The 60,794-nt window shown below is 37.3% G+C and overlaps 1 protein-coding gene across 1 annotated transcript; it reads right to left on the reverse strand.

Annotated features, from left to right (window-relative positions):
- Positions 1–10,134: 10,134 nt before the first annotated feature.
- LOC131684387 (GILT-like protein 1) lies at positions 10,135–21,821 on the reverse strand. Its single transcript, XM_058967233.1, has 5 exons — positions 21,536–21,821; positions 21,292–21,423; positions 12,987–13,148; positions 10,381–10,521; positions 10,135–10,290 (listed from the first exon to the last, which is right to left on the reverse strand). The coding sequence occupies exons 1-5, from the start codon at positions 21,605–21,607 to the stop codon at positions 10,201–10,203; spliced, it is 597 nt and encodes a 198-aa protein (XP_058823216.1). The 5' UTR covers positions 21,608–21,821; the 3' UTR covers positions 10,135–10,200.
- Positions 21,822–60,794: the final 38,973 nt, after the last annotated feature.

A 60,794-nucleotide genomic window follows, 5' to 3' on the forward strand; every position in this document is an offset into this window, starting at 1 on the left:
AAGTCTACTACCACTCTGTTACACAATGTTGTCTACAACATTGAAAAAGATTTTTCGCAAAAGCAATCAAGTTTAGGAGTTTTTCTCGATATTGAAGGTGCTTTTGACAACGTGTCTTTCGAATCCATGAAGTACTTTCATAGATCACGAACTGGATACACGCTATGCTTAACAACCGACATCTGTGCTCATTGTTAAGACAAGTAGAGATAATGAGTGTCTGCGGATGTCCTCAAGGTGGTGTGCTGTCACCACTTCTATGGAACCTTGTCGCCGATGGCTTGTCGAGGAAACTTAATGAGCTTGGGTTTCCGATGTATGGTTTCTCCGATGATAATCACATAATGATCACCGGTATTTGCATTAACACACTTTTTGATTTGATACAACAAGCCTTATGTGTTGTTGAGCAATGGTGTCATCATGTTGGACTACCAGTTAATCCAAATAAAACATCAATGGTGCTTTTCACGCAACGAAGGATGACAACCGGAGCTCGTCCATTGCAGTTCTTTGACTCTGAAATTATTATCGCAGATCAAGTTAAGTACGTTGGGGTAATTCTTGTCATAAAACATAATTGGACAGCTCACATTGATTTCAGGAACAAGAAAGCTAGCATGGCCTTCGGCCAATGTAGACGGGCTTTCGGCAAATCTTGGGGACTCAAACCCAAGTGCATTCAGTGGATCTACACAATAATTGTTATACCAATGTTATACCAACGACGTTATACTGTTTCTGAAACAAGAAGCACTTTCTTGTGCATACCGTCTTAAGGTTACTGGGCTCTGGAACAGTAACCCAATAGATCGGGCAAACATACAAAGCCATACAAAACTGTTGCCCAAATGTTTACTTGGGATGAGTATACACTTGCTCCCAGTGCCCTTACACTCACATGTAGTTTTCCTTTTAAAACTTTTAATATGAGAATCCCTCTTCGGGAGGAATTGTTTGTCTTGCTGGATGGAGCGACAACTTGAAGAATACGTAGTTTGTTATACTGACGGTTCTTTGTTGGAGGGCCGAGCCGATGCTGCTGTCTATTGTCATGAAATGAGATTAAATCAATCTCATTCGCTTGGTAGATACTGTACCGTACTCCAAGCAGAAATCTTTGCGATTCTGTGTGGCGTACAATCAGCACTTTAACAGGGAATTTGCGGTAAAAGAATCTATTTTTGCTCTGACAGTCAGGCTGTCCTAAAAGCGCTTAGTTCGGCAAATTCGAGATCGACATTAGTAATCGCATGTCCAACTCAAATCGAAGAACTTAGCATTTCAAATGCTATCTACCTTCTATGGATACCCGGTCATTCCGGTATTACTGAAAATGAATGGGCGGACGAATTGGCTAGAGCTGGCGCTGTGACTGAGTTCATTGGTCCAGAACCAGTTCTACCACTGTCGATAAGTTGGATAAAGCACAAGATTCGCTCTTGGGCTGCATCCGAACATGCCAACCATTGACGTAGCTTGCAAACTTGCGTTCAAACAAAGACTTTTCTGTCGGATGTGAGTCCTTGTTGCATTTTTTTCAAGCTCAACTGCAGTATTCCAGTCAGGACACTGACTGAACAATGTTTCAGTGAACATTGCAAACTCAATTATCACATGGCTACTATTCAGCGCGCTGAGTATTATTCATGTGATCTTTGTGAATCCGATTATGAAACATCATATCATTTGATATGCAACTGTCTTGTAGTAATGCAATTAGGTATCCGGATTTTTGGATTTCCATACATAGATGAACCTATGTACAGAGAGCTGAAACCGAAGGATATGCTATTGTTTCTAACCCAGTGTGGTCAAATCTATAGTTTTAGTCGAATTTGAATGACAATATCTCTTCGGGTGCATTGTCGTTCTGTTATCTCAATATCCCCTCGGAGGTGTTGATATATTCGCTCACTGTTTAAATAAAAATTCTGAATCCCTCCGGGGTTTGGAAGTTTAATTCCTGCTATTGTAGCACCTGCAGATCGTTCAGAATCCCTCCTGAGGTGCAGAATTCTCTGTTTCAATTGTTCTGTGTCGTTATTTTCCTCACCCCTAACCATACCACTTCCCCAATTGTTCCCATCAAGAAATGATGAAAAGACGACTCTTGGTAAGGCACAAATCTCCGAACAATATGGGGAACGTGCCCTTTGAGCCAGACGGTACTGATTCCTGATCCCATCCTGCTAACAAAAACTCCTTCCCGTGGCAAACGTGGAGATGCAGAGGTCTACACGGTCTCCATAACAACGTTTGTTACACTAACATTCATTTCCTTCCCCGATGGCTCTAGGTGTCCAGCGCCGTTATTGATATTTCAAAGTATAGAACTCTCGAAACGTACACATTGAGGATGGATAGCTACTCCCAGGCCCTATTCGATGACTCTTTGTGCAGTTCTGTTTGTTCTGGTCAACCACGGAGTAGCAACTACGAATTGTACGATCACCATGGTCATGCTCAATCAGGATCGCGGAAAAGCCATTTTTGGAAAAACGACATTTCGAGATAATCGAGTTTAAAATATCAAGTGACCACTGGTCTTGGTAGACAAAGCGCGCTTCGAAGCGCTGGAACTTTCGATCTATTACTCGGATCGCTATGAAAGTTAAGGAAATATTCTCAAGGAGTTCTAATTTTTGAATTTGTTTTAACTAATTCATAACACATGGGATACAGCAGATCTGGTATCTACAAGATTATCACCTCTCTGGATGAAGGAAAAAGTAGCAAGCAAAAGCTGAATTCTGGGTGTCTGACAATCCCGCGCGAACGGAAAGCCCGGCAGAATTTTTGCGGCCAATGGAGTGCTACTGATTGAAAAAGCGTCGAAGGAGCCGAAGAATATCACAACGCCAAATAAACGATTACGGTTATGGTCTAGGTTCCAAAATACTACCGCAAGTCTGCTCATCAGAGTGTGTAAGCATTTTTGAAAAATGAGCACTAAATGTAAGATTTTATGAAAATGCGTTGCATGGATTTATTTCTCGTATTTTTAGCAGCTGCTCCCGAGAACTGTCTGCTTTTAAGGCATCCGTTATCAGCGAAGGAGATCCATGAGATCACGATGCTGTTTAAAACATCGAGAAAAGCCTTTTCTCTCAGGCAATATAGCTTGAGTGACTTCCCAAATATTTAGAATGATTTTACAGTATAATCTGGAAGCGACACGCGTGTAGCGAGCATTTGCAGGTATGTCGGGTTGGATTAACGCAATGCTTAGTAACCGCATTGTTTGCTCGTCACTGAATCAGGTAGACTTAAAAAAGTTGAGTATTTGCGGTTTGCGTGCTTTCATCTTTGTTTTGGAGTCTGGTAGTCTACTAAAGATAGTTCAGGAAGCTCAATGTACTTGGATTCTCAACCTGACGATTTCCAATTACTATAATTATACTTGACTTTGTGTCGAAACAATCTTTGACTTAATGCAACAATAACTAGGAGCTTAAAGTTAAATTATCAGATTATACAAACAAAAATTAATTGTTCTTTTCACGAAGAAGCAAATAACAATCGGCGCTCGTCTCTTGCAGTGCTTGGACGCTGACCTACTGCTTTCTGAACAAGTCAAGTACGTTGCAATTTCATTTGTTTCCCAACTGAATTGTTCTGCTCATATTTTGTTCAGAATCAGGAAAGCGTACACCAGGACGCTTGGGGTATCCAACTCACATAATATCCAATACTATCATTCGAATACCTTGTATAGAGGTAGAGTGAAGAGATTAGAAGGATCCAACTTAAGCTAAGCCATCTGCAAAGAACGGCGTTCATGGCGTTGACTTAAGCACTTACGACAACTCCGACTGCTGCTCTCAAGGCTCTTCTAAATATCAAACCACCTGGTAGTCAGGTAGCCTTATCATGTACATATAGACTGCACGTCTTCCATGTTTGAATCAGGATTTCTGTACTGTTTCAAAGATCCTTACAGCACATTCTCAGTGAAGAATTCCTCTAAAGTAGGCATTTATAACTTTTTTTTTATTTCGATTATAGAGGTTTTAACCTTAAGGTCATCCGCCTCTTCGGGTTAGAAAAATCTCTAAGGAAAAATTTCTAACCCTATGTGCGGGGTCGGGACTCGAACCCAGGTGCGCTGCGTACAAGGCAATCGATTTACCAATACGCTACGCCCACTCCCAGCATTTATAACTCATATGAGTGAATTAGTCCGGATAATTGGATCATTAATAGCCGTAAGCACAAAGCCGTACTAACTGTTTTTAAACCGGACTAACTTTTAAACCGGCCTAAAATATTTGGTAAGCTTTAATCATATATGGCTGCGTTCTGATCTGCGTTACACGTCAATGTTAAAAAACAACAAATTCAAGTTAAAGAAAATAAGTAAATTCATTCCGATATTTTCTTGCAGTAAAATAGCTTTTCTTCGTCAAATATCTCGTTCCATAGGGTTTGAGAACAATTTTGTCAACTTGTTGCCGATATGTTTCTGAACATAGAACTTTAGCGTGTTGGATAGTTGAAAGTTGGCCGATGATGTGCAGTACTTTGTAGTGACATAATATGCACAAAAGAAAATAAATTGATATACATATGGATGTTTTCATTCAGTTTGAATAGGCGCTCGTCGAGTTAGAGGTGGCTAAACTACAGACACTTTATACACAGACTAGCGAAGTGTCAAAAATTGCAGCCAAACGGACTGTCAAAAAGTGCAACCAAAGGAGCATGAGGGTTTTGGTTGCTAGTTTTACTGTTTTTCTCTCCGCTAGTCTGTTATATAAAGTGTCTGTAGGTTAAACCATCGGTTGTAATTGGTGCCATGATAGTTATTTCTCGACAAAAATATGATTACTGGTTAAAACCCAACTGTCAAAATTCTCTTTGAAGGGAAATTCCGGACAAACCGTCGCTGGTTAAACACAGTTCATAGCAGTTAATGGAAGAGAATTTTTTCTCTCTTTTGTTTACATCTGTGATTGGTGAGTAACGGTTTGTCCGGAATTCCCTTTCAAAGAGAATTTTGACAGTTGGCTTTTAAGCTGGAATTATATGTTTGTCGGGATTTCATACTTTGATTAAATAATTGGTTAAAATATTTCAATTTGAATTTAAAATGAACTGTGAGTGTCATTCTAATTGAACATGATACCTATCGACGTGGGGGAGAACATTTATTTTCGTTTCAAGTGAATTTTCACAAGTTTGGAATAAAGATCAATTATCAATGAAGGTCTGCGAATTAAAATTATACACGTTTTTCAGCGAGGTTTAAATAAAAAGAAAACAAAGATCAAACAGAAAATTAAACTTTGACAGAATGATCATTTATATTCTTGAGCGTTTTTTTTTGCACTGTGGCAGACAGAATATAGATATATTTCTATAATGCATCAATGCAAATTGGAACGATTTATGCCAAAAATCGAAATAAATATATTGATCACCGTTGTGTTCACAGTAAATTTCAAAACATTTTGTATTCAGAAGTTTTATGTGATTTTATTCTTATTGGAACATTGCACATATTTAAAATCTATTATTTACTCTTAGCTTAGGGTATTTGTGGAGTTAATTTCTAAGCTGTTAACATTCTGATTCAATTTGCTAACGACCAGTGTAAGTAAATTCATAAAATATTGCATTTTACGATCTATATCCAATTGTCATTTGTTTGGATCTATCCCCTAAAAACAATAATTTTCTTTCGTTATTTACTTTCTTTGATGAGTGATACAATAGATATATGGGCAATCATTCGTGAAAATATGTTATCGATTTATATTAACGAATTAAATGGTCCCGCTTATTCCCGCTAGATAAGCAAAAAGAAAAGAATCAAAACAATTCTTATTGTAGTTCTGTTTCTAATTCACAAAAACAACTTTAATCTGAATTGATTGAATAGATCTCAATTTATCTAAACGTGCTCTACTGTAACCCTTTGATGTGCAATTGGAATCAAGCGTGTAGAGAGAAGGAAAGAACGAGGAAATAAAAAAAATGCGGGTAGATAAACACGGTAAAAAAACTTTACACATTTTATGAGCTGTCAAAAAATGGGTATTTTATTGCTTATAACCATTGGTGCTTTTTATTCATTTCACAACTACTCGATGAGATAATGTCAATGGATATACTGATCTTAATAATGAGTTAAAAGTCATTAAGAATTATTTTAAGCGAGTTAACCTGCAAACTAAGGTTCGTAGCGGAAGCTGCAAATTACCGGCCTGCATGTTTAAACTACTGAGGATGTTGCAAATATGCGTTTGGCATTTTTAGAGCAGCCAAAGGATCCAGCCATTAAAAATATATCCAGTTGGCGGTTTTATTTTGTTAAGTAGTTAAGGAGACAATAATGTGAAATGAATGTTATTTTATGTTTTTTTTTTAATTCAGAAATAATTCTATTGAAAGAATTTTTCATTCTGGCGCGATTTTCATGAATGGATATTTTTCACGCGATTTGTTGTAACAGGTCTGCGAAAAATAAAGGGTAAAACATACCCAGGTTGACGTACAAAAGCTGTATTCATTTATGGATACGAACTCTTTACCCACTAAATGGGTTATTCCACTTTTATTGAAAATGCGTAGTTTTCTACGCATTAATTGGTATTTTATTTTATTAGTGTAGTTCGACAGTGCTTGTCTTTCCTACCTGATAAACTGGCTTATTTATTGTCATCTTTATTGCGAGCAAAGAAAGCCATATTTATCCAGAAGAAAGTCGAAGAGAGGATTGAAAATAACGAAATGTATGCAAGAGAAGCATGACAATTTTTTGCATATTTTTGTCTTCTTCCGGTAACATGATGCTGCGTTCTGATTAGCAATACACGGCTATGTTAAAAAACTGTACAATAAAGTTAATTTAAAATTCACTGTTTATGCTATTTAATAGTCTGATTATTTCGAGAATTTTTTTATTGCTCAATAAAATGGTGAATCGACATCTTGTTGAATGGGATTTATAACATAAGTATTGTATCAAATAAAATAAATTGCTCGAAGAAACAATTTCATCACAAGATGGCGGCTCTGCAGCATTTTCACGTCATGCGCGTTTTTTTGGAAGGGGTCCACGGTCGAAAATCTATCTCCCGTGATTTTTGACCTGGCGCCAAAAACTAAAGTTTTTCTGATTGCTTATGTCAATAGCGATGTACGTAGGATTTTTTCGATATTTTGGTTTTAAGCGAAATGGCGCAGTTTTGAGTGAAAAAACATAGAGAATGTCATGAAAATCTATACAAAATCGTTATTCAATAAAAAAGGTAAGCAATAAACAATTTAATCCTGCGTACCTGACGAGAAAAATCAATTTTGAATATACTGTGAAAATTTCAAAGCGACCAAAAATCATTTGCTCGAGTTACATTTCCGGCCAGTGGTTTCGAGAAAAACGCTGTTAAAGTTTGCAGTACACATGGGTTATACATAAGAGGCGTTGCGGCAAAATTGAAAATTATATTTTTGAATTGTTTTCGTTCTCCATGTTTTGGGATATCATTTTTTACATCCTAAAGCACATTTTAGACTAATAAATAAAAAATCAATGGTTTTAAAATTCTACAGTGGAGTAATCGCTTAAACAATTTATTATTTAAGATCCATAATTGACTAAAACGTTATTTTGCTAATAATGGTGTATACTATCGAGAACGTTATAGAGTTGTATTGTTAGGCGCTAGCCTCTCCAAGGGCTTGAAGAGCTTCTCTAACATTACACTTAGTAGTTTGTCAGTTCAGCCAAATCTGACTGTTCCAAATTAAATCAAATGCTTATAGAAAAAGAGTGGAAGCTTACATCTTTTGAAAAGTTTGTATCAGTTGCTGTTCTGCAACACATGAAAAATGCCATAAAAATTATTTATTTGCTTCAGATAATTATGTCGTCCATGGAATAGAAATCTGAAATTTTAGGCTGGTGGGGCTTATTATACCATCCTACCCAACTAGTCTACTAACCATGCATATAGAATTTGGCAGACCTACTTTGCTGAAAATGAAGTAATTCAAATTATCAGCACGATTATCCAATTATGCCTGAAATACCAAAAGTCCAGTAATTTTAATTAATAAAAATTATAATTAGTTACTTCCTATAGTCTGCCATCTGTCTGATAATGAATTGATAATTATAAATTTACAAATTGAACCTGGTACTGGATGCAGACAAAATTTCTTGGACCAATCGTTCTGAATTATGCACAATTCTTCTTCTTCTTCACATCATAGCCCAGGCAACTACAAGAGCTTTTTGCAAACTGCTAAATATTATTATTTTACAATAACATGTTAATCGTTGTTTTAGCAATAATCGGATTTTGGTTTCAAAGTACTACGAAAAAATCGAAAATCGACCAAAAAATAAAAGCTCCCTTAATTACTTGTGAAATGCTGTGAAAACAAGTGTGCAAATGTCTCAACGTTTGTCCAGTAGATTTTGAGTTATGGTATATACCGCAAAACAAGATTTCGATGTGGCGCATGACTGAAAAGACAAAGAATCTTTGCACCCCCTTAAGTTCCGACACGATTCAAGCGATTTTTCCGTATTCAACTTTTTGCGTCATTTTGCCAAGTCATCTGTCTAGTCTCAGCTTTCACAGCTCTTTCATACCCTGTGCGTATCTGTTCTATCATAAAGAATTAAACTAAAATTTGCACTACAGCGGAAATGCAAATAGTACAAGATATGCTAGAAAATTATAAATTACGAAACAATACAAGCAAGCTCCGATAACATTTAAATAACGATCAAAATGAGAATATTTGTAACAGTTTGTTTGCCGTCATATTTAAAAGTGTTACTTAGGCTATATGGCATGGCTTCATTTACAATTTTTTATTCAATCTTAGTTTTGAACTCTTTCAAAAGCAGTAAAAATATAAATAAACTTCCACTTGCTTATGGTGTTCTTTGTGAGAAGATACAACTAGAAAAGGGAACAAATTGTGATTATATATTCTTTTCCCCATGTAAAAATAACTAAAAAATTGTGAGCAAATTAAACTTCACTCATTTTGATAGCCATAGGTAAACTAACGAACGAAAACAATTTTCATCTCTGAATCCAATTATAAAATTTCGTCCGTCAGTTTGATTCGACTTCTGCTAACCTGCAATATAACTCTTCGATGTGGCGTTTTGAAATGAGCGTGTAGCACCTTCTAGATATAGGACGATAAAGAATATTGAAAAAAATGCATTTAAAATTCGATTACACCTGTTTTTCGTACGGGATAAAACTTGCTTACTTGCCCTCATATGGTTTGTGTGCAACATGGGCCATAATATTGCACATAAAGTTCGAAAAGTTGATTCAAATTATTGAGATGTATGCAAGAGGAACATGGCGGCCTTTTACACTGTTTTCATTTGGCTTCAGGATGCAGCCATTTCTGCAATGACAGGTACTAACGTCTTAGGCCGGACTAAACTCAGGCCTAAAATCAAAGATAGTACCGTGTGGCGGTACCAACTAGATTCAAGCTTACCGCTATAAGAGAACACCATTCTATAAACCGTGAGCGCTTTCGACGTTCGAAATGTAATAAAAACTGGGAAAGCTAATGAATGTACCAAGAATTTAAGCCGAACTGTTAACGTACAAAATTTCAATAACACTCAATCGAGATGACAAGCGAAAAACCATGGCCAAAGCAAGCGCGTGTATGTTGTACATAACATTGATTGCGGCTGATTGTACATACGTCAAGGCGGATTTCTAGGAACTTCCAAGTAAAGAGTTTTACACGGTTATCGGAAAAGGTTCAAGATAAGTTTATGTAGGAAAAGGGTCTAAAATATAAAAAAAAACACTTGATTCGGCAGGTGATTTAAACGTGTGGGTTGAAAAGCGAAATGTTCGTGATAACTGACACTATCAATCACGATGTTTATTTCAAGGAATGTTTGCAGAAACGTTACCTGTTACCTTGAAGAAAGACAGCTGGTCCATGCTGATTTGCCTCGATCTAGGTTTCTTTCATTACGGGAATATGGCTCAGAAATGGTATACTTCCAAATACATGCAAGTCAAAAACCCTTAAATTATTGGGCAAGCGATGTTTGACCATTTATTGACCGATTCACCCTTTATTAATGAGATGTAAAAAAAAATAACTGCAAATTTTGCAAAAGTCAGATATTGTATTTCATGTGTCCATGATTTAAAATATATGGCATCCATCTACAATCAATGCTCAGGGCAACTAACAGGCGGCAATAGCGTTATTGCTCAGTTCACATATGATTCCCAAGAAATCGCTTTGGGCGCGATCCTGCAGTGATTGGTCAAAGTGCTGTAAAATAGAAAAAAATAATATTGAATCACCAATAAACTTAACGGAACACTGGGCGTTCTCCCAGCGAAAATTCCAGGCTTGTCATACCCCATTAAATACTATCGTCGGTACAAAGCTCGGAGCAATCTGTTGAGTGCGGCGTTCGGCTTCTAGCTGTAGCTGCCTTCCCAGATCGCCTTCTACACACGTCTGTGTCGCTACTAGATCCACTCCAGACCGGAAAGCACACTGTGGTGAGACGAAATGAAAGATTTTTTTTAATTAGAAATATGCATTCATTTGTTCGATTGACCATCTGCGGATGAAGTCTATCATATTAAATAATATCCAATAAAAATAAAATTTGCTTCGACAGTGTGGTTCGATAAATATTTTTTTATATAAAATGCATCCATAACACTGGTCAACAGCCATTTTGGTGCAGGGTTGCGATAGTAGTTTTTAAGGTAAATCGGGTGCGCTGAGTTCAAAAATGACCATAGTTTTTACCGCCGTGCTCATGTTTTTGAGATTTCTCCATTAATTTGTTATTTTTTACTAGTCAGTGTTAATTTTTTTTCTAATTTTTTCGAATTTACAAACTGTATCAAATCTGTTATTAAAAGTTGCTACAATCATTTGACAAATATTTGGATATCTGGAATAGCATATTGAATACTGCCAAATTCGAAAAAAACAATGCGAAAACAAAAAAAATGCCACCTTTTACGAAAATTTGGCATTTTGCAAAATTCAAAATGCTGTCATTTCAAAAGTTCTCTATGGATTTCTATCAAAGATAGCTTTATTGGTAGCTGTAAGCCTCTTCTTTCAGACAAAAAAAATTTCAAGACGAAAATTGTCTTGAGTTCTGATCAATTTACCTAATTGAAGAAAATCTTCAAAATCGACGCTTTTTGATATTACTGCTCGACAAAAACTTCAGAAAATCTATTATAAAAATAAATGTTTTTTATAGACTTCGATGCTCTGGATATAAATTAAAAGTCATAAAGTAGTTTATCACAACCCTGAGCCAATTTTTTTCTTGTTTTGTAGACCAGTGTAATCGATCGACTTTATATCGAAAAACAAACTCTTCGACTGAAGTATAATAAAACGATTATTTTGATTAAATTAAAGCGGCTGATAAAAATTGCAATATCACTTTTCAAATCACTGATAGCATTTATTTGGATTCTTAGATAAGTTTCTGTTCGGGTTTATGATCTTGATAATAACCAGCTAAGTGCAGTCGTGATTCGCTGGTGCGTCACTTTTTAACTGAATCCCCTAATAAAAAATATTATACGCGAACTTTAACCCACATAGTCCTACGATTCCGCATATTGTTTGGATGATACCCTGAACAGGTCTTTAGGCTCTTGAATCATAAGATGTTTATTAGGGCCGCTTTTTAGTTTGACCAACGCTAGTCTGATTATTGTCCAACTAAACTAAACTAAAGCCTCTCAATCCCAAAATCTCATGTCAAATTTACTCTGACAATCAATGTGAACAGATGCATTAGACGACTAACGAATTTTGTCAGTCGGTCCAACTAGCGAATCGAATTCGTTAGTTGGACAGAAGGTGTGGCCCAACCAATGGATCATGACTGTACCAGCCGTGACAATTTATCACCATAGACTTTTCTACGGCCCATGTACGTGCACGTCACATGACACAAACACTACATCACTAGCTGGTGGAAAATAATAAACAAAGACGGCAAAACCAAATGGGATTGTTTTCAACCAGGAAGCTGCAGAAGTGTTCGTGAGACCGGGCGACAAGAACTCAATTGGAAAATCTGAGACGAACGGCACGTCCCTGCCAACTGATTTGTAGCGGCCCCTATGCGGGCAAAAATACTAACAATAGAGCAATTATTGAACAATGTTTAGATGGTGTAAAGCTATTTTGAACATATTAATTCTGCAGAATTCAAATGGGATTGACGTATTGACAATAACATTATTGACAGGGTCTCGTGTAGGATCCGCTTGAAAGAAAAAAACAGAACAATACTCCAGAATTGCCTGTGTAATGTGTAATCATTAGTTTGACAACTTGTTTCGACCGACCACAAGAGCGACATTCAGAATCTAAGTACCGTAAACCGGGGTGACATTGATCACTTTTCGAAGTAATCATTGCATATTTTTAGACGCAACACATTTTTTTCAAGTTTAATTTTTTTAAACCATGTACTGATGTAAGGAGAACAAGATTGGATGGTTTTACCTAAAATTGTCCTCTTACAGCTATTTTTCCAAAACTAGTTTCACAAAAAATTGTATTTGAAATAAACAAACTCTTAAAAGTAAATTTGGTACATTTCACTCTAAAGGAAAATAAAATCTCGCTTGTAATTTATTACTCTTGCTCAAATCTGAGATTTATATGTTTTATAAAAAATAGACACTTTATCAAACTTCGTAAAAATAAGGTAAAGTCAAATTTCGGTTTTTTGTAGTTTTTGTACCCAAACACCGAACAAAATACTCAAAAAGTATAACAAACCAGTATTTCATAAGTTTAGAGTAAAAATCATTTCAAACTAAAATTATTCGGTAGACTATTCTGGTTTAATAAGCGATCTATGAAAAAAGTTTCGAGTGATCAAAGTCACCCCGATGATCAAAGTCACCCCGGTTTACGGTACCTAGTATAGTATATCTATTGATTTTTCCAACCAACACAAAGCTTACCTCCCAGCCACGTGGATCAGCATTGAAATTCATCTGGCAAGACACGTACGAAACCTGTCGATCCTGTTCAGGGAGATGATGCAGTATGCAGGATTGAATCCGATTCCCCTCGCACTCCAGCGGGCCATGCTGACACTCGAAAGATTCGCCATCGTTGATACTCTGTGGAGAGAACGGTTTACATTAGTTATTTTTTAATTCCTTTTTTCTATGTTTGTTTAGGAGGTTGGATAACTATCCAACCTCCTAAACAAGTGTCATACAAATGAGAAAATGTTAGAGACGGGCATAACGAAGTTGGTAAGACGATTGTTTTGTGCGCAGCTGACCTGGGTTGCAATCCCAATCCTGCCCATTGACCATTGTATGAAATGCCTTAACCTCACAAATTTGACAAGTGCTGGTCCTTTTGTTTACAGTTTGGACTTAACAAATTTGAATTCAATTAAAATAAGCTTAGTGCTAATAATCAATTCCCAAGAAATTTTACCAAAAAACTACTTACCGATTCAGAGAACACTAGAAGTAATTGATAAACAATTAATTAGTTCACTTATTAGATCTTTCATACACATTTCCCCACAATAGGGAATAGCACAATTTAAGTGTAAGGTGTTTTAGAGTACATCTATACTTCCAAAAACATGATTCCCAATATATTTCAAATGTTTCCCAATATATTATTTGGAGAATACGAATAATCTCTAAGTTCAAAATATAATCAACAGGACCACCACCTGTCACATTTAATGCATGACGTCACTGTGCAGTGACCAATAGGGTTTAACCCTTTCATACCCAACTTTTTTCTAGTACATGTAGGGTTCAAAGCTATTTTTCATTGAAAACAGTTGGCTCAAGGAACACGAAAAACCTTTTTCCAGAAAGATAGGTGCTTACCTCGCAGTGCTAGAAGCTGCTCATTTTTTATGTTTCAATGCTAAAAACAATTCTCCTAGAATATTTTTGTCCAATTGCGTGGAAAAAGTAGGCAAAGAGTAGATATTGATAAGTTTTATCACTTTTCCAGAATATTGCAACATAACGAAGATATATGAAAAATTTATTTTTCGTCATCAACGTAAACTGTTGTTACTGGCTGGCATATGGCCAGTCTTTGAAAAGCCCCTAGTCCCTGGTCAAGCCACGGGGACCGACTGGGGTGGACTCTCACGGTCTCTTCTCTGGCTAGCTCGATCGTGAAAGCACGAAGACTTTCCGGGTCGGCTCCGGGGTCTACTTTGGGATCAAGAGTTCGGATAGTAGTAATTGAAAGGCTATTCCTCACTTTAATCTTATGTATTACTCACAATTGGTGTGTGTGTGTGTGGGTGTGTATCGGGATGCACTCGTCTGCACGTGGTCGGCCGACCTGCTGCTGCTGCTACTGGTGGGTATTGGCTGAATGTGCGCTGTACTGCTCGTTGCTGCTGTAGGTGACTGCTTTTGCGGTGATAACTTCGGAGGGTCTCCCGCTCTTGACTGCATACGACTCCGAAAGCGGGAAAAAGGGCTGCGTGTGCGGTTATACGGCGATCCAATTAGCGAGTAGGGATCGACTCTTGGTCCTTCTGGGAGAGATTGTGTTGCCGCGGGTTTACTCCAAAGGCGTAGCTTGGAAAGGGCTCTAGCCCGTCGCAGCTCCGAACTTGAATGCGTGCGACCTCGAAAGCTGGAGAGCGTCCGCGGGTGCGGTTATGTTTAATTAGTCGGTCAAAGCTCGACGCTTCGTTTTTCGTGGTCCGGAATCAGTCGGAAATTTAATGGGTCCTGACTGCTGTGGTTGAAGCACGTCCAATATACTTCGGCTTGAACTACCGGCTATTTAATTTTTACTTTTAAAATCAAACTTGCTAATATCGATTCTTTTATTAGCGACCGTTCACGTTGGTTGTCTAGATGATAAGACCTTGGCTTTAATAATTTTCCCAGCTTCTCCCCACGGATGTTCTCTAGAATGTTTTCAGGTGCATAGTGCAGCAATTTTCGTGCAGTGCATTTGTGGTGTGTATAATGTCTGTTTTAGTACAATTATTTGAACTGCTCGTTATACATATTACTACGGAGTTTTTAATTTTAGTTTATTTTATCCGTAATTTTAATTATTTCTAGTTCTCTGACAATTTTTAACCTATTAGACTATAATCGATTTTACAATTAACAACAATATAATATTATAGATGATATCAATAATAATTAACTAATAAACGCATGCCCAACCTAAAACGTATATACATGAAAATCACCATGAACGCTAGTATGACTGCTTTTTTGATTTTTGCTTCTCCTATAAGGGCTTCATAGGGTGTACGATTCGAAACGGTAACACTGTCCCTGGCAGCACTGTTCCATCGGAATCCAATCAGTTTAATTGCAATAACTTCAGTTCTAGAACTGACCCTTGTAACTGTTAATACTCAAATGAAAGGCAATAGTCACATTTATTAAACTTACTTGTTTGTGTGAGTAAATCTTGCCTCAATCAAAAGTTATAGCTGTTCAAAGACGCTGGTGTCCACAAACAACATGGGCATGAAGGGGTTAAGCTGTTTCTAACCCAAAGAAAGACTAAAACCGTAAGGTGAAAACCTTTATATAATAAAGCAAAATAAAAAAGAGAAAATGTTTCCACAGGTGTAAAAAAGCATGTGTGAACGAACTGCGGATATTATAGTACACAAAATTGACCATTGTATTAAATGCCTTAACCCAGCCTCCTGCTAGGCAGCCATTTAGTCCTAGCCAACATCTGCTTTGTTAAAATCAAAACAACGCAATGCTATTGCACGGGCGACGTGGGCCTAGATGCAGCTAGGTCCATCATATGTTGACTACTGTCAAAGTCCGTATATCTCCATAGCGGATGACAGGAGTGACACCCCCCTGCCTTAACCTCACAAATTTGACAAGTGCTGGTCCTTTTGTTTACAGTTTGGACTTAACAATTTTGGAGTCTATTAAAATATGGTTAGTGCTAACAATCAATCCCCAAAAAATATAACCGCAAAACTACTTACCGATTCACCAGAAGTAATTGATAAACAAATAATTAGTTCACTTATTAGATCTTTCATATAAATTTTCCCACAGTAGGGAATAGCACAAGTTAATTGCGGGGCGTTATAGAGAACATTTATATTCCAAAAGCATGATTCCCAATATATTTCAAATGCTTTGTAATTGAGAATACGAATAATCTCTACGTTGAACAAGACCACCATCTGACACATTTAATGCATGACGTTACTGTGCAGTGACCAATTGAAAAAATTATACCTATCGACGCATTTGTTATGAAGATCTCGAAACTACAAAGGTATTTCCATAATTGACACTATTTTAGTATAAATAATTGTTACAAATTCTTGAAAGTATGTATATTTCATGTGTTACGCCCTGGCTAATTTGTATGAAACTTCAACTAGGTACTATAAAAATCATCGGAAAATACTGAATTCAACAAAGGTATTCAACCCCTTAAGGTGGTTGTTCTAAATCATACTTTACGATTTACGTGGCAAAGTAAACAAGCAAACATTAAAACAGTTGGTAATTTTTAAGCGTCGATAAGATTTGAATAACAATGCACTCATTTGCTGATTTGCTTTGCTTTCGGTCGCCAGCAAACAATTAACTCATTTCAAAACATGCAACAGAAGCAGAATGGATTTAGTTAGAAAGCAAAAAAAAAAGAAAACAAAACATATTAATTAAACTGGCAGTTTCTATTTTTCCGACCAGAAATCTCAATCTGAGCTAGGCATGAAAAAAAAGTTAGGTAGTAGGTGGTTGATTGCACCATGTCGTTGCTGTTATGCTATCTTATGATAAACGCCATTTTGGGGTAAACTAAGTTAGATATGCCACATCACTTCTCTAAAAAATCTCCACAAAGTGGTGTTTTCAGAATTTCAACATTTTGCTTGGTTTCTGAGATATAGCGAGAAACGTGCTGAGAATTTTTTAGTTTTTTCCTTCAAATGACTGTGTCTGGGGATTGGCTCAAGTTATCTTGATGTATGAGATGTTTTTACGTGTAAAACTATCTGAGAAACACAATGGCATAATCATTTTCAAAACAAAATCACAAGAATTACGAGAAGAATGCAGTTTAACCATTTCATGCTCAACTTTTTTCTAGTGCATGAAGGGTTTTAAAACTATTTTTCTTTAAAAACGGTGGGTTCAAGAAACACGTAAAGCCTATTTTTATAAAAAATAGGTGCTTCCATGGTAGTGCTAGAAGCTGGTAAATTTTTACCTTCTAATGCTCAATACAATTCTCCTAGAATAGTCCAATTACGTGGAAAACGTAGCCAAAGACAGTCTGAATTGATAAGTTTTATCAACTTTCAATAATATTGCACCATAACGATGATATGAAAAAATCATTTCCGTCATCATCGTAAACTGTCCCTGGCAGCACTGCTCCATCCGAATCCAATTAGACTAATTGCAATAACTTCAGTTCTAGAGCTGATCCTTGTAACTGTTAATACTCAAATTAAAGGCAATAATCACATTAATGACCCTCACTTGTTTTTGTGAGCAAATCTGGCCTCAATCAAAAGTTATAGCTGTTTAAAAACGCTGTTGTCCACAAACAACATGGATGGGTTAAGTTTGAAACTGGAAATGTAGCATATTTGGCAACACTGTAACCAACAATAACTGTTTTTCTAGATTGCCTGACTCATTTTCTTTAAAATGCGTCTCACCGACTGGTTATAGACCAACTGAAGCCAAAGATACGAATCAAAGTTAATAATTGATGATTTTTTTTTCTATGGAAAATTTTCCATGCACGATTATGACGCTCCATACAAATTTTGTCATCAACACACACGTATGACACGTGTGAGCGCGAGTACAGTCATTCAAAGTCTATTTCGTCACATTGGTCACCATCGCTGGTTCCGGAAGCTTAAAAAAATAACATTCACATCGGTTTCTCGGAAATGAAAGGTGTTACGTCCCCATCAACTGGTAGGGGAATTGTGGGAAAAACCGACACCCCACAACTTTTCCTAGAAATAAAATTTTTATTCATTTCATAATGATACATTATTATTAGTACGTTTATTTAGAGAATTTTAAGAAAAATTGGATTTACGTTAGTGCGCCGAATGTCATAAAAATAAACAGAACATACGACAGCAGCGTTCATACTCGTCTGGATGTTAAATTTCGTTGGTAGATTTTAAGGTTTTAACCGAACAAAAGCTTTTCAAATCACCACATTTTTCAGTTCCTATTATTATCGGCCTTTCCTATGATCAACTAAGTGCATTGAAGACGAGTTTGAGAAATTCAATATTTTTAATTGCTTTTATAAAAAATGTGCGCTGTTGGGGTAAAACCGACACCCTATGGTTAGGGTAAAACCGACACGCTGTTAAGATGGTTGTGTATACTTGCGATTCATTTCAAAATATTGGAGATCTTTGTGACACTTCAATTAGCTTATTAAAACACTATAGTATTAGCCGAAAAAATAAGGTCTTGTTAGGAATTTTCTGAAGAAGAATTCTGCATAAAAATTATAATTTTATTGATTTTGTGGCAACTTAAAAAAGTGTTAAGCTTAAGGTGTCGGTTTTGACCATAATTCCCCTATTAAATTTCATTCCGATCCTACTTCCGGTTCCAGAGTTGCTGGTTGTGGAGTGTGGAGAGATACCCCAGATAATGTTGATGCGTCTGTGCTTAAAAGAATTGTTTATTGAAGTTTGGAAATTCTAAAATTCTCGGGGACATAGGTTTTTGTTTTGATTTTTTTAAATATTTTTACGCCCTCCATTCTTGTTCAGAAGTGCATTAAATGGCGTGGTTATATTTGAAAAGTATGGTATGAACCTTCTGCAATACTTCCAAAATGCAAGAAAACTTCGATAAATGATAGCCTAAATAAGTAACATACGTCACAGAAGAAATGACATTTCAAATGATGGTCAATAAATAAAACTTCCAATGACAAATACAATCATCGATGTATAGAAATCACATTTCGGAGAAAGACCGCTTAAAACTATAGTCATCATCTTTTGAAAACTATTAGCTGAGATCGACAGTCCAAATGGAAGTCTGTTGAACTCATAATGCCCTTGATGTGTGGACAAGCCTGTAAACTTTTTGAATTTTTGTCTAGTTCAATTTGATGAAATCCTGACATCAAATCAAGAGTCGAAAAATATTTCGCTCTTATCATCTAGGATAGATAGAGGAAATTTGTTATAAACTTTTTTGTTAAGTTGCTTTTGATCTTTAGTATTGGATTTATTCGGAGCTATCAAAATTGAAGTATTTTAAAGTGAGGTGAAGTCTTGAATAATTCCTTTCTTGAGTAAATCATTAATTTGTTTCGTTATTTCAGATCTGTGAACTTCAAAAGTCCTCCCACGGTATCCATGTAAGTAAAGCTTACGTAGAATGAATGATTTTGTTCAAAATTTAGTTTTTATGTGCATGACGATTGGCATGCATACATCGATACATAGGATCATAGCGTTAACCGCCTGAAGTGACAATTTTGCAGTACCGTACTCATGCGTATTGCGCGTCCTCAAATGTGCAGTGTCGACAATCTGACCGCGGGGATCGACCGCTCGGGTTGATCACCGGTGTGCTGTGCGAATAAAGTTCGATTGAGTACAGTCGAACTTTATTAAGCACGGTATAATTTAATTAGCCGGACGTTACAATATAACACGTTCAAAAGTTTACTGTTTCATATATACACTAACGCCCCGTGGTGTCAGCAATCCGAATTTCCAAATCACTATCCACACGGCATTTACATTGTTATGAACTTATTTGAAGCAGCGAACTTTCTAGGTACTCAGGATCATTTGATTAAAAAGTTTATAATGCCTATTTTCACATATACACTAGTGCCACATGGCGACGGTGTACCGAACTAACAGCTTTTCATTTTTTAAAATTTGCGTTGACAAGGGGGGGGGGAGAGTTACCGTCAAGCTACGTAATTATCAGGGGGTTTGTGATGAAATGCTACGATGGGGGAGGGGAGTGTTAAAAATCACTCAAAAAATGCTACGTCATTTATGGATTTTCGAATAACTTTGCTGAAAATCCGAACTATGTAGGCCGTTAAAATGCACAACTTCACATGCACACTAGCGCCGCGTAATTACAGAATTCTGTTCCAAACTGTTAAGTTCCGATCCCCCTTGGTATTTAGAACAATTTTTTGTTGAATAGTGTAGTTTTACAGATAAATAGGAAGAGTAATTCGATGTTTGGCTACATGCCTAGCCATAGTGCACTGCAGAGTGCGAAAAACCAGGCATGAAAACAGGCTGTAAAATAAAATTTATATCACTAATTGTGCAGTACAAAAAATAATTGGTTTTTAGTAATATTGCCAAAAGCATGGCGGCTGAGTAGTAATCTCCCGCCGGAGCAATTTTTGGTAAGGGTATACGGTCGGAAGTCTAGTCTAAAGCTCGTAATTATTAACCTAGCGCCGGAAACCAAAGTTGTTTTGATTCCCCAGAATGATAAACGAAATACTAATACTGATAACTAAAAGATCATCTAAAATTCGAAATAGAGGTGAGTGCTAAAAGATTATAAGGCCTGTCCTAAACTGTTGTCTGTTTATAACATGTTCACAGAAAACCGTAAACAGTAATTAAAGTCGGAATTCCAAAATTCGCTTTGACCGTACAAAATACTATTTCATAGGATTGATAAACGAAATATTTATTTACCTATTAACTATCTTGCTTTCAATATATTGTTGCTTCCCTTCAAGCAACTTTTGAACGACTTCATAATTATGGGGCATATGTTCAAACTCTAATTTAAAAAGCAAGTGCCCGCCTAATCGAATTAGCACTATTCAGTATGATCTGGAAAACTACTAACCACGTTTCCATAATTCTGGTTTATTGAAAACCCCCACTTTTTCTCACGCTCAGATCGAACAAAGCTCACGAAGGTCATCGTCGTACACCTTTACTAATCCAAGGTACATAAACGGTAGTTGGTGTCTTATTCATCTTATGAGGTTTCCAAACTATTTAATTTAATCGGTATCAATATCTTTGCGTCACACTGGCGTGAAACTATAACGTACTTATGTTTAAACAAATTGCAAATTCTTGTGAAACGTTTTCATCCTCACATTTGAGATAGTCAGTTGAACAAATATAGCAAGCGCTCGTTTAAAGAATGGGTTTGAAAATGTGAGATGAATGGAAACCGAGCTTAAATGAATTAAGGACCGGTTACCCTACATAACCGGGTACCACTGTGCACGGCATAATCCGGCTAAACTTACCACCGACTTTCCAAACGGAATGAACTCGATATTTATAATATCCTTCATGGCCTCGTAGTTGGGAGCCAGCTGGTTGGTCACCCACCGAATGCTATCCGGACACAGATGTTCATAGTACACATCGACCTTTACCTGGAAAGGTGCCAAAAACAATTCATTAGCACTAGGCACTGTTCTAGAAGCGCGCAAATCGAAATGCAAACACTTTCATGATGAATAAAACCAACCGTTGTTTTTCACTTACGGCGTCTACATTCAATAATGCTACGTTGGTGGCCACGAGGGCCACAACCAGAATCGAAACGGCTCGCTGCATGGTTGGCGGGGTTCTTGCACAGTTATTTACTATTAGGGGCTTAAGAGGTACGAGCGCGCGCACCGATCAAGAAACGATCACAAAACACGACAAACCAGCTCAACTGTTGCTCAAGTACTGTAATATGGTCGCGCCAAAGCAAGGTCTTTTTGACAGAGTTCGTGTAGCTATGGCTTGAAACTGCACAGCAAATCACACAGTATTATTTTCTTTCGGGTACCTACAGGTATAGTAGCCCGGAACAGCTGAGCTGATTGTGAGAAAATGATTGTATTAGCCAGTTGCTCGTGCGAATCTGTATAGACATTGTCGTTCGTGAAGCCAGGGTTGTAGTTAGTTGCCGAAAACAACAACCACATTTATGATCAAATAACTATTTGGTCGTTGTTAAGTCAGGTCGGTGTTAAGTGACAAAATATTGATTTCGAGAAAAACGGGTTTAAAGTTTGAACATAGCATCCTCTACGTTATAATTGGAAATTATGTTTTGCCATAATTCTTATTTATGGTTACATATTTCAAATCTGGCAAAAGTTGAATGTAGCTGAAGAAATGCTTTATCCAGTGTTGTCACATTATCTCATTTTTTGATGTTTTTGCGATTTAGTCCGGTCTGAATTAACACCAATCATTTGTCTGCATAAACTCAGTTAATTTTTTTTCGAACGGGTTTCCTTTTGACATCGTCAATACGATCAATACCTATCAATAATACCATCATAGGTAACCGACAGTAATCCCGCTTGCTTTGTCTTAGAATTGTCATAAGTATCTATAAATTGTAATATTCTTGAGTATGGAGCAGTGGTGATTAGGACAGGGAAATATGCATCTCGGATGCTGCGTTGCGTTGTGACGATTGTTTGGGTGGATTGCACACTGATTTCATCATGTTTCACTGCTGATTATCTAATAAGAGTTGGTTAGGAAATGGTTACCAGCAGTTTATACTAATCCGACCCATATCGAAACCTCAACAGCATGAAGTACCGACCGTCCACATCTCCATCGCGCTCTAGATGGATAACGGATGGGGTGGATGGGAAGTGTTGATTGTATTGTATAATGGGGCTTTAACCTCGATGGGATATTCGCTCTAGACGTGTTGATGTTTCACCTACTTCGTCCTTCCGTCCGTCATTATCTTCCATAGGTGTCGCGGAGATGGAAATATAGAAGGATTAAGGTCTTGAATTTGCTCTAAGCAAGCGATGCGACTTGTAAAGCATAGTTTGTTATATAGTTGTTTGGTTTGTCTTCGAGTACTCGAGTCACTCGAAAAAGAAATCGTGTTTTATTTAATTCTGGGCAGTCGACTACCGAGAGTAGCTTAAGTTTTTTAAAGTAATTATGAACTCCAAACAGCCAGCCATGCCTAAAACAGCTAATCTTATCAGTTGAGCGAATGGTCATAATCCAATAACCATCAGCCCGAAAGAGCCAAGAAGAGTAGTTGAAACTGAAAACAAGATTTTAGGGAATGATTAGTTTGCAATGAAAGGTAATTTGTTAGGCATTCACAGAATAAATTAGATCCAGCCGGACAAACAATAGTGGAGATCCGTAGAAAAAAAATGTGATGTACTCAATTTTTAACCTACTTTGAAGGTCATCTGCATTGTTATAGCTTATATCTAGTTACGATATTTTTTTTTATTTGAAGGGTTGTAAGGTTAATTCGGTAAAAAGCACATTTTTTAAATTGTTGTGGCGATACAGAGAGTGTTAGTTTGTTCGTTCAATTTTCGTATAATAAGGAGTAACTGTGCAAAATTTCAAAACGATCGGTTCATTAATAATTAATAAATCTAGTTTTAGCAATTAGCAATTTAGCATTTTAGCAATTAATAATAATACAGTCGTGATTCGCTGGTTGGGCCACACATCTGTCCAACTAACGAGTTTGATTCGTTAGTTGGACCGACTGACAGATGTCAAAAACTCCCCAAAGAAGACGTTGCATCTATTCACATTTGATCAGCCCCCTGGCAACCCTATACCATCATATGGAGTTTGACAGCGACCAACACATATGGGGCGTTATAGCTATAAAGCCCCAAACAAAGAATTATGTTCGGCACTATACACGATATTCAAGCATTCCACACGATATTTTGCATCTTGTGGGATGATTTAATACCATATTATTCAGAAAATCAACATTTAGTAACTATTTACAGCTTTTAATCATTCGATTCAAAATTAATGTTTTGATTTTTATGGCAGTGATGTTGGTTGTACAGAGACGTCGTCCTTGACAGGGGGCTGCATTTGACATAAGATTTTGACATTCAGATGCATTTTAGTTGGACATTGGTCCAATTATTGGAGGTCCAACTAAAAAGCGGTCCAGTTAAAAAATGTCCAACCAGCGAATCACGACTGTAATAAATAGGTTCGTTCCAGTACCAGGAGAAACTGGAAGTACTCCGGAGCAAACAGGGAGGAAATCGTTCCTGTACTATCTTCTTCTCTTATTTCTTCTAATGGTGGCAAACCGGAGTGAAAAGGAGCAAGAATTTTTTGCTCCGGAGCAACAGGGAGTAACTTCCATGTACTGGAACAAACCTAATATTATGCAATAATAATGTTAAGCAATTGTCAATAATAGGGCTGTGCCGAAAAGGTTCAAACTTCTGCTGGTGAGGTACAGATCATACAGCTCACACACAGGCCCGACGAGACGGGGGGTAACTATCAAGGAGCCCGTGTCTATTTTAGGGACCCGCATGATAACAAAACCAAAAATAGATGTGCGTGAAAGTTGAAGGAAAATTTAAAAACCTAATACGAAAAAAACAGCAATTGTAATATATTGAAAAAAATTAGTTTAGTAAAAACGAATTAATAAAATCCTGAAATTTGATTTAATGTTGTGAACCTTTAACTTTATGCTCAATGCGGAGACTTGGCATCCTCAAAGGAATTTTCCAGGATAATTGGACGTAGCGTAAAAAAGCCGATTAAAATCACTTAACAGTAAGGTTGAACCATCCTGGTAGGGTCATTAGAACAGGCTTAATATCTTGCGGGTTTAACTTTTGTCTTCTGCCGATGAGAGTCGAGCTTAGGCAGCATAATACGAATCACTCGAGTTCACCAGCATGTCTCCTGGTATAGACAGACTTGTCCATCTTTACCGTAAGAACCAACAAGTTTATTTTTTGCATTTACAAGTATTTTTTGCATTTTTCCAATCAATTGGATGGCGATATAAGACACGTAAAGAAGCTGCCATTCGAATCTCCATAGGAAAAATTTTAAGTGATGCAGGAATTCCACGAAAGTCTACCCGAAAATCTTTAAAATCGTTACCGATCTTAGGTTCCAATTAAACTTTTCAAATTTCACCGGCATGAAAGACTAACCTTTTTCCACAGTCAATAAGATTAGTTTGACGCAAGAGCTACTTTTTTAAAAGGATGTAGACGTTTCTACGGGCATTAATTTATTTTTTTTTGTTCGATTACTGTATTTTAAACAGAAAAACTATCTGAGAACGCGTTACAGGGAATGAACAGTTCTGTGCGGAAAAATATGCTCTGAAAAAAATATGTTGTTTCATTTTTCACAAAAACAAAAATTTATGTTAAAAATTTAAATTGCAAAAAACCTTTTTTCTATTTTTTTATTTTATCAACAAAAACCTAAAGAGAAAAGAAATATCTTGAATGTGATGGCATGATAGAGAACTTATCGCTAAAAAAGTTTTTCTAACAATAACTTTATACATCTTTTTAAATTTCATACTAATTGACTGTAGTTTTATTACGGTATATATTTCTAAGTATCATTTCAAATCAAAATGCATATACCAAAAATCTTCTATAATGTGATAGTTGTCGTGATATTCAGAATTTTGCTCCAACAAAAACAATTAATTCGTGTAATTATGCCGTTTTTAACACTTCATAAATTGTCAACAATCTAATGTTAATTGTTTTAAAGATGTAAAAGAAACTTTTTCAGTGTATTTAGGTCAAGGAGAATCTTTCAATAAAAATTTTCCTACACTCTTAGAAAAAATGAAAATTATATTTGACGTTAACAACGTAGTGACGCATTTTTCTGTCAAATGATATGATTTTACATAATTTGATATGTAAAATTTAACATCGTGACTCTTTTGATGTAAAATTCCGACTGAATTACCTAGGAAAAGCCGAACAACTCACAATTTTACATGTAATTAAATGTAAATTTATGTGAATTGAGACGCTCCTTTGATGTGAATCTTTCAAGATGTAAAGTTTCCAGGTTTTTTTTTGCTGTGTAGCAACAACTAGTGACTTTTTGTAATTCATACTATTTGCAGTCAAAAATACAATTTTATTCTTAAAATATCTCGAGAATTACTACATTTCATAAAATTTTTGCTAAGAGCATTTTTATTGGAAATGGCGTTTAGAATCATACTAAACGTCATTTCTAATAAAAATGCTCTTAACAAAAATTTTATGAAATTTAGTAATTCTCGAGATATTTTAAATTTTGTTTTAATAATACAATTATTTTGTTTCATTACGATCTTTTCATAAGTTATTCGCGTTTCTCCATCAACAACAATAGGTTTTTCAAAAGGCCCATCTAACTCTCATTGCGTCTAGCGCAAGGTTTCAACCTACGCTACCCTGTGAACTACACTACACAAAGCATTCTAAAGCCGACTAATGGTAGTACTGTCCACGCTCAAAAAAGATATAAATCATCGCCTATTGAGCTCCGCAAACACTTGTTCGGCATTATGTAGGTGTATGTTGGTGGAAAAACAGCCTATTCCAAGCGTTGCTATAAAATTGCACGTGTTTAGTTTTCCAACAAATAGATGATAGACGAGAACAGGTACAAAGACAATCTCTTCGAATGCTGTCAGCACAGATTTGATTATTTATAAATTTGACACATGTGCATTTCAGTCGCAGATTCGTTATCACCAAACAAGCTCGTGTCGCATTTCAAAGCTGTCAATGTTGTCAAAGATGCCGGCCGATAGACAATTTTATAGAGATAACATGTTTCAATGTACGAAAAATTTGCTATCAATGAACAAGCATATTTCGCGCAAAACGTCAAAGTACACGTAATCAAAATGTATGAACAGTGATTAAAGATACAAAAAAGAAATTGGAATCCAACAAATGTTGTAATACATAGTGATAAGGTTTGATTAATTGCGAATATCCAACCTCATATTCTGGTTGCAGTTGAAAATCGAAATATTGAACTTGCGAAACAAATCATATATTTTATTTTTAAAAGGATAATATGATATATCTAGAGCATTTTTTCATTACATCATATCTAACAGAAACGTCAAACGGAGAAAATCGCGTGCAAAAATTTCCTTGCAACTTTCAAATTTATTTAACAATTAAAGCACACAGAAGGCTATTAATTCTACTATCACCTCTGCATTTACTCATTGCAGGATCGTATAAGCATATTACATGTTTTTCGCGAAGATAATAGGGAGATAATTGATAACTATTATTTTATTACATTATGCCGATCACTTTTGCTATTATGCTCTTTTACATATGTAGTTTTGGCAACACCGTTTGTAGATGGTACATTTTACTGTGACGTTTAGACAGACGGGCTTGTAGTTGTGATTTACAGTCGTGATTCGCTGGTTGGACACTTTTTAACTGGACCGCTTTTTAGTTGGACCTCCGCTAGTTGGACCATTGTCCAACTAAAAAGCATCTGAACGTCAAAATCTCGTGTCAAATTTACTTTGACAATCAATCTGACAATATTTTGAGATATGAACAGATGCATTTACACTGTCAACATCTCTTTTGAAGAGTTTTTGACATTTGTCAGTCGGTCCAATTAGCGAATCAAATTCGTTAGTTGGACAAGGTTGTGGCCCAACCAGCGAATCACGACTGTACTTCATGTGCTGTATTGCAACCGAGAGTGTAGATATGAGGTTTGCATTGGAAAAACCAAAGAGAATAGGGAAAGAGACGAATAGTGTGAAGCCAAAAATACCTTATTGAGCAGACTGTTGGCAACGCTGAATGATTCAACACGATTAATTTAAAAGCACATTTGTAATAAATACTTACCTAAAACGCTAACTATACTTACCTTGTACAACCACTTATCTATACAAACTTGTGCACTCAGTCTTACATACACTTGCCAACATTTACTTTATATAGATGAACTACAATTGAAATATAACACACTTGTGATTGAATTGTCGAACAGTGAACACGTTTTTTTGTAACCAAGAAATTTCCCTGGTAAAAGTAACTTTCGCCAAAATTAATAACCGTCGTCGCCGAATAGCTTCGCCGCCCAGTTCGCCCTCGTGGAGTCCCGTGAGAAGGAAAAAATTATCGTATACAGCAGACCAATCGTGCAATGTAAATAAACATTACTCATGCCTGAGTTAGAGGAGATAAGTATTGTACATCTATCAAAAAAGAAATTTGAGTTTTCGTCATAATTTAGTTCAATCGTGATTGCAAGGTGCATTCTAGAGTATATGTATGAGTAAAAACAAGCTTTAGAATTATTTCATCTCTTTGTTTAGAAATGCACATCTTTTGATAAACAAATCCAACGATCGACGTACGGTTTGTTTTCAAAATATAATAGGAGTCATTTAAAGTGCTGCCTGTGGAAGCGGTTGCCAAAATTCTAGTGTTAAAATCATCATAAAGGGAGTGTTGCCGTTTTGACTGATTTTCACTCTTCATCTCTTTCCCTATTCTCTTTGGGAAAAACATGCTAACTACAGTTGACTTGGAGAAACATCACAACGCAAAACATCACATCTGCAAAATCTTAGCACAGCTTTGGTATACTATATGTGACATTTTGACTTAAGTTGAAATTAACATATAAAGAGTTATCATTTTTCTCTAATATTTGTGGACGATAAATAGTCAATGCTTAGCTTTTGTTTGGCATAATAAACTCAGTTTGTTTACATTTGTTTGATATTACGTTTTGAATAAACGGTATAGATATGTGATATGTTCTGGTTATCATACAATGGATATACATTACAAGAACATTTGATACTTGCGACAAATGCACAAAACCATCCATTTAAAATTGCTGGCTAAATAATGCGATGTACTACTGAAATATTATTAGTTAACTATTTGTTGGTTATAGCACAGATAACAGACGTTTAGGCTCGATTCTAAACGTGTGTAAATACTAGAGCACTCTAGTTAGAGTGCGGCCAAGACGCGTTTGACGTATCCAAACGAGCAGAAATCTGACGTATTTCTATTGTGAATACGTCAAATTTCATGTTCGTTTGGATACGTCATGGCCTCTTTGCCACACTATAACTAGAGTGCTCTAGTAAATACCCGCTACTGAAATTCCGAATAAATCAGATGTCTGAAACACGTTCGACAAACGTTTGTAGGTGGCGCAGTGAACGATGCAATGCAGTTGGAATGTAGCTGTCAAACCCGTGTAGCAAACAGTTGCGTAGATGGAAATATTGAAATACGGATTTCCAACGCTTATCAATTTGAAAGTTTACACAGATTTTTGAAGAAATTTTGTTCTAACCCAAATATCTGTTATCTGTGGTTATAGCCAAAGTCAGAAAATGCCTACTCCTAGATAATGTCAAAACACGATGAATTTGACATGGCCAAACTAACAAAGTATCTTCTTCTGGGATTTCGTTTGGGAAGCTTTTGAACTTGGTTGGCTCCTTGCGAATGAAATCGACAAACCAACACTTTGCAATTTCAAAAAGGATTCCCAGTGTCAATTGTAGCAGGTACTTGATATACCGTCTTCTACTCTGAGTAATTGTTTCCAAGTGGTTTTATAACAGAATTCAAATAACTTGCACGTTGGAATTAAACTACGATAAAACTCTCTAATTACTAAAATACTAGTTTTATATTGGTTTTATTCCAGCTTTAAAAGAGTATTCAGAACCGTTCCAGAACCATTCTTAAAACTAATACCCTAAAGTTTTATCGTGGAAGTCATAGACGAATTTCGCGCCAACTCAGATTTTAATGAAAGTTTCTGTGCATGTGAACTTTGTCACAAAAAGCCACTTTGTTTTCCCAAAAATGATCTAGACCGTCTTTTGAAAAGGGTCAAACTTTTTTACCATTTTTTTTTAAATGGCTATAGGCTAAAAATGACAAATCCTGCAAAAAAAATTGTGGGAGTGATTTTCACAAAATTAGTCAAATTTTTGAATAAAAATATTGAAAAAATTCTGCATCGACTCTCACACTGAAAATTTAAAATTGATTTACAGAAAAACCCCATCTTTGATTTGGATGAAATTTTGTTCTAAGATAGGCAATTATGTTCCCTACCTACTGTCAAAAATTCAAGTAGGGGCACTTTCAAGGAAAAAAAGTTATTTGAAAAAACTTTTCCTTGTCCAAACTGATTTTTTTTAGTGTATTTTTATCGAAAACTAAACTAATGAAAGTCATTATCATCTCAGAATCCAATTTCCCAACTGCTAGTTGTCTGATACATGCAAAAAGTATCAGTAATGAATTTGGTATAGTATCAATGTTTAATATCGCGATAACCGCCACCACAATCGCGAACCCACGACCCCAATACGCCGGAAATGAACATTCTACGTATAATTATTGTACATGACCCGAGGATTCACCCGAATGAAGTCATGACCCTCGTCCATTCTCTTAGACCAAGGTTTGTTAATATTGATTTGGTATTCCTAAGCTTCCATCGCTCCACGAAATTTGCCAGGTTTCGAGCGTCCTCTGAAGAGAAATAATTAAAAACTCGTTGAAGCTACGCGATCTTTCATAAATATCACCGTCTAATGCCTAAATGTCCACCATCTCATTATCATTCTAATCCAAGTGCCCGCCTTCTCATTACCCGGAATGGAGCACTGAGAAAGAACTCAAACTAAGGTAATCTGCTATGATTTTTCAGTACTCAAAAACTACTATGTTTTCTTCAGGAAATACAAAGAGTGCTTTACATGCTTCATCAAACGGAGACCCTCCTGTAACTATGTGGGCATAGTCGTTGATAGGTAAATATAAAACCATCAGTTTTGCGGGGAAAATGTTGGTAGCACAGTATGTTTTATGATTGCGCTCACCACTACTGTCATAATAATTAGCATAAAAGCGATGCATAGCTGTCATTATATGACGAACGTTCCTAGTATTCCAATTACAGGATGAATCGAACACACAACGTAGGCCGTAGCCCCCAGACAAAACATTGTTTCTCTGATGATCCGTCCGTTAATCCGTCGATGGATCGGTGCCAATAATCGCGTTTTTCAGTTTTTATCAAGTTTTTCATTTGCATTTGTAGCGTCGCGTATATTGGGAAAAAAATCGAGCGATCCGACGTTCAAAAGTCCCTATCGGTTACAATTCTAAGTACTCTGCCCACCACGAAGTAGAAGAGTGTATACGGTTGTTCGCGTCGGGTACTCGTTTTGTCTGACCTTTAATCGTGCATTGGGTAAAACCCGGGGGAAAATGCAGGTACCTAAATATAGGGACACTTAGGGTGTTTGATGTCCATTTTGAAATTCCTGTTAGTTTCCAAGATTACCGAGACCAGCAACCTCTTACTTCCGTTTTGTAACAGCAGCCTTCGAGGGACACTCTCAGGCCTTTACGAGGGAGCTTAGGAGAGAAAACTGATTTTCTTCTTTCGGAGATTTATAGGCACGTTAGAAGATGTTCCCAAAATGGGATGGTCAGACTCTCACTCTTTAGTGTACAAGGAAACAGAAATTACTCGTTGACGGTAGCGTAGCGCTCTTTGCATTTCTTATCGGAGCGTTCCTTAAAAGAATGTTTCATTTTGTCCCTACCTAATTTATATGCGGGATATGTCGAGAGATCATGCGGAGTCTCTCCACCGCAGCAAAACTTTTCATGATTTTCTTCGCATTTTTCACAGCACGCCTTGTTTATACAATAAGTCGCTTTAGGCCGAATTGTTTGCAACGACGGCATTAATGCCTCGCGGCACAAAAAGGCGAGCGGGTAGACCCGTCCAAGAGATCAAAGTTTGGAAGAGCATATTCGGCAAAGAGCACCTTGATTTTTCCTGAACGCAATTGCTTGCGAACCAGAATTTTCACAGGCCGAAGCAAAAGGTTCTTGAAGGAGCGAACCCCATATTTCACAATTAAGGCCCTTGTTGGAGACTACACCATCAATCTCTACTTCTCGGGCGGGTACACAGACAAGATACTTCTTCATACACGGTCAAGTGGTATTTAGTTAAATCTCGGCTTATCTTAGCATTCAAGTTTGTTATGAATATATACCAAATTTGTTACTGATGCTTTTTGCATGTATCAGGCAATTAGCAGTTGGGAAATCGAATTCTGAGATGATTATGACTTTCATTGGTTTAGTTTTAGATAAAAATACAAGAAAAAAAACAGTTTGAATAAGGAAAAGTTGTTTTCAAATAACTTTTTTTCCTTGAAAGTGACCAACTTTAATTGTCGATAGGTAGGGAACATAATTACCTATCTTGGAACAAAATTTCATCCAAATCAAAGATGGGATTTTCTGTAAATCGACTTTAATTTTTTTAAATCGATTTTTTTAGTGCAGAAGTCGATGCATAATTTTTTCAATATTTTTATTCAAAAATTTGACTAATTTTGTGAAAATCACTCCTATAACATTTTTTGTAGGATTTGTCATTTTTAGACTATAGCCATTTGAAAAAAAAATGATAAAAAAAGTTTGACCCTTTTCAAAAGACAGTCTAGATTATTTTTGGAAAAACAAAGTATGCAAAGTGGCTTTTAGTAGCAAAGTTCACATGTACAGAAAGTTTCATTAAAATCTGAAAGGGTGCTGCCAACTCTGAATACGATTTAGCGTGAAATTCGTCAATACTATAATGTATCTTTAAAACGTAAATATAAAAGATCATGATGTTCAGAAATGAGATATTTCCATGGAAACTTCACAAAATACTAGAGAAGTGTATGATATTCTGTAGTTGAAGTTTTAATGATTTTCATTAACCCTCCGGAAGTCGCGCAAATGGCTCACTGAACGAGTAGCCGCAGCTGTTCTAAAACGATTTCGCTAGATTTTCAGAGCAGCGTGCACTTAGTTCACTAGCGCGACTGCCAGAAAGTTGCTCGCCATAGTAGTCAAACAAATAGGACTGTTTTTGCTTCTCCATTTCTAACTTTAAAACATTTTCTAAAAAATCGATGATTTACACCAAACCATCCCCACCTAAGAAAAATGTATTATAACATGATATCATGTGAGATTACATTTTAAAACACATTTGAAAACTGCTCTCCCACGTTCCCATTTTTCGTCATCCAACAATTCCTGGTCACCATAACAGAAATATGTCTATAAATCGGATAATTTTATTGTAAATACGAGCTACATTTCAATAAATCATAAATGATTTGAAGCATATTTCAAAGACAATTTTTTTTCAACCCGACTCCCATTTTTAAGGTTTTCTCCACCACTTAAATGTAATACATCCGTTTCACTTACAAATCTAGTGAGTACAAAAAAGCACTTCTAGGTTTGAAAATATCATAGCTTCATAGGGGAGTGAAAAATATAAATTTTCCACACAAACTAATCTTTAATTCTAATAAAAAAAAGCTCACCGAGCTTTCATCAGCTCACAATCTATACGCGAACGGAGTTCTTAGCGGAATGGACGTACTTTATATATGTTTTCTCCCATTTAATTCCACTATGTTTGTTTATAGTTAAATGCACTTGCACTTCACTATTTAACAGATACCTGCTATTTTGATTATTACTTGTAATTTTCTAACAAACACTGAAGAAGATTACAAGTAGTAATCGAAATACCAGGTATCTGTTGAATAGTGAAGTGCAAGTGCATTTAACTATAAACAAACATAGTGGAATTAAATGGTAGAAAACATATATAAAGTTTCATGAACTGTTCTTCGTTAGTCCTACTCGTTTGAGTGTTGGGCAAGATCGCACAACCGGCGCTAGAATGAGGTTTGTATAGGCCAATTTTAAAACACGGATAAACAATCCATCAAAATTACAGCTAGAAAATTGATTGTTCTCAAATAAATTAGGAAATCCAGTTATTTTATACAGTTACTACTGGCGATTTTGCTCTTTACAGACATATTAAATATGATCTCTTAAATTTCCAAATTAAATGTGAATTGAATGTCTGGTATCGTTTGAATATTATGCATAACGTAATGTTGCTAAATTAAAAATAAATTCATCATAGATAAATTGATATGATGCCTTCATATAAAAACCATTGCCGCATTTGCCTACGCAGATTTTTCATTTATTAAAACTGAAACACAAACTAAAGTAAGCCGTAACGGTCATTTTAAATCATCCAAAACAGAATATGTACCATCCCCCAAAACGTCAACAAACGCATCTACCTATGCAGCGTTGCCATCCGGTAGCCAACAGAGGGTAAACGCTACTGAAACGATCAGCTCGATATTATCTCTAGTTCGCACCGCAACCGTCTCCTACTGTCAAGAGGTCGCCACCGAGTTTGACAGCTCACGCAACCATCTTCATCACGCGAAGGCCACCAATCGGAGAGAAAGAATCCGCAAGAATATATCGTCTCGCACTGTGGTCGCACGGACAGCCAGAACACACAGCCATCGGACGAGAATCGCAGCCATCTCTGTGCTCTGGTAAGGAGGAAAAATTCGGAGAGCTCGAGTGGAGAACGCAAAAATTGGACAAATTTCAGCTCCGGTCAGTGGTTTACGGTTCGATAGTTTCTTCCGGTGCTACATTTTTCGGACAGATGATGCGTGCGGGCCGTGTTTGACCCCGAAAATCGATGTTTTTCTGCCAGATCGGCGACGGGGAAAAAGTTCATGTTCGGATGGAGATTTTTTTTTCTTGTGTACTACTAGGGTCGTGAATGGCTTTTTTCGATGTGAAAGCTAGAAATCATTTTCTTAGTTTAGCTCCTCTAGAGGTTCCGTTAGTGTGTACGTGTAAGGTCCGTCGTTCTAGTGTTAAGTGATTGTCGCAGTGTTTCTGTGAAGTGTCGGCTTAGTGAAAACAAGGTATCAGTTTTCTTTTTGCGAAAAAGTATCAATCACCAGCAAAAAGTGTGAATGGGGAAAGGCAATCTGAAAGCTAGCGAAAAAGAGTGCGACGCATGCACCAGATAGGGGGAAAGAAAAAGTGGTACGGAATCGTAGTTAGTGTGAGTGAGAGTTGTAAAAATGCATTCATAGCATTAGGCAGTAAAAACGAAATTATTGTCCTTGCAAAATAATTACTCTGCGCTAGCGATTAACGAAACAAAAGTAAATCAAGTTTGGCATAATAAAGAAAGAAAATCAATCGAGAAAAAACCCGACGATTGATCCTCTGGAGAACTGTCATTAATCGCACACGCACACTACCGAGAACACGACGAGATTCCTATTCGATTGATTTTTGCTACTGCGGCTCTGTTTGTTTCATTCTGCTGTGCTAACTAACTGGTCTCGCATATTCCGGTTCTTCATGCTTGATGGCAACGAGCAGGACTTGTAGCTGAAAACAACAGAAACGGGTGCTGAGTAGCGACTGGAGAACGGTAAGCATCTGAGTCATCACATCTATGCACCGAAAGAGGCTTATCACTTAGGGCAAGATGCATTCTGAAAGATCGGCACGAGACAGCTGTGCTTTAAAAGCAAAACTTGTACAGGGAATCACTCAACTCGTTGGTACTTTAGTTTGGCACATTGCTTATGTTAGCTTTTTCATTAGGAAAAAGATCTACTCACCTACAAAATCATAGTAAATTTACAATCTACAAAGGTTGGACTATATTGGACCTACGAAAGGTAACAACAAACAAAGGGAAAGGTTCTCAAGATTTATTTATCACAACCTCATAATAGGCATTTGATACAGTTTATTATGTTTAATATGACAGCTAAAGGACAGTAAGACAGGTAGACGTTACAGGTCACAGAAATACATTTTTCAGTATAAAGCTATTAAATTTCAATTCGATTTTTATGAGTACTGTTCTTGCAAAATGATACGTAATCTTTGAACATATATGTAGCCCTTAACATTGATTTATTTGAATAAGTACAGAGGCCATATTCTCACAGTCACGTCACTTAGTGACTAGAAGGAAATTTTTTCTAGTTTCTAGGTGACATGACAGAGAATAGGTATATTTTAGCTTTTACGATTTTCGTATTAGTTTTTTTTAAAATGATTAAGCAGTGTCTGAATTATTTAACTATTGTAAGACCTAATTTTTAGTACCACAAAATTAGGTAAAATTTAGAAAAGTTTTTTTTTTTGGCAAGGAATTTGCGATTGGAATTCGTCTTATCAATATCATTAGTATCAAACTTCAACAAACTTAATGGCCAGATAGAACAACTAGTCATGAGTGACGTCCCGCAAGCATTTGGTTTCGTCTAGCTAGTTAATACGTAACACTATTCCACATTTTCCCCTAACCATAATACCTAACTTTAGCAAGTCGAGGAATTTATGTTTCAACTTGGTTTCATCAGTATCATGGCAGACCGACTTGGCCACAAGATAAACGCTAAATACAAAATTGAATAAACTATTGGTGGTTTCAATCAAACAACTGATCACAACTGGCAACCAGCGTGTACAAAAGTTCTGTTTGCTCGGCATAAAAGGCCCGTCATCAAATTTTAGTAAGACGAGGAATTTTCGTTTCGATACATTCAGCTCATTCGGAGAGTTACTAGTCAAGTGTGGTTTTGGCTCAGAGTGAAATGTGTATTTTGGCGAGAACTTGTTTGTCGGTTCTAGTCCTGATGCTCGCCGCTAGACACTTTTTTCTAGTGCTTAAGATCTGTCATTCTCCATGTTCATAAAGGATTGCTTATGAACAGGAGATTGTGAGCGCAAAATCAGAAAATGTTAGTGCGCTGTTTTGGGTGCACAATATATTTCTTTGGACGTAATTCCAGAACCGTAGTTAATAAAATCATCAATTATTTATTTTGAAATTTGACCTGAATAGAAAAGTCATTTTATTGTTGGCTTATTTTCTTTAATGTAGCCTACTTTTGGATGTGTGGTGCTCCTGGAATCAACGCAATTTTCTTTTCTTCGCGTTTCTTTAGTGAATGCACGATTTGTAAGTTTCTCCTTCGTTCTTTCTAATTGTTGGGCATCGATAAAAATTTCTATCTGCTTCACTAGCTAGTCAACTATAAAATGAGCAGTTAAAGTCGTGACTTACAGTGGCAAACAGTGGCAATCAATCAGACCATTGGTTTCAAAATCATTCATAAAATCATTTTCCGTTATTCCAATGGTATGTACTTCTGGCCTTACAGGGCCGGCGTTACACTTTTAGCACGAGTGGGTAGTAAGCATAGGGTGAGGGTAATATAATAGGGATTTGTCTCATTTTCGCATTTTGCATTACATTTACATTAAATCACTTGCAGTGTGTTTGTGTAAATGAAGTTGTTGTGCATCGATATTTTCAAATGTGTGCCCGAGATATTTCAGATTTCAAATTTATGAAAATGTCCAAAATTTCGAGTGGGTAATTACCAACTCGGTTATTTTCGGGTAATACTATCCACGCTATCCGCCGGCCCTGAGGCCTTATAATATAATGTCCGTGAAACTATTTTCGAACCAATATTGAAAAAAAAAATTCGCTCCACACACTTCCTAGCACAAAAACATTTTTGAACAAGTTCTGTACTGCCTGTGATTGTATATTTGTCCCATTTTCTATGAGATTTTCTATCTTTATGATTTGCGATGATAGGTGGGGTGCTGAATGCTTAAAAGTATTGTATAAGGTATGTTTTGATGAAAAGGATTATGTCAAGTCAATCGCATTTTTACGACAAAAACTCTAACGGGAGTAACAGGAAAGAAACTCAAATAGGCTATAACCGTAACTAAAACCAGCGGGGTAGAACATCTAGTAGAACATTTGTCGCCTAGCACAAAACCTCAATATTTTTATTTTAGATTTTTCATGATTTAACTTTTTTTCTGTTTGTAAACAGGTTGAATAGATCGATTTTCAGATATAGTGCACTTTATATTCGTGAATGTTGAATTTTCAAGCCCTAAGTGCCAAAATTTTGAGGCACACAAAATTAAAAAAATGAACTTCACATATGAATTCAGCTCCACAAAATTACCCCAATGTGAAGTTTACATCAAATTCCGGCCACTTTTAAGGCTATATCCGACTTTTATATGGAAGGTGATCGCTGTACAACGTGTTGTAGGTTGTTAAACACAATATAGCTTCCTGTCTCGATTAAACTATTGAACTTTACCTGAGATGTTGGCCTATATAGCGTAGTGGAAAAACCCTGCTAGCCCGACAAAAGAGGAAAATATCCCCAAAGTTAAAACCTCTATAATCGAAACAAAGAAGAACTTTCCGTATTCCGTATCTGTTTGAAAGGAATTTCCGAAAGAATTAGTTGAAGGACGCACATGGCAATATTTAAAATCAACATCTACTGTGCTGAACTTGAAATTTTTGTTTTAGTTGTAAGTAACGGGTTGCCCACTATTCCCTCCCCAAGGTTTAGGGGTTTGATCGTATTGCAAACATCATCAACCATCAATTGCTTTAAGATGGGTATTGCATTACGCCTCGATAGTGGTGCATCGAGGAGACCGAGAGGGCTTATGCGCCTTTTTTATGTTATATGTTGCTTCATATTCTGCACCTGTGCATACCAACGCTAAACCACTGGTCTATGCGCGGTGTCGTGGCCGACTGGCGGATCGACGTAGATTGACTTTTGCTGTGTGCCGTGTTTGCAAATATTGTTCTATTGGTGGTATTCGTGGACGGGGCTCACGGAGGGAGTCATTGTGTGTCCATTTATCGGTCGACTTCGTCATCGTGCATATGCCAATTGAATTAATTCAATAATTAAATTAATTTAATAAAGTAGAATAAGTAGAAAACTACTAGTTGCAACTTTGTGAAAATCGTAGTTTTTCGTACTAGTGTACAACTGTTATGTGCTAGTCGTATGTCTATCTATGTATGTATTTGTCTGAGTATTTGTGACAGTTGGGTCAGGGAATGGATGCAGAACTGACGTATATGTTAGAATAGTGGCTAATACTTCTGGTGATCAATCTGAGCATTTGGTTCTATTCCTCCGGGAAAATCGGGTTGAATAAGTTAGGGTAAAAGAAATTTACCGACGCACGCGAGTCATCCATTCTCGGCCAGCATTGCATGATGAAAGTCTAACAGCATGCAATTGTCGTTAATGATAAATATACAACATTTGCCGCATTTAGAGGAGTCTGATTGCATGTTACATATGTTTTTTCTATTCTACTTCATTAGTCTGTTTCTTTTGTACATCTATTATTTTGATTTTCCATTATTTATGTATACCAAAATAGTATTGTTCAATTTATACACTTCTAGTCAAGCTCTTTGCATCTTTTTTTTCTTTATTCGGCATGTTATGATTCCTTTTATTAATATATCTCTACTATACGCTATCTATACTCTTATGGGTACAAGCGCTCGTGGCCTTCGCAATAACACAAACCTGGCCACAAACGCGACCATGCAATTGCAATAATCCACATATACTTACGCCCGCGATTTCACCTACATGAAAACACTCCGGTAGTTAAGTAAACGTGGCATCTTTAAACTTCCAAACGCGGTCTCAAACATTAATCCACCACTCGCGCGATTATGAAACGGTCACGTCCGAAAGTTTTACCAGTCTGGACTAATGCCTTCAGTTGAACCAATCAAAAAAGTGACGCTCATATTCACTAAACAATACGTTCCTTGGTGACATGACCTGGAACTCAAGTGATATGGGAAAACGGACTACCATCTGTACTATACACTAAAAATTAAGCTTCATATTCACGGTACGCGCGCGATCAAGCAAAAATACACACTACGTCTTTATAAAATCGAAGTTATACACGCGAAGTCACATACACGTGACAAACACGTTAATATACAAATGCTTGAGCCCTTCGCGACCATCCCCGGCACCTACACCCGCGATCTCGTAAACATGATAACATCTCGGTGATAAAGTGAATGTCTCAGCTCCTATAAATTTTCAAACGCGGTCTCAAGCGTGAACCTAAAAACTCCCCCACTCGCACGATCATGAATCGGTCACTTCCGGATGTATCTATCCTTGATATCTTTGAACTGGAGTCGACTGTTTCCAATTTTCAGGTTAGGTGTATGGCTTTTCAGTCTAATTTTTAAGCAAAAACAAACTATTTTGTCTTCATCCGACGTTTCGGTCCGTTTGGGACCTTTTTCAAGGATTCAATAATTGTTGTTTTGTTGTCAGATCTGTTGTTGTACAACAATAGATTGTCATATGGTTTTTCAGGATCATCTGTTCCGATCGTGTAAAGTTTTATCGGGATCGAAATGCTCGTCTTTTTCCTCTGAATTCGGTTCAGTCAATATACTTCAACTAACTGCTTTTGTTTAAAAATTAGACTGCAAAGCCATACACCTAACCTATCCTTGATATCAGCAGACTAGGTCCATGCCTTCAATTGGAACAATTAAAAAAGAAAGCTCTCATATCCACTGGACACCACGTTGCATGGCGACATGACCGAGGACTCTAGTGATATGGGGTAAATTACTAACTGTCAGAATGTAAATTGTACACCAAAAACTAACTATCAGAATGAAGGTCCGCGTGACCATCCAAGAACGCACGCGTATATAGGAAATGTCACACGGTAACAAAATCCAGTCTTTTACACGCGAAGTCACATAAACGCGAGCACACGTGACAAACACGTTAACGTACGAACGCTTAAGCCCTTCGCGATTAACAACGCACACCTACGTTCGCGATCGCGCAAACTTAATAACACCCTGGTAATAAGGAGAACGTTTTAGCACTCACGAAGTTTCAAACGCTGTCTCAAACACGAACCTACAAACGTCCGTTTTCGCGCGCTCATGAATCGGTCACGTCCGGAAACCATTACTCTCTGTCCTAATAACTTAGGTCCATACATTCAGTAGGACAAAAAAAATAAAGCACATATCCACTAGACAACACGTTCCATGGCGACATCACCGGGCACTCTAGTGATATGGAAGATCTCACTCTCTTTTAGCATCTTAGCCGTACACCAAAAAATAATGTATTAGACTCACGGTCCGCACGCGATTATCCAAGAACACACGCGAATATGCGAAAGGCACACGATTATAAAATAGAATTTATACACGCGAAGTTACATACACGTTAGCACACGCGACATACAAACGCACACGCGATCGAACACGTTAACGTACAAATGCTCGAGCTCTTTGCGATGATACATGCCATCGCGAGTCCCTACGCCCGCACATACCTGAACCGTACAATGAATATCACATTCAGAATCACGGCCCGCTACAATTGGTCTAATGCAGTGTTTTAGTGGGCGACATTGCCTGTCTCGTCTGCAAATTGTAGTATGTGATTCTGACGCGCAGCCCTTCCGAGAACCTAGCTCTACAGCTCCAGTAGGACAACTCTCGAAAAAAAAAACGGGTTGCCCACTATTCGGGTTCTTGTTTGCCCGGCGGACCCTTCTTGTCAGGGCGGCCTAGATGCTTCTACCAAGATTTTCGGATTTTCGTAACACAACAAACGACAAAAGGTAAACAAACAAATAAACTAATAGATTTACCGACTATTTTTTCATGACGTCCACTTTCCCTTCGGCTGTTGCTGGCGACAAGCGATGTCTTCCGACCGGCCGGGTCAAAAACAGCCGCGTTCTCCTTCGGTTGTATCTTCGATGGCTGCGGTCCGTGACATTTAGCTAGAGCGCTGAGCTTTGCTCTTTTGTTGGAACCTCCCTGGCGACGTTTTGTTTTATTATTAATCATATTATTATTTGATGCCGAACGCCAATTTGCTTTGAATTATTTCTCACTTCCAACTATTTTCGGAGTTTTCTAGAGGTTCCGCTTGAAAATTTCTCAAAATGTCACAATTTGGCACAACTCTGGCGAGTTTGGAAAATTTTTGTCATTGGGTACAACATGCACGTTTTTGGACGTATATCATTCATGAGCCGTTTCTCCGTAGTGACAAAAAGCTAGGTCGGGCCAAAACAGCACGGAGCAATTCTATTTCTCCAAAACAGGTGAGGAATTCCCCGCCCGAAGATCCGTCCGAAAATCTCCAAAATCGTAACCGACCATTTTATATTCCGATGAAGCTTTGCAGATTTCACCGGCATGGAAGACTAAAAACAGCCAATAAGATTATTTTGACTCAATCGCAATTTTTAAAAAGGGCGTAGACGTTTCTAGGTGCATTAATTTCAAAAAAATTTTGTCCGATAACTATTTTATATAGCAAAACTACCTGAGAACGTGTTACAGGGAATGAACAGTTCTGTACGAAAAAAAAATGCGCTGAAAAAATGTTGCGCCATTTTTCACAAAAACAAAAAATTACGTTAAAAATTTAAATTGCCAAAAACCCATTTTTTTAATTTTTATATTTTGTCAACAAAACCCAAAGAGAAATGGAGTATTTTGAATGTAATTGCATGATGGAGAACTTGTCGGTAACAAAGTTTTTCTAACAATAACTTTATGCATACCAATTGACATACAAAACTGTAATTTTATTACATAATATCGTTCAAAGTATCATTTTAAATCAAAATGCATTCAACTTTATGCATACCAATTGACATACAAAACTGTAATTTTATTACATAATATCGTTCAAAGTATCATTTTAAATCAAAATGCATTCAACGAAAATCGATAGTTTTCGAGATATTTGAGATTTTTCTCCAATAAAAACAATTAATTCGTGTAAGTATGCCCTGTTAAAAAGTTATTCGCGTTACCCCATCATAAATCCGAACCCAAATCGAAGAAATACGAAGATAAGAGAAAAAATACGGTGCTGGGCTTCGTCCGAACACCGCAATTATTGGAGAAATCTACAAACGTGTCGCCAAACAAAGGCGTTTCTAGAACAACCGTGCCCAGTGATTTCGAAAAATCTCCTTCATTTATCGAAGCTGCATGCTGACCAAGGCTTTAACCGGCCACTGCAAACTTAATTATCACCTAGCAACTATTTAACGCGCTGAGTCTTTTTCATGTGATCTTTGTACATCCGACTACGGAACCTCATATCCTCTGATATGTAACTGCACAGCAGTAGCGAAATTGCGATTGTTTTCGGCCGTCCTTATGATCCATAAATGACGTAGCATTTTTTGAGCGATTTTTAACACCCCCCTCCCCCCTCGTAGCATTTCGTCACAAACCTGTAAATACCCCCCCCAGGTAATTCCGTAGCAAAAAATTTTTGTCCGATAACTATTTTATATAGCAAAACTACCTGAGAACGTGTTACAGGGAATGAATAGTTCTGTACAAAAAAAAAATGCGCTGAAAAAATGTTGTGCCATTTTTCACAAAAACAAAAAATTACGTTAAAAATTTAAATTGCCAAAAACCCATTTTTTTAATTTTTATATTTTGTCAACAAAACCCAAAGAGAAATGGAGAATTTTGAATGTAATTGCATGATGGAGAACTTGTCGGTAACAAAGTTTTTCTAACAATAACTTTATGCATACCAATTGACATACAAAACTGTAATTTTATTACATAATATCGTTCAAAGTATCATTTTAAATCAAAATGCATTCAACGAAAATCTCCCAAAACACGATAGTTTTCGAGATATTTGAGATTTTTCTCCAATAAAAACAATTAATTCGTTAAAAAGTTATTCGCTTTTCCCCATCATAAAATGTCAACAAGGTAATGTTTATCATTTTAAAGACGTAAAAGAAACTTTTCCAGTGTATTTGGATCATGAAGAAGCTTCCAATAAAAAGTTTTCCTAACAACAACCTTAGACACATTTTCATAATTTGTATTATTTGCAGTCAAAAATACAATTTTATTTTTGATTATGTTTCTAAACGCCAGTTTAAATCAAAATGCTCATAACAAAAAAATTCTGAAATTTAGAAGTTCTCGAGATATTTTAAATTGTGTTTTAACAACACAATTAATTTGTTTTATTACAACATTTTCACAAGTTTTTCGTGTTTCTCCATCAAAAACTGGTAAAACAAGTCTTTGTACAAAAAGGGCACAAATCCTAACTTATTAGTCATGGGTGCGTTTCGCCTTCGTCTCATCAGAAACCGACACTATCTTTTTGTCGGAATAGAAAAACGAAAATTTTTCGCCTGGTCAGAAATTTTGGTTTTGACCCAATTTTTCTCCTTAGAGTGAAATACAGCATAGGGTATTTGTGTTATTATATTGCAGGCCCAATCGCAAGGGAGGGTTTTGGGGGTTCAAACCTCTCCCATGAGGGTTTCGATTTACTTCTAAAAACTTATGAAATACCTGTTCAGGAAATAAATATACTGCAAACCCTTTTGACACATAAAATGTCATTGAGTTCAGCCATTCTAGAAACAAGTCGACTAAGAAAACAAGGAAGAAACACTGTGAGGGTGGCTGGAAAGGGATGTATGTCAAGTTAGTCGGCTTCTCTTATGGATCGTTTCGAGAAGTTTCGATATTAGTAGCAGTTGTGTGTAGACCAGTTCCATAGCAGATGTCGGTCAGCGGGCTACAACGGGGACTAAGGAAGAAAAATACGAGGTTGGAGAAAATCGTGATATCGTTATCTGGAGAAATTTCACTGCCGATGATCACTCCGCCGGAGTGGCTGACAGCTAAGTGGATCGTGCAAATGGACATCGGTATTAGGTGAAATACCGCCACCGAGGAATTCTCAGATAGCAGATAAATAGAAACGAGTGGCGTGAAAAAGGATAAGAAACCCTGCGAAGGTACTTGTGAAGAGATGTGAATCATTATGGTCGACACCTTCAGATCGCTTTGTGTCTCGCCAGGCTGTAGCAGACCAGCGCAGTTCAGATAAACCGTGAAGGTTGGACAGTGAGCAAAGAAAAACAGCTTTGGATAAAAACATGAACGATTAACAAAAATCAAAAAGAGTAAGAGCACAATCCCTACTGAAGTAGTACCTAACGGTTGCCCCAGATGGATGAGGATTGCGAGATACAAGAGGTTTAGGTTTAGTCAGCAGGCTTAGCTACTACAATCCAATCCGAATCTACTACGAATCTATTCCTTCTCGATAACAAACATTTACTCTATCTGTTGAGCTGAGACGATTGGTACACAAGACTCAGCTATCCAGGTCTAGGAAAAATCTTCATTGGTTGAGGCTTTCTATACCTTCCTTTTAAAAGAAACATAAAAAAATCAAAACCCTTCCCTTGAGAATTTTCTGTACACGGGCCTGTATATTGGTTATCAACAATGAAGAAAAGCTGTTGATGCCAATGTGTACGCATTCCATCGTTTGAACGCCGAGTAGTTGATAAATTAGTGAAGCACCCTCCTGAATAGAGTGAGAATAGGCACGTTACTGTATTCTGTAACAGTAAAGCCCCAGGTCAGACAGAATAAAATTCTGTCAGATACAGCCAAAAACGCCTATTGAATTTATTTAAAAGGGTTTGAGGGTTATATCGTCCCACATGATTGGAGACAAGCGATTGTAACCGGCATCTCAAAACCAGGAAAACCAAACTCCGATCACAACTTGTATCAACCGATTGCAATGCTGTCCTGTACCCTAAAGTCGTTCGAGAAAATTATCCTGTTCCGGCTTGAAAATTGGGTCGAAACAAATGACCAACAGCTAGAAGATGCCAATCATCTTACCCTATAGCTCAAGGTATGAAGAAGCCAAAAGTTTTAGGCCTATCAGTTTAAGTTTTCTTCTGAAAGCTTTGGAACGGATAATCGATCATCACATCAGGAACGTTAGTTTAGTTGAATATCCACTGCACAAAATGCAACATGCACATCAGTGTGGGAAATTCACGATCACTCTGCTTCACGATGTTGTTAACAACATTGACAAAGCCTCCTCGCTCAAGTAATCTAACTTGGGTTTATTCCTAGATATTGCAGGTGCTTTTGACTATGTGTCCAGTCTACTCTGGGGTATCTGCATGTATCTCGGGTTGGATAAACGCAATGCTTGGTAACCACATTGTTTGCTCGTCACTGCGACAGGCTGAGGTACGGAAGTTGAGTATTTGCGATTGTACTCAGAGTGGCATTCTGTCACTTTTGTTTTGGAACTTGGTTGCCGACGGCTTGTTGAAGAAACACAATGAGCTTGGATCTCCAACCTATGGGTTTGCTGACGATTACCAAATACTAATTGCAAGACTTTGCATCAGAAGAATCTTTGACTGAATGCAATAGGCATTAAGAGCTGGCGAATGGTGGAGTGGACAAGTTAAATTATCAGTTAATCCAAGCAAAACTTCAATGGTTCTTTTCACGAAGAAGCAAATAACAACCGGGGTTCGTCCTTTGCAGTTCTTTGATTCTGAGCTACTGTGTGCAGATCAAGTCAAATACGTTTGAGTTATATTTGATTCCAAACTGAATTGGTCTTCTCACATTGAGTTCAGCGTCAAGAAAGCGTACATGGCCTTCGGGCAGTGCAGATGAACTTTTGGAAAGACCTGGGGTCGCAAACCTAAATACATCTATTGGATTTACACGACAATTGTACGTCCAATACTGTCATACGGATGCCTTGTGTGGTGGCAGAAGGGAGAGGTGGTGACGGTCCAGTCAAAGATAAGACATCTGCAAAAAATGACGCTTATGGCGTTGATTAGTGCTTTTACGACTCCGACTGCTGCTCTTGAGGCACTTCTTAATATCAAACCATTACACATACTCCTCAAACAAGAAGCACTATCATGTGTATACAGACTGCAGGTTACTAGGCTATGGAACAGTAACTATGTTGATCTTGCTGCTAGTCATAAACGATTGTGGTCACAAATGATTACATGGGTTGAAGATATTCTTGCTCCTAGTGATATTACACTCACATATAGTTTTCCTTATAGAACATTCCATGTGAGAATTCCCTCTCGAGAGGAGTGGTTGTCTGACTACAACAAACGCAAGTGGTCTGTTACACTGATGGAGGGACGTGCTGGTGCTGGTGTCAACTGTCGTGAAACGAGATTGGAACAATCTCACTCACTAGGTAGATATTTTACTGTATTCCAAGCAGACATTTTTGCGATTATGTGCGGGATACAATCGACTGTTCAACAGAGTTTGTCCGGCAAAGTTATAAACTTCTTCTCCGATAGTCAGGCTGCAATCAAGGCCTTTAGCTCAGACATATCACAGTCCAAGCTAGTTATCGCGTTCCGAACCCAAACCGAAGAAATACGAAGATAAGAGAAAAAATACGGTGCTGGGCTTTGTCCGAACACCGCAATTATTGGAGAAATCTACAAACGTGTCGCAAACAAAGGCGTTTCTAGAACAACCGTGCCCAGTGATTTCGAAAAATCTGCTTCATTTTTCGAAGCTCCACTGCTGCATGCTGACCAGGGCTTTAACCGGCCACTGCAAACTCAATTATCACCTAACAACTATTTAGCGTACTGAGTCTTTTTCATGTGATCTTTGTAAATCCGACTACAGAACCTCATATCCTCTGATATGTAACTGCCCAGCAGTAGCGAAATTGCGATTGTTTTCGGCCGTCCTTACATGGATGACACCATGTTTGGGCGACTGATTCTCAGAGACATACTAAAGTTTATTATCCAATATGGTAAAGAGCTTTAGGCTTTCTCGCAGGCGAATTGAGCTACTTGTGAGTTTAACTTACCTGCTGTTTGTTTTCGTTTTTGTGCTGCTATTTTTCCCACCCTTTCAATTCTACTTCCACCCTGCTCCCTCTCCTTTCCTTCGGCTCAGGAAATGATGAAAACACACGGCAAGGCACAAATCCTCAGCTACATACGGGGAACGTGCCATTTGAGCTAATATATTCTGATTCCTGATTCCGGTATACTAAAGTCGTTCGAGAAAATTATCCTGTTCCGACTTGAAAATTGGGTCGGAGCAAGTGATCAACAGCTAGAAGATGCCAAACCTCTTGCCCTATATCGAACCACGAAATGGATGTTACCAGCAGAACCATCATTTCAATCACACGATTTTCGAAGAAACAAACGCCCCTGTGTTAAAGATACATTTGACACAGCAAGGGCAATATCCATGTGCGCAACTAGCACATGTAAGTCCCTCCTGCCAATCATTACTCGGTACGAGGAACACTTTGATTTGGGGACGCCCGTTTTCAGTTGTTTTTTACGTTGTGGAAGCAGGATCCCAGCTGATCGATTCTTTGCTGAGCTGTTTCAATCCCCCGGATACTATACGGCCTCTGGACTTCCTAGTGAACCACAGTCGTAAAATTGAATTCGCCGGAAATCGTGATTCTTCTTCAATATCCGAGGGAATGTAGTTACCGATTTCAGTCTGATTGGATTCCACTTGAGCAATGCAGCCAGTAACATTTTCAGCTAATGGCGAAAAATACACACCAGCTCGATATATGAATGTAAACTTGTAAAATATATCAATGCATTGTGCATGCATTGGCTATCTTTTCCACGCAACTACACTATTGTAAATTGACTAGCAGAATTGTAATGAGCCCTGGAAGGTGAAAATAAATCCTAGAGAAAAGTTTGACTTGGAAGGGTTAAAATGTATTAAATCAGAATAGATCGCAAGATCTCAAAATTACTACATTCATTAATCTATGAACTTAGAAAACCTGGTTTATTTTCATTTCGAACGATTGCATTACATTCCTCGACCTAAGAAACACAACCAGGAGGGAACACTAGTGTCATGCAGCGAGCGTGAGATGTGAAAAAGTGTAAGGAAAACAAGCAAGATATTTATAAATATAAATAAATCTTCTAAGCGCTTCGGCGCAAGCAGCATTCTTCGTTCCACCTCCAACATCAGAATCGGCTCCATATCGGAGAGCTGCGTCCTTACTTGTACCGGCTTGGTTGGCTGGAAGTGATGCAGCTAGATCTTCGCAAGTTTCCTTCTAAATAATAATGTGCATTAATGGGAGAGACTTATTCCAACCCGACACGATTAGTCACACGCACACACGTCCGCACTTGGATGCTGCTGGCTGGGCGTCGATGCTTATACGCCAAGCTAAATATCGCCATCAAAAACGATGTGACAACGGCGGACGACGACGTTATGTCGTGACGCCGTGCGTCGCCACCGGTCTCTTCGCCACCTTGTACTATCTTGTTACTGCAGCTGTCTGGTCTGGCTTTTGGATTCATTCGGGATTGAGAGAAGGAACATACTGACGATTTTCCTTAGGAAAAACCTGATTTGTTTCACCCTGCAGTGAGATGGGATGCTTCTTATATCGATATTTGCTTATTCATAATTTTTCAGAATTGATGCGAAGTACGCACGCAACTAGAGACTATAAGAACGTAGGTTCGAGTTCGACTCAAAAAAATCTCGGATGAAATGAAAATCGAATAAATTGTATAAAATGAATACTGGTACTTTTTGATATATCGTAGGGAATTCCAGTACAATATTCATTATATAACATCATATCGCGAACAAAAAACACATTGCATAAAAGAGCTTTGAGTTAGCTACTTCTCAGTATTTTATCAAATTGTTTGATAAATTGTCTTCTGTAAACCATTTGAACTCAACCGAACTTTTTCGTCTCAACATCTCAGTATTCGGACTTCGTTTGACATCTTATATTCAGATCACAAACCACTTAAACAAAAGAATGGTTTGCTTTCGAGTAATTATCTGAATTGAACATAAATGATTGACTATTGATGGACAGTAGAGTTGATTGAAAAGGGTTGGTTGACATCATGATAATTAGCCATGATAGGGTAGCCTAGAAAAAAACTGTTTTTAATCCACCTAATAGTGTAATTGTGCCTTTCTCATTTATCCAATAGCAAGTTATATTCAATATATTTGTGAAAATGTCCATTTTATTCTTATTACACTTTGCCCACGACTGCCAAGAACCTGATGAACAACATGTCGACGATGACGTATAATATTTAAGTGGATAAATCAGCATGAGTTAAATGTTGTCTTCGTGTTAACATATTTTGGAATGCAGTGGGAGGGGAAAGGGATCGTAAAAGAGGATGTAAGAGAGGCCTAATTGGTGAAAATGGGTTCAGTCGTCATCGAATCCGATGTGACTTTAATTCTGAAATATGCCCGGCACCTTGTTTCGGTTTAAATTCCTATATAACCGTAGTAACTCCGGAATCAAAAGTCAGATCTGAATGAAATTCAATAGCAGTCAATGGGTGTATTGTATTTATCATTTGAAACCAAGTTTGTAAAAATCAGTCAAGAATTTGCTGAAAAATAGGCGTGTCATTATCTTACGAACTTTGCTAGTTCCCCGAGAGTATCAAGAACCGTCATAGGTGGCCAATATTTTTTGTTTTGATTATAGAGGTTTTTAACCTTAGGGTCATTCGCCTCTTTGTCGGGTTAGACAAATCTCTTTAGAAAAATCTCTAATCCTATGTGCGGGGTTGAGAATTAAACCGAGGTGAGCTACGTACAAGACAATCGATTTACCAACTACGCTATCTCCACCTCCTAAGAGGTGGCCCATATGGCCAAAGCTAATTTGATTGGTCTTTAGTGATCTAGGCCCACTAATCCAAGTAATGTTAAATCCGTTTCGATATGTATTACATGATGTCCAAATCATCATGGTGCAAGTTTACATGAGAATTTGCTGTCCAGAAATGGACGAAAGCCAGCAGAACAAAAACGAATATGAATTTAATTTTTTTAGTTCGATTATAGAGGTTTTAACCTTGAGGTCATTCGCCTCTTCGGGTTAGAAAAATCTCTTATTAAAAATTTTCTAACCCTATGTGCGCGGTCGTGACTCGAACCCAGGTGCACTGCGTACAAGGCAATCGATTTACCCACTACGCTACGCCCACCCCCTGATTTTTAATTTTTCGAGTTTGAAACACAAAATATCAATTTGAAGGAGAAATGTGATCAAGTAGTAGGACTAATTCGCTGTGGACGTGCGTGACAAAGATCTTTTTTGCGGAGAGTACAGTCGCAATGAGACAAGAAGGTATTTATGGAACATTGTTGTCGTGTTTGTTACTATTTCCAACAAGGTACCTTCAATGCACATATCTGCATTATAGAGAGAACGGTACCATTACATTGTACGATTGATATATTACAGTGAAGACCTGATTTTATCAGCCCCCGATTTTGTCAGCTTTTTGACCCAATTTTGTCAGCTTCACATGAAAATTGATAGATGGTAGTTTGATGGGCTCTAGCAGACCAATCAAGTTTAATTCGAGTAAATTATTCCTTGAGCATATTTTTCTTTACCCTGGAGATCCTAAATATGAAAAAATCCAAATGTTAACTTTATTTTAAATTTTGCGCTACCTGACCCTATTAAGCGGAATTTAAACCAAATAATCAGAAGGGTTATGAAGCTATATCTAGGGACTAAAGAAGAAATTTTTAAGAGCTTCGATTTGTTAATAAGATAGAAAAATATGTGTCCCGATTTTGTCAATATCCCCGTTTTAGCAGCCTAAATTTCACCAAAAGGTTGTTAAAAATGGATCTTCACTGTATTAGAATTGTCTAAAGTTGAAGTTAAATGCTGATGAAGTACTATCTCTGATAGTCGATCGAAAACACAGCTAAGAAATCAACCGAATTGAGGCTAGCCTAAACTGCCGTGATACACATAACCTGCATAGGAAACCCATAGCAAATGGGACTGTTATGCGGATCACGGCAGTATACACACAATTAATAAAATTGTCGATCAAAACCAACAAACGATATCGAGTTGATAGCTGAAGGTCATAGTAAGAATGTCGATAGACATTGGCAAAACTGATATCATAAAATGTGTAACAAAATCAATTTATCACTATAAGATGAATGGATCCGATCTTTTCGATATCAATCTTGAGCACCCGGGGGCATCAAAAACCGTCATAGGTGGCCAATGTGGTCAAAACTGCTTAAAATGATCATTAGTGACCTAGACCCGAAAATCCGAGTTATGTTGCACCCTTTTTAATATGTATTACACCACTTGGACATCATGGTGTTCCCGCACTATTCAACCTGTAACTTCGGAACCGGACGTCCGATCGACAATTCAATAGCAGCTTATGGGAGCGCTATACTTTTCATTTGAAATCAAGTTTGAGCGATTCGGTTCAGCCATCTCTGAGAAAAGTAAGTAAGTTTTGAAAACACACACACACATACACACATACAGACATTTGTCAATTTGGATGAACTGAATCGAATGATATATGAGACCCGGCACTCCGGGCCTCGGTTAAAAAGTCGCTTTTCAGAGTGATTGCATATCCTTGCTATATGAGAAAGACAAAACTACATTAGCATAAGGTACTTGGATACAACGAAAATGTACTCGCTGAGACAGGGGAAAACTTTGCCAGGTATGACGCTCGAAAAGTTTTACAAAACAATCAACAATATAATAAAGAAAGCATCGCCGGCGCCGGTCATGATAGACGAACGGAACGGGAGTATGGAGCACTTTGAGTTGCTATTGAATGGACAAACGCATAGAGCAGGCACAAACCGAATGAGAATATTCGAGAGCTGAACAACAGTAAGGCCTTTGGTAAGGAGTGACCGGCTGTACGAAGCAATTCACTGTGTTGTCGGGATTATCTGGATGAAGAAGAAATTCCCTGTGTTATCCACAAGAAAGGCCACAAACTTGAGTGCAATCACTATTAAGTGTAACAACTATTAAGTGTAATAATTTCTCCCCACTTTTTTGTAAGGCAGCCTGCATCCGCTGGTTGAATCCTTTGTGTGTTTGTTTATTTGAGGCTTTAGCCTTCAAGCTCATTCGTCTGGGTTGAATCTTTTGCCGAAAAGTACCAAAGGACAAATCTCAGATAAATTTCGGTAATACAATTTGCGAACTTATCATTTGCTTGTGGATTTCAAGTCGGCATGCGATTCGGTAAGACGAAACAAATTGCGGCAATTAATGGCTTTCCGATGAAACTGATTAATTGACCGATTCGTATGACGCTGGATGGAACAAGATGATCAAGTGGTGATCTGGTGCGATATTCGATTGAAGCAGGGCGAGGCAGTCCCCATTATATTGTTCAACACAGCGCTCGAAGGTGTGATAGGAAGATCTGATGTGCGTACGAATGGAACCATTAACACGGTCATGGCTTCGCGTATGACATGTACATCATTGGCGTCGATCACAGAACAGAGGAAGAGACGTGTGGTACGAGGTTATCAATCAGCTCTTGAAATACTAGTGATATGTGATAACGACGTTATCCACGAGGTAAAAGGTGTATTGTGGCTACATATAGAATTTTCTATGGTTTGTGTAGTTAGCTAAAGTCCCTATCGTATAAAGGCGAATATAAAACATGCTCTTTACAAATCTTTATTACTTTCTGTACGGCCATGGGGCTCAGTGCACAGTACATAGAAGCGTAACTACTACTAAATCCTGGACAAAATAGCAGAAGGGATTTTTTGTGTTTTTGTTAATTTTTTCGACGAAATTGTTTTTCAAACCATACTCTACACTGATAATATAAATTCGTAAATATAATGAAATCGATCATACAATACACGAATTCATTCGTCGTTTTCTGCAACGAAGTATTTTCGTGCATTCTAAATAGTAGGTTTCGTTCATTTCATGAACAAGAATGGCCGCTTGGTGAAAGAAATCTTTCGTAAATTTTATACGTTTAATGTATACTGCACGAATGTTATCGTTGATAACGACATTATTTTTCGTGAATGAAACGAAATGTTTTGTTTATTTTAATAAACGTGTGTGTATATTACGAACGATTTCGTTGGTCGCATGAATTAATTTCGTTTATCTTAGAAAAGTGTTCATATTTATTATCCTCTTATTGTTTTCAGTCGATCTTTTGGGATCGATATTTGACAACATCGATTTTTTTATTTAAAGAAATCGATGTGGCCAAATCGATTTTACTGTGGTACGAAGAAATGGCCGCTTGATGAACGAAAATTATCGTGAATTTTACTTATTTAGGTTACATTGCACGAATGTAATCGTTGATAACGACATTATTTTTCGTGAACGAATCGAAATGTTCCGTGTATTTTAATAAACGTTTATGTATATTACAAACGATTTCGTTTGTCGCATTCGATGTTTTAGGATCAATGTTTTACAGCACCGATTTTTTATTAATTAAAAAGATCGATCTAGCAAATTCGATTCAATTTCAACCTGCTCATCATTATTGAGTACTAGAAAGATTGTGGTGTGAAGAAATGGACGCTTGAAGAACAAAAGTTTTAGCAACTTTTACTTATCTAGTGTACATGGCACGAATGTTATCGTTGATAACGACATTATTTTTCGTGAATGAAATAAAATCATTCGTTTATTTCAATAAATGTTTGTGTATATTACGAATGACTTCGTTGGTCGCACGAATTCATTTTGTTCATCTTAGAAACGTTTTTCTTTTTCTTCTTATTTTTTCATTCGGTCTTTTGGGATCGATGTTTGACAACACCGATTTTTTTAGTTAAAAAAACAGATCTGGCAAAATCGATTTTATTGTGATATGAAGAAATGGTCGCTTGATGAACGAAAGTTTTCGTGAATTTTACTTATTTAGTGTACACTGCACGAATGTTGTCGTTGAAAACGACATTATTTTTCGTGAATGAAACGAAATGTTTTGTTTATTTTAATAAACGTCTATGTATATTACGAACAATCCCGTTGATCGCACGAATTCATTTCGTTCATCTAAGAGAAGTTTTCGTATTTAATAGCATATTCTTTTGACATTGCTCCGGCAGAGAAAAACTCAAAATTATTCATACAAAACCATCGATTTGCGGTAGCTCAACTGAACCGGTACTGATCCAGATTCTGGATCAACTAGAAGCGGAAGAGGTTTAGAAAATCTTCCTGAAACCGGCGGACACGGATACGGCTACTAAATAGTCAGACCGAGACCGTCGTGATCATCAACAATTATATGACGTATAGCAACAATGACTCCATATTGAAGCTCTGTTGACGTTGACGGTTCGATGAATGGTGCTCGTAAATATTATAAAGATATTCGTATATAGCAGCGAACAATTCGTTTGCCGAACGAAGCTTTTTCGTAATAAGCCAACGAAAGTCGTTTCGTGGTTTTCACGAAAAACTCGTAATAAAAAATAAATGTATTTCAATAGAACTACGAACGATTCATTATATGTACGAAAAATTCGTATATTTTATGAAAATTATCTGTACGAAACTAATGCATAGCGATTTACGAATCTATTCTATCAGTGAAACGAATTATTTCCGAAAAATGTTTTTTTCAATTGATAATTTTTGCATATAAGTATTTGAAATTGGGTAAATTTCAACTATTTTTTTAACTTTGAATTAAATTATTCCACAATTTTTCAAAATGCCCAAAAACTAAGTGTACAAAGTCAATATCTGTATCTGGTACAAAATCGTGATTTTCATAACAAACACCAACAATTTTGACCAAGGGAAACCTATTTTGGTTACGTTTTTTTGCTTTTCCAAATGTTTTTTTCCATTCCAAAAAGTGCACATTTTTTCAAAATTATTAAAAATTCGGTAGTGAAAAAAGTACCTTGTCGGGCAGCTTCGTTTAAAGGACACGGTTATTTGAGCTCTCTTCTCCACCTTCCAAGAAAAATATATTTCCAACTAATCCGATTACCCTTCTTACAGCAGTTTGAAACTGGGATGCTTTTGCTGAAATATAGTCAAAATAAGCAACAAAACCTTTTGAGGCTATACAAAACATCTCAAGTAACAAGAAGAATTTGAGTAGGTGATTTTTGAATGTATACAGCTATTTATTTATTGCCTTTGTGAGTATTTTCAGTTCTATTTTGAAATGCATACTTTATTAATCAAGATAATTACAAATTAAGACTTTTTAGCTATTTCTCTATCCACTCCATTATGACAATTATACTTATAATTGCATACATGTCCCGCTTATTCAAAAATATAAAATATTTTGTGCATAGTCGTTTAATTAGAAAGTTTTTTCAGATTTTTATGTAGATCACTCAGAACAATCTGACTAACGGTATCACGAAGTTTTGTTTTCAAATTGAGTCTTTTTTTAATGTTCGTTATTGGTATATACTTTTTTCTAGCGCATTTAGGGTTCCAGGACTATTTTTTCATGAAAATTGTGGGGTCAACACCCGAAAAACCTTTTTTTTGTAAAGAAATAGTGTTAGAAGCTGCTCATTATTTTCCTTCCAATGTTCAATACAATTCTCCTAGAATATTTACAACAGTTCTATTGTGTGGAAAACTTAGTCAGAGACAGTCTAAATTGATAGATCTTATAAGTTAGCAAAAATATTGCAAAATAACGAAAATATCTCAAAATTTTATTTTTCGTTGTCAACGTAAACTGCTGCTTTGGAATTCAAGCTGCTTTGGAATTCAAGCAGATTTATTGGAATGACTTTAATACTTGAGCTGATACTTGTTAATAGTTAACAGTGCTCAAAAGAAAGGGAATAATCACATGTATTAGCCTTACTTGTTTTTGTGAGCCAATCTTTTTAATCCAAAAGTTATATCTGTTTGGAAATGTTGTTGTTTATAAACAACATTGGCGTGGTTAAAACGAGGGGTTAAAAAAAATTGATTCGTATAAGAATGCTATTTTTGAACCATCCACAACGAGGTTATTTTCTAAATACTTATGGAAGCATAAAAAAACTCACTAGAAGGTATAGTTTTCAAATTCTGGAACAATTTCCTGCCATGTTTATCTAAGATAAGTTTGGCAATATATAAAATCAGCTAGCGGAAGAACTTAATTGTAGTAAAGAAAAACTAACCTAATTCGATAGCAAATTAAGCAAACATACTTTAATTTGTGGTGTTACTATGTTCATAAAATCAAAACCTCTAGGCACGAAGCCTTCTCCCTGACACCCGTCATCCCCAGTAAGATCGTTAGATTTGAAATAATCAAAATTTAATTTGAATTTATTTTTTTATTGTGGCTCTGAAACTTGAACCGTGCCAAAAATGGAACCTTACTTTAAAAGCTTTTATTTTCAATTTGTAACATCATAAATGTTACAAGAACATCAATTATATAAGAATTCGTGAAATAGAATGAAATGATAGAAAAAAAAATCAGCAAATTTTATTTTATTCGCTCATCAAATATAATAAATATGACTCTCATGTTTGAAAATAAAGTTAAAAGTGATATCGATTATAACAACAAAATGTGTATTGAGCATTTTTTAAAAGATTTGCTATGTACAACAATGTTGCCAAAAATGTGTAAGTAGGGGTTTCCCCGCTACTCGGGTTCTTATTTGCCCGGCGTACCCTTTACTTCAGGGCGGCCTACAGAATTTCGGATTTTCGTAACACAACAAACAAAAAGGAAAAATAAATAAATTAAATTTTACCGTGTATTATTTTCACTAACTCTCCCTTCACTGTACACTGCTGCTGCGGGCGGATAGGCGGGCAGTTTCCTCCGACCGCCCGGGACAGCAACGGCCGAGTTCTCCCTTGATCGTTGGCTGCTCCGGCAGCGGTCCTTGTCTTTTAGCTAGGGAGGTGAGCTTGGCTCCTTTGTTGGAACCTCCCTAGCGACGGTGGTGATGAATCACCGGATTCTTTGCTCCCCGCAAAGAATCCCGGAAGACACCGCAGTGTTCTTCCCAGGTGGAGCCGTTGTCCACCCTGCTTCACCCTCCTTGGCTATTAGCTGGGAAGGAGAGCAACGCTCGTTCGGCTTATCCTTCCCAGCGAGGGCGGATTGGTGCGTCTGGATCCTTTGCGGTTAGCCGGGGAAGCGAAAATTCCTTGATGATTAGCTTCCCCCGACGGCGATCCAGCACCACAAAATAAACAAGCGCACAAACCACGGGCCGGCACTTTACGACGGATAACTTTCCGTCACACACGCGCACTTCGCACTACGGCTATTGTGGCTGGAAACTGTCCCGAACTGGTGTAACGGGGACGTCTGAATTTTACCGTGGTCTGTCACTCTCTAACTCTCTCCACTGCTGCTGCTGCTAATCTGCTACTGCTGGGCGGAAAGGCGGGTGGTCTCGTCCGACCGGCCGGGACAGCAACGGCCAAGTTCTCCCGATTTGAGTTGACTGCTCCGGCAGCGGTCCTTGACAATTAGCTAGGGAGGTGAGCTTAGCTCCTTTGTTGGAACCTCCCTAGCGACGATGGCGAATTATCGCCGGATCTACTCGCTCCCCGCGAGAGATCCCAGAAGTCACCGCAGTGTACTTCCCAGGGAGCACCTTTGGCCACCCTGCTTCGCTCTCCTTGACGTTTAGCTGTGAAGGAGAGCTAGGCTCGTTCGGCTGATCCTTCACAGCGAGAGCGGAAAGGCGTCTTCTGGGTCCTTTATGGTTAGCCGGGGAAGCGAGTGGCTCCTTAACGCTTAGCTTCCCTAATCGGCGACCCGACACCAGACCAGAGTTCTCGAACCACGAGCCGGTACTTTTGCGGGAATTTACTTCCGCACACACGCGTTATTTGGCGGATTGGACTTTCCAAAAACAAACCGGTCACTACCGAAAACAAACCGAACTGCAACGTGGTCCGAAACTAACTAACTTTTTCACGATGGCCGCCTTTTCCACTCAATGATAAAAAACTATTTTTTGTAGTTTTATATTGTATCTAGGGATGACTAATAATCATAAAAAAATACATGGAAATACATGGAAACACTGGACTTGAGCTATGAGCATTTCTGGAATACAACAAAAAAATGGCAAATTCTTAGAGTAGTGGAGACTCGATCCCTAATTTGGAGATACTTGATTTATTTTTAGAAACGTGTTTAAAAGAACATGTAGGGTAATAATCCTATTTATGCCCTGTTTCTATTATCACTCTACCCATCTGAAGCCTTTGGTTAGAGCAGCGTCCGCCATGTTTGGTCAACACATTGGCTCAAATAGTATTGCGATAATTGGGGTACTCAATTAGAGTTTTTGCTGCGCTCAAACATAAGATTTTCACCATTCTCAAGACAATTTTGTTATTATATTGGCTCTTAATAACAAAGCAAAGAAGCTGAAATAATATAATTAATTATGAAATATTGTGCTGCCCTCCCTAATAAGGCAAACAAAGGTACCTTATCCCATTCAAGGTTATAAATGGATTGCGGTATTGATTAAATTGTTGTGGTTATATATTGTTATTTTTGTTACCACATATTACGCATCTCTCACCCAATTTTTTACGAATTCCCCGAATCTCCGTGTAATTATTTGAAAGCTGTCTCTTATTATGGTTGAGGAATGTCAAATGTGTGATGCATGGTTGCTACGTATACTATAGTAAACAATTACAGTTAAGTTTCTGTACGATGAAGCGTTCATTTTTGACATTTTTTTATATATTTCGATAACAAGCCTAATTTAATTTAAAAATGATTGAAATAAAAACCAAATAAATGTAATTCTTATATTTTACGAAAGATGGTTTTATTAAATCTATTCGTAGCAGATTTACAAATATATATTCTCTCAGTGTATACTATAATTTGGCAGTTTGCGCTCGAACAACCGGTCGAAATCTAGTACGACAATCTAACAAGCTCGAACGCTTGGTCGAATGCGATACGTAATGCCGCACTTTTGTCGAAACGACTACAAAACGTTTCGCATCGAGTCACTCGAATCGAGATGCGGAATGCCACCCCGGAGCCGAGTGTTTTCAGCTTTGGGAAACGCCTTGAAACTTGCATCCATATCCCAGCGACTGTCTTTATTCCCACTGGCCACGTGTGGGAATGATTTGATTTATTTACTCAGTCTGCTTCAGGGAAGCAAAATTAAATGAAGGCTGTTTGGTTTGTACTAAAGAGATGCCATTTTCCGTTTGGAATTCGAAATCAGTTATAAGTATTCCAGTTTCAATATGATTGTTTTCATGTAGGTATTGTGTTTCTCATTGGCATGTAATTTGACAGCTATGAGATACTGACCAAGATATCAGTTTCTAAATCCTCATGATGCTCAAAACAGTAGATTCTCAATTTAATGAACCACTCTTGAAAAATGAATTTTATTATAATATTACTTTAGACACAATATTTTTGGGAATTTCCAAAACCATCATGGGAACCAAACTGGTGCGTATAGTAGAACGAAATTACTCAGTATTAATTGTATAAGTCAACATGTATATGAAAAGCATGACGATAGATTCATGTAATGCAAAAATGGCTTGTGGCGCCAAAAATGGAGTTCCGTTCTATTCAAGCACAGAGCGCATAGGTAATGATATCCGATTGCCAAGTTCGGCTGTCGGTAGAAAGATGACATTCGAAGCAAAATTTCAAAGCCAACCTTTTTAGTATGGTAATCCAGTAGATATTACGGTGCTGCATTGCACACTTTCGATTCGTACCTACACAGCCTACAATGGATGAGTGATTGACACTCGAACGGTTTTTGGAGAATGCAGATGAAACACTGACACGAACTTGAACTGTTTGCAAAAAGAAACCCTTTCACGCAATTTATTTTCAACTATTCTTGAATGTGCGATTGGCCAATGTAACGAGCGTGTCATTCCATTCTGCCCTCGTTACAATTGACAACAGAAACGATTAGATCACCTTCTAATGCGTTATCTTACAACCCAGTCAGTGCAATTCCAACGTGAAACAATAATTTTCGAAATAAAAGATAACAGATTTCCATACTCGTTAAACACATTTAAGTGCATTGTCGCTTTCGTGGAACCGATGATTAATGCAATTTACCTCACCACATCCTGTACTTTCTTTTACTTCCAGAACCTCTCAACCATTGGACATCGTCGCGTCCGGACATTTGACGTTGGATTAGCTTCCGTCGGCCTCACCTAGTGTAAAACAGGCAGCGAAATTTATATAATCATCAGTATAATCGAAACGCGAAAAAGTGCTGTGCTGTGAAATCACTCAATTTTCCGGTTGTTGTTGTCGTTGCGGCTTGGCTTTGGTTTTCTTTACAGAAAAAGGTCTTCTTTCCGTGAGTCAGTGTTTTTTTGTGGTATCTCGTATTGGTTGAAAATCAATATAGCCACCAGTGGTCAAGTGTAGGTGCGTTTATTTGTGGCAAACAAAAAGGCGGAAGGAAG

Source organism: Topomyia yanbarensis, chromosome 2, assembly GCF_030247195.1.
Source record: "Topomyia yanbarensis strain Yona2022 chromosome 2, ASM3024719v1, whole genome shotgun sequence".
NCBI classification, from domain to species: domain Eukaryota; kingdom Metazoa; phylum Arthropoda; class Insecta; order Diptera; family Culicidae; genus Topomyia; species Topomyia yanbarensis.

Coding starts and splice junctions, on each gene's coding strand:
- LOC131684387 (XM_058967233.1), bottom strand. CDS start 21,607: ATGCAGCGAGCCGTTTCGATTCTGGTTGTGGCCCTCGTGGCCACCAAC. Junction 13,149..21,291: donor TTCCGTTTGGAAAGTCGGTG/GTAAGTTTAGCC, acceptor TTCTCTCCACAG/AGTATCAACGATGGCGAATC. Junction 10,291..10,380: donor CGACGATAGTATTTAATGGG/GTATGACAAGCC, acceptor TCTATTTTACAG/CACTTTGACCAATCACTGCA.